At 31.7% G+C, this 72,089-nt stretch overlaps 1 protein-coding gene across 1 annotated transcript; it reads right to left on the bottom strand.

Moving 5' to 3' along the window:
• Nucleotides 1-39,424: 39,424 nt before the first annotated feature.
• LOC124359356 lies at nucleotides 39,425-42,276 on the bottom strand. Its single transcript, XM_046812034.1, has 3 exons — nucleotides 42,143-42,276; nucleotides 40,614-40,775; nucleotides 39,425-39,667 (listed from the first exon to the last, which is right to left on the bottom strand). The coding sequence occupies exons 1-3, from the start codon at nucleotides 42,254-42,256 to the stop codon at nucleotides 39,596-39,598; spliced, it is 348 nt and encodes a 115-aa protein (XP_046667990.1). The 5' UTR covers nucleotides 42,257-42,276; the 3' UTR covers nucleotides 39,425-39,595.
• Between the last annotated feature and the right edge of the window lie 29,813 nt (nucleotides 42,277-72,089).

Here is a 72,089-nt window from a genome sequence, read left to right as displayed (position 1 = left end):
GGGATGGTATATTGATTCAAAAATATTAATTTTTGTCCAAAGTACTTGTAATGATAAAATAAAATAAATTTCGTGAAGATGTATCGTTTAAAACTCCTAAGAAAGAGGCATAAAGCTTCAAACTATAATAGGTCGAAGTGTCTATAATAGGTCTTATTGTGGATTACAAGGAATAATAATAACAGTTTTGTAAACAGCTATATATATATTTTCAACATATTCTTAGACATAATAATAATTCATTAAATTATTTAATTTTGTTATCCAGCGTAGAGGAGACGGAAGATGTTAAGCACAGGGAGCCCCCGTACAGGTAGGCACACCTTGCGGTGAGCACACACAGGACTGACAGTTTCTGTTCCATGTGGATCCTGGGAAGCAGTTCTGGAAATATGCAAACATTTTTTAGTAAAATTATAAATGCAATAAAACATTCGCTAAATCAGAATACCATCGCATGTTGAAAAAGGCTATAAAACTGATTAAAACAATCTTTTTACAAGCGAAGGTGTTTCTCGCAATAATGAAGACTAGAAAGGACAATAGCTTTTTATTGAAACATGAATTTTTGCAGTGGGGAAAAGTTGTTGTTCCAGTGTTCTCGAACCGAACAAATAAAACACATGATGAATAATTCCTGGACAAACATTAATATTAAAGTTTCAATAACGCACATAAGCATATGTGACATATCTTTTCTCAGGATCAGTTTGTAGTAAAAATCTGGGGAAAATATGTTAAATAGTTTGTAATCTATCGTTTTTAAAGGACTAAATTCATATTTAAGATTGTGTCAAGAAAATGCTTAATTGTCATCCCAGCTTTCCTTTAAGCTTTCAAGACACAACATCGTTTTGGGTTTTGCAGGAACCTTTTAGCTTAATTGTTAAATTTTATAATCTTATTTTTAAATGTTCATATTCTTTAATTTTGCAAATATGTGAATTTATTTTCTTCTATTATTCAGTTTAAGTAAGACTGACCGATTCAACCAAATGCATCCCTAGGTATATGTTATGATCCCTATTATTGTGTATTAAATATATCCCCAAAATGAAATGAGAATACATATGCTTAAACTGGTTAGTCCAACTTCAAAATAGGATATACATTCACTTATATGTCAAACTTAAAAATACATGAACATTTCAATATAGTAAAAATAAAAAGGCTATTAAAAACAAACATTTTGTCTATTAATGTAAATAGTGTGAATGTAATTTAGACTTTACAAAATATGAACGGTTCTCGGTATAGGAGTTTTCCACAGTTTTCATTAAGAAGAAGTAGGTATCACAAATATAGTTTTGAAATGGGTTATGTAGAATTTAAACGAGGGCCTTAAATTGAGTGGAGAGCTCCATTGAACTAATATATGTGGCCCCCACCGGTTCCATTTGTCCCATGACTGTCATTTTCATTTGAGTCAATGGTTTGTTTATACAATGAAGATATCCCTGGGCAGCGCGGAGTTCTAATCACAAGAAAATTGGATTTACATTATAATGGGTTCCTTGGTTAGGTATATTATGGCTGTTGCACAAAAGAGGCACTTTTAACTATGAATCTTGGAACAGAAATTTAAATTATTATTCAGAGTTGTGGAAGCATTTTATTTACCAAAGAATGAATAGTTTTTTTTTTAATTCAAAATTATGCTGGTGACGACGACTTAGAGTAAAACGGTGTTCAAAAAATAGGTCTAAAGCATAAAATTGTCTTTTTTGTAAAAAAAACCAAAACATTTTATTTCAACTGTGTAATAAATTAAAGTTAACCACTAAATGTGATGGTAGCACTACATTTGAGATTTACGGTCCAATTTGGCTAATCATCTTTGAAATATATTCTTTGAAGTGAAAGGAAGTTTTATAAAAATAAAAATCAGAACTTTAAACTTGGGAATTTTAGAACTAGGAAGAAATGGTAATATTTAAGTTCCAAATCCAAGTTAAAGGACTCTAAACAGCTTTAGTTCGTGCAAGAGGCTTAAACATACTTAAATTTAAATTTTAGACAGTACTTGATTAGTAGTGTAATATAGACGGCTAACACAAAGTAAATATCTAAGTTTTGCCCTATATTGTGCAGGGACCATTTAAAACAACTCATGTATTGGAAATAGTATTTAAGCACCTTATGGAAAAGAACCGTGAATTTCTTCATATAAGGTACTAGAAACTGGTTGGCTTTTATGACATTGTGATATAGCATTTCTATATCACAGGAATATAGAGAATAAGGAAAATAGAGAAACAAACGCTAAATAACATGTCTCAATGAGCCATACTTTCTCAGACAATCCAATAAAAAACAAGTCTTTTATAACATATTACACCTTATAAACTTAATTTTAAAATTTTTCATGAACTTAATAAGGACTTCCACCTAATAAATTAAAGGAATATGCTTTTTGACAGTAATAGGCTTCTCAGCCCTGAGTATGTAATGCATATTTTATTCATTGAGATCAAGTAACCATTGAAATACTATGTATCTGATGATTGCCCACTTGCATTTGAAAACTTTCATCGAGTTCCACCATATTACATTATAAGTGATTTTACTAAGAAAGCTTTAGATATTATAAGTGATGCGCGAAGGCACGGGGAACGGCTTGTGTTAATATATGTTTTTAACCAATATTATTTATATAATTAGCACATTTAAAATTTGTCAATTTGACTAAAACTTATTTTTATGAATGTTTTACAAGCTCAAATTTATAAAACCAAAATTAAATTTAAACATTTAGCCAACATAGCCTGTTTAATACAAATGCTAATTTGTTTGAGTTAGTTGGTTTTTGTTAAATTCCCCATATTCACTTCCTTGCGCTTAAACCAATTTGAAAGTCTTATCTGACCTTCACCTGTTTTAATTAGATATAAATAGTGGGAAATATCAAATTTATCACACCAATATTAATAAAAGAAAATATATCCAGAGAGCCACCTCAATAGTTTAATAGGTTCATTATATTTTTATGCTCTCATACATCTGATTCAATTATTACCTGGTAGTGCTTTATAATGTATATTATTTATTGAATGGTTTTGTAACTAATATAAGTAGTAACAAAAATAACTTCTGTAAAATCCAATAACCATTAGAATTAGTCAGGAAATACATTGATTGTTTTACTTTAATATAACAATTACAAATAATATTTTATACGCTTGGTTAAAAACTATTTATAAGAAGCTTTTTTAAATTGCACAAGATTAGTTTCGCATGTATACAATTTTAGTAAGGAGTCTTCTAGTATTTAGCAAGGAACCGAGTACCAGGTATTGAAGACAAATAGTATTACAGATATGTCACTAGGACGTCTTCAGACCTTCACGATACCCTTTTCTGTTTATTTCTAACATATTCAGTGGTCTGCAAATCTGATATGAACCTACTGACACACTGATATTAGTGTATTTTCTTATTCTGATTTTTATAACCAGGAATATTATTTTAACAAACTGTTGCGTAAATATTTAACTAATAATTCCTTGTGTAGTGTATTAGAGAATTGGCAGCATTTAACTTTAAGTATTATTAATATGTGTAGCATAAGATGATATTTGTGGAAACAAACCAATGTATTTTTAAATCATTTAATACAAATAAGCTTAAAATATAAAAGGAACAATAATACTTACTTCTCTTTTCTGCCTAATATGGATGCTGATATAAGTACTTGCATGAACCAGTACCTGACAATAGTGTCGTATAAAGGCAAAGGTAGTATTACATTGCAATAGGAAAATATTATATGAAGGAAAACAATTTTGTATGAATGACTTAATTACCATAACTGGCATAATGGGATTTTGATTATATTGACCTTATAAAGTTTATGCTTTAATAAGGTAGATTAGTTAAGGAAGACATGATACTACATGAACTATGGCGTCCTCAAGGAAAAATCTATATTCTAATAATTTAGTATAAATTGAAAGTCCCAAAACATGTAACTGAAGTTTTAATATCAGCGTCCACTCCTATATTATCTTTCACGTATTTCTTTACGACTAATCTCCATTTTGACACTAAATCCATACTTTTCGAGATTAGAATAAAAGTAGTTATCAAATGTGTTAGCTACGTCAACATTTTGTTTTGTCAGTTCGTAGACTTACAAGGTTGGTGTCATAACTACTGCCATGATGATGTTATAAATGTTTTTGCTTCGCTTGGGAGGCCCTCTTCAGTTAACAAGAAGGAGTTGCAGTTTCAGGTATGTTGACTCAAAGATATGGCACAAAACAACAAGGCCAAAATAATAAAAAACATTAAATTAAATTTTTAAAAAGAATTAATGTTTATATCAAAAAGTATAAATTGCGTAACAATAATGAAAAAACATTTGAGTGCGTATAACTAACATTTTTAAATTAAGGCACCACGCCCAAACCTAGTAACAGAATTAAGTGTGAAAGTGTTTAGTTATTCTTATGGGGTAATCTTAAGTAAATTTCATTAAAGCTAATATAATAAGCTACTATTTGTTACTTTTTATGCAGGCATAATCTATTGTCAATGAAAATTAGATTGCTGTGATATGAAGTTTTAAAACTGGTACCAAGAACCAAAACAATTTGTAGAGATAGGAACAGTTTAGCTGAGCATAACTTTTCTACGCGTGTAAAATATATATTATTGTAGACCTAATAAAATAATTGAGAATGTATTGCGAAGTATCCTTCAAATAAATATAAACGATAGTCTAATATTTAGTTGATCTCATTCGAATCTCATTGGTAAATTTAGGATAAAGTCAGGTAAACCTAAAAGGATTTAATATAATTGCGGTAGTAAAAATATTGTAATATGAACAACTCACCCTTTCTTCGCTACTTATTGGTCCAGATTCTGGTGATTCTGGTGATGAATTTATGCCTAAAAGTTAACAAAGAAAATAATGTTTAAAATATGTAAATGTAATGAGTTAGTTTAATGTATATTAATAGCTTTACTAGATGTAATTAATTAAGTTAATGGACGTCGATCGTTGTGTAATATTTTTAAATCACAATAAATGAATTTATATTTTGTTCAAAATTTGTATACATGTGTGGATGGTAATCAATTACGCGTAATTATCAGGGTACATTTTATAAATTATAGAAATAAATATTAAAAAACTTAGGCTATTTAAATATATATGAGGTATAATATGATCAATATTCTTAATGCATATTTTTATATAATTTGTTAACAAAAATAAACATACATTCTGCAGAATGTATTATCTGACAAGGTTTTAATCTGAACAAAAGCTCCTGAGATGTTTAAAATGCTTAAAAACCTTTGTACTTATATACTAAAGCAGTTTACGTAGTGATATACAATTGAGAGTTTCTCATGCTATACATGGTAATGTATTTTTTTGGTTAATAGTGGTAATGTTATAATAAAAAACTGTTATTAAATTTAAATATTTCTTGGAAAAAGGTAGCATACGCACCAGCCATGACGCTGTTGAAGAGGAAGAGGACGCAGAGTGCCAAGATCAGTAAGAGTTTCATGATTTGTTCTTTTACACTCTCTCCAAGATTACTTTTGGCCTGAAAATAATAATGTATATGTTATTGTTTAGTACAAATAACGTAATTACTTTTAATTATATTTTATTCTAGCCCTTTACAAACATTCCTGTAAGAAGGCCCATTAATCTTTTACATCACAAGGTACACCAAGTGTTGTGTACCAAGCTTAACTGAGCACATGCAAAATTGTATGACTATAGCTGCATGTGTTGCTGCTTCACATTAATGAGATTATACTGAGTTTGTATACAAATTTATTTCTGGTGCGTTTTATCGTGGCCATTACAGTTACCCATAACATCAATCTAAATATGTTATTTTACAGTGGGTTACCACTGCAGAGCTAAATCGAAGGAATTTTACATGCACCATGTTGCCCATATACAAATGAAGTGTCATAAAAAATTCAAAATCTACAAACAAAAGAAGAGACAAGCAGACATAAATGAAATATTCTAGCCTGTCCATTGTTAGACTTTGCCAATGCTCACCAAATATTTTACTAAACATATGACTAAAATATGACTAAACATTTCCGTGTGTAATTATATTTTATTTTTTAAAAGTATTTTATGTTAGAACCATTATTCGCCCTTGTAAAATTAAACTAAAATAACAACCAATGAGACATATGCAGTTATGAAAATGTATAAATAGAAATATTAACAAATAAATTATATAGAAAACATAAATTATTTATCCTTTATAATTTTGATTCTTTCAATCTACATTTTTCTAATTATAATAATTAAATTTTATGACGTTATAATATTTTGTCCAAATTAATCTGTTTCATCGAGTAATATAGTTAGATACTCTCACTAAGATTTTTTTATTTAACCAAAAATGTTTGCTTAATTTCAATCTCATAACGTAGCATGGGATATTACTTTTATATTATAGGTGAGATGGATTTTATCACTCAGTGGAAACAATAAAACCATGAAAATGCAGGTGTTTAAGTAAACATAGTCGTCATGCAATTAACATATATAAGATATTTATATAACATTTATAAAAGTTTATCGCCATTTAGTCAATAGTACTATGTAAAAGAAAGTGTCTACTACTTACCTTATGGTCAGTTTTAGAACTGTAACTGAATACTTGAGAATGATTCAGCTAGTTATATTGCATTCATAAAGAGAGAGGGGGTGATTACATCGAATCAGCCGATTGTTTCAGGCAAAACCCATTATACTGTATAATTGATAACCCCCTTTCTCTCCAATAAGGAAAGTATAACGGTTTGGGAAGTGTTACCCTAGTCTTACACTTTGACCACCTATGCCTGCACATATGTTTTTGTATTTTCTATAAAATGAGAATATTTACGTAAACATTGTCTCACCTGCGTACCTTTTTAATCCTTATTGCAAACGAGACTTTGTTTGCATTATAAACTTATATAAAAATATAATTAAAAGTATGAAAACAAATAAGGTTATTTCGCACTTAATTGAATCTAGACATCACATAACCAGACAGTATCACGTTTAATGTCAGTTCTTTAACTAAACTTACCCGATTACGCATTTATTACTTTTCCGTTGTTATTAACTGTTTATTACTAATTTATTGTTTACGATTGAGTGATTTTACCATAGTAAAAAACTAAAACATGTGCCTGGCATTACATAAACTGCAAATTTTGTTAAAGTAAACAAAAAATCCAACCAACAATTTTGCGTATTTAATTTTTACTCTCAATTATCTAATTACTACAGGTACCAATTAATTATCATCCCTTTTTTAGTTATGAATATTTTAAAAATTACTTAGCTTTTTTTATAAGAGTTTTCTAAAGTTTGTTTTGAAATTCCTTTACTTATAAGTTTTTTAATTGCAAATCTAGCTAAAAGTACTAGACTGGATCATACACTTAGATTGAAGGTGCTATGAAAGAAATAAATGTATGTGCTTAAAATTCGTTGCTCTGCAAGCTCGACCAACTACTTAGACTGAACGTACACTAAGTACAGCATAACTAGTGTGTCATTTATATTTAGGTAACCCTGCGGTATCCAGGTGTGGCTAAAGCCCATCACCACATCACTAATCTTAAATTTCGAGATAGTGTGTTAAAAAGATTATTAGATAAGTCTAGTCTGCTGTTGTATGACTAATAAAGTAGATGGACCTCCCTCGGTGTCAATGGTGTTGCTAACTCACTTTCCCCCAACCACTTTGGCTAAATTATGCTGGATTATAAGTAGCCTTCCCTTCTTCCAACGTGACATGAGCTAGGTATAGAGCTCGCTATCGTTCCGCATTGGATGTCTACAGGAGGCGGCCCCGACCGCTATCCTTACCCATCCTGAAAATCTTTGAATGGTAGGAACCTCAAAACGAACTCTTATGTCGTTTGGAAAACACAATATTGTGCATTCTAAATGAAGAGGCATTCTCATCGTCTAATAAGGTGTACATTTGAATGCACTAAATTGTCTCTGAGATGATCTCCAAGCTCTTGAGCAACCGAGCTTTCTACTCAAAAAGTTTTCTGAAAATCCCATCACTCCGGAAGCAAGAGCAAAGATCATTTTAGGACTAAGTGAAATAAAGGGTTTCGTCAGTCTTTTGTCCTAAATAAATACAAAATGGTATATAAATTAAATCAAATTATCTCTCAGAATTGCAAATATAGTTCATCGTGACTAATTTTAATTTGATTTAAAGATGTTTGCATTGAGCAGTATTTTTACTGTATCTAATAAAATGTTTTAATCAATATGAGAAAGTACATCCTAATTTATTCTTGTAATTGAAGAAACTTTTACTCTGAATAGACTCTATATAGTTAGCACTCGTAGGGTAAATAAACTTTAAGTCATAATTAACAAATTTTGCCACGAATAACTAGGTTTAATTTATATAATAGGACAATAGCGGCGATATGGAAAATTCTTAAGAATAAACGTAATATTCCGAGTGTATGATGTAGTTGCCCATTGCATGTAAAGGAATACATTTTAAATGTGTGTTTTAGTAATCTAAAAATATTAATATCGTAGAACCAAAGGAGAGGAGAAAATTATAACTTTAGGATATTTTTTGAATTTGCAGCCCGCTTTTCCTATTATCAGGTCAAGGACGAATTAGTCATTTTATAGTGGTAACAACGTCTTATAACAACTGATAACTCATAACTTTTGACATGAAATAATCTTTCAAATATGACCTGACATTGTTATCAATATTTTATTTGTTTTATTTACTCCTGATTAGCTTTACATTTTTCGCTTTCTTCAAAGTTTGTATCTAAATTTTACTGTCGTATGAACTCTAGTTTGTTCAATCAATTTACGATTGCGGTGATTTATTGTGTCTAGATACATATTACTTCAAGAATTCAATTATCGTTTTATTGCAGGTTTTTACCTCCATGTCTACTTAATTACATTAAATGACTTTAACGAATCAGAATTTAGGTATTCGATATTAATATTTAATTAATTGTATTAATATATTAAAAAAAAATAGCTTATTTTACGCTGGCAATATAATTACAAACCTTGTATCAAAAGAAACGGTCTTACATAATCCCTGTCTCTCTGAACACACATTTCTCGTAATCAAATATGGCATTATCTACTAATATCAAAAAACAATTAATTTAAAAATAAAATTTCAACGGTATTTTTGTCTTACAACCTTAAGCACTAAATATAGTTTTTATAAAACTCACATTCTAAAAGTGGACCTTAAAAATTTATCTTTAATAAATGCACAGTTTGTAAAATGTTTCTAAGTTTTTTAATTTACTTTGAAGAAGTTTTTCCTTTAGTCCCAACCCAGGCGTATAGTAATATTTAAAAAAGTCAGGTATTAAACTTCTTGTGAGAAAAAGCTATTTTTGTACGAGACGCAGCCTGACCTTCAATTCCATATATTAACAGTACTCTACAATCCTTCGGAGAGTGATTCAGGCTGCGAAGACAATGGAGAACGACACAGGTCTCGGATGCGAATCATAAGTACAAGTCCAATAATAAGTCCAATCACAGGTCGTGCGTAGGGCAACAGGAAGATATACACTAATATAAAACTAAAATATTGTGCTTCATACTGAACAAGGCCAAATATCAAAACCAATAGACATCTCTAAAGCGTTCCATATTGTTTTGTAAACGGTTCATGACATCATGTAGATTATATTAAGCTTATGTATATTCGCATCTGAGATATGGCGTGATACATGGGCATATTCGGCTGTCTCGGATAAATATTTTAAAAATAAAAAACGAACACCTATAGTTACTTTTCAGCCAGTCTCTAAACAACCTTGTAGGCCTCATTTTATTCCAAACAGTATCCTTACCCTCTCATCTATCCTTGTCATGCTTTGTTATTACAAGAATAACCCTGATGAAAAAAAATTAAACCAATTCATACTCACAATCAGATGTATTTAACTACAACTTGGTAACATTCTTCTTTATTTCGTACCATAATTTTAGTTTAAACCCGAATACTATTTGTTCATATTTAGATTTGGGGTATTTCAAGAAAATGCTCTTATCATTGCCAAACTGTCTGCGAGTGTATCTAAAATATTGTGATTTCTTCGATAAGTATAATACAGAATTTATTGTTATCCAAATTCATCCAGATGACATATGTGCTACAGGTTTGTGGAGTACAGTAATATTTCCAGTTTACATGATTCGGTTGCAATCGAACATGCCAAGTTCCGTAATGTATAATGAAATTCCCATCAACCTGAGGAAAAGCAAACACAATGATAGGAGTACGTATTATAAAAGATTTATCTGACCTACAGATAATATTTGACCTATTACTAGATACAATGAGAGAAATATGTTGTTGTTCCCCAGTTTTTTGTGATAAGATGGCGCTTGGTTACGACGCCCTTGGTATGTGATTACGTTATACATATTTTACTGGTGTTTATGCAAGGAAAAATGAATATAAAGAATAAATATAGTAGTAATTACTATAAAAATTACTAAAAAATAGAAAAACTATAATTTATTATTATTTGAGAATATTATTCTGCTACTACTTTGTATTCGTCAAATACATTTTGCATTATTTAAATTTATCAAAACTTTTTATTAAAACATTTTATTGATTTTCTAAGAGACTTATTAAATATTTCAAATAAAGTACAATTGCCACAGAACAGAAGCCTTTACATTCATAGTTGGCCATTTTCAGAAAATATGTCAGTGGTGAGTGAGGCGATCAATGTGTGTATACAATCTCGTATTTCAATGCTTAGGCACTGCAGTAAAAAACAGTTTTTTATGAAATGAATGTCCTTCAGAAGCCGAGTATTGGCAATGGGTAAAGTTTTCAGAAGCCAGGAACTTTTTTAATAAGGCCTCGACAGTGGTTCAAGTTATAAAAGTCCGAAGCAACTAGAGGCCAGAATCCAGTATTCAGTATTATTAACAGGCTGTGAATCCTAGTACCAGGACGTTATCAGAGTCCACCTTCTAGAAGGAAGGAATCTCTCAGGTGCTTACATTTCCCAGAGGCCAAGTAACCTTAGAAATTGTAGATGTCGGAGGCCTCCAGATATCCAAAAACTTATAGAGATGGGACATTTTTCGAGATTGGAAAAACCCAGATCATAAAATTTCTCGTCTAGTAGTTTATAATAATTTTAATATCTTACACCTTAAGACGTTCTACTAGTGGGCACCTTCCTAAGTCTGACAGCTTCTAGAAGACGAATTTTTATAAAAGTTGATTGAGACCTAGATCGTGATACCCTGGGACGTTTTCTTATCCGGCCCCTTATTTATACTAGATTCCATCAATGCCCTAGGACTTCATAATTTTTAACATTTTCAAAGGGCTGGATCTTGTAACCACCAAAAATGGTGGTAATAAGTTTTCTCAGTGTCTTATTAATTAGCTAAACGTATATAATTTCCACTTATCATATAAAATACTACTATTCCCTCTTAAGGTAGATTATTCAAATTATTTATATTTTTTTAGGGAATTAATAGTGTAAAAAGATTTCTGTTACGCTAAATAGACATTGAACTAATACAGTAATTCGTAGTCTACATAATTATGTTTACTACTAGAGAATGGTTATTGTCATTAACAAAAAGTAAATACATTATTGTTTGACAATGCATTGTATTATAAAAAAGAGGTATACGTAGCTTATTAAGTATGTACGTACAAGACCTTATTTCACAACAAAATTATGATTAGTATACAAAGTCTGCCAACTAAATATAATACATTGAAGCACCACATAATATAATTTTATCTCTTAATGGAAGATTTCCTAGTTTTGTAACGACACAAAAGGAGTAAAACTAATTTACTCTGCTGACATCAGGGATATATTACTCGTGGTCTGTAATTACTCAAGTCCCACATTCTTGTCTGGTCCCGTCAGTAATGTCTAATTTAACTCCTGCCACAAGCACAGATTGACTAACATTGCATACAGTTCATTACTGTATTATTAACAGTGATATAAACTATTACGGACTAGAAGGATTAGTTTTACAGAAAATTAATTGTTTTCTATTTTTATTTAATAATACACTGTTTCTGCACGCCACACCATGTATCCCGTAACAGGTATCGCTGAAGTTAATTACAAAATTTCAAATCTGTAGCTAGTTTTATTATTGACATATGGAACGACACACAGTTATGAGGAAAGAATTATATCCCTAGGCACAAAACTATAAATAATAAACTATAAATACGTCAGCCTTCACCTACGCTCAGCCAAATCCGATGGTTGGACATGCACCATGATAGAAGTCATTTTTATCAATTAAAAATTGAAGTTTCATCTAAAATTTCAACTCGACACGGTATATTCATATTTTTATTGATCAAATTAGGTTACATACCATGTTAAAAAATAAAAGTCTAACAATTTTTCTTGTCAATAATAAAGAATGAATTTTATAAGTCATATTTATCAAATCAACATAAATGATTTAAGTAAATGTTACTATTCAAAATATGATTGATTAATACAGGGTGCATACACTCGTTTGTTTTAGTAAAAGTATATACGTTTCAAATTTTTGTTCGTTTTAGGATGCATGTCGCATTGTTTAGGCTAGATATATATTTAGTGCAGTAACACAAAAATAACAAATAACCGATAATAATAAATAATAACTTGTCTGTAATGTATCATGCAAATAAATAAAATGCCTTGTGAATCCAGCAATGCCATTTACCAATTGTTGTCTAAAATACTACATTAGTCAGACAATAAATGCATTGAACATAAGAATGGACAAAAACCACAGCGATACAAGCCTTGCAATTAAATATAATCCTGATTCGGCCCATAACAAAACATTTGACGAAAGCTTTTTTTAATATACTAAACACATACAAAATCTACATAAGCTTGAATTTCATAACTTAGAAATAGATCATTAGAAGGTTCTACAAACCAAACACCCCTCAAATTGATGATGATGATTCAAATTTAAGTGATGGATTTTAAAGATGAAATTAACAACTACAATTTTACAGAGTTATAAGATTAACTTAACCATTATTCTGGTAATAATTATTTCTTTCAGAATGCAAAATCAATTACTCTTTGTCATTCAAAATATTATTAAAAAAATATTTTTATTTTGGTAATTATAAGTTTCTCTCTCTTGAAAAAAATATATATATGTGTATACATATATTACTACTATTTTATATGTCGTAGAATTGTATAAACTTACCATTATAACAAGGGTGAATCAACAACTGAAAGCATTATGATTGTCAGCTGTGGGGGTCTCAAAGCTCTTGTTGACGCCCTGATTGTTACCCACTTTGAACTTCAACTACAGCGCTCCCTCTTTTTTATTGTAAATAGATCCACTAATGATGACAGTTACTATCTAAACCTTTCCAACCTCTTGTTGCCATACGATTTCGTATTTCTATTCGCCATAGAAATTATTATTCTCTATTGTCGATAATAATAATGTAATGAAGAGAACAGTGAGCTGTGTAAGGGTGATAATTTGCTTCATATAATATTTTTTTTTCTTTGCTTTACATTTGATTGAGGTTAAGTAGTGTTCACAGAACATTAGAATGCCATATGTGATATATTTCGTACGAGAATGAAAGCCAATTTAAATCACCGTGCCCATTAAAATTTAAAGAGGACTGTGTGGACAACTAGGACATTTTAAATTAGGCCATCTCGATTGATTAAAAAATATAATAATTTCCTGTGTTATTGGAAGAGTGAATTGTAAGAGGAGCTACCCGCTGCCGCGCACAGCTTCTGAATGTGCATCATAAAACAGTTAAAAACGTCACTTTCAGAATATCGGCTGAAAGGATTGTATGTTCTTTATTTGCTACAGCAATACCTCCAATTCCACGACTCAGCCATGACTAATAGAACCATCAAGGATATTTGGCGTCCCCGTGCCATTATAATCATAAAAACTCTACTCAACGTACATTGTTTCATTATTGCCACAGTTAATAAAAGATTTCAGTTTTATTGAAAATCTATTTATCGCCTTTTGAATTTTAAATACTCTGACTTTATTACTAATTTTATTTATAAATTAGTAGAGCACATAACTGGGTTCCCTGTAATAACAGGATTTAAAATACACCAACATTGTTCGTATTTTATAATAGTACGTTTATTAACACTGAATAAGTTTCTTATACTTAAAAGGCCTTCGATGGACATTTCCGCATCAATGAACCTTTTTTAAACTAGAATATGTTTATATCTTTATGTAATGATAAAACCCATATTTTAACGTTTCTTAAGTTTCACATTAGTATCAATTGGGTAGTATAATAATAATTTGTAAACATCTTATTAAAATATGTTCAAGCTCAGAATGCACTTAAAACTAATTAAGCTAGGCTTTTTAGTCCTATTCCTTTTTCTATAGTAGTCCGTAGTGCAATGAGATGTTTAGACCTTCAATTGACATTTCATAGTTAAAGGTTACTTTATTTGTATTTAAGTTGTTTTGGAAATAGTAAAAAAATTTGCTTAATGGTAATAAATAAAATTTAACAGTGGCATATGATTTCTGTTATACTTTCCAGTGGAATATTATCTACTAGTTTTTATATTCAGTTCAGAAGGGACGCCTATAAGATGAGATTCTCACTCTGTATATACACACAATGGTGTCCATATGAATCCTAGTTTCCACATCACAGGACTTATTCACAGGTCCTCATATTAGCCTCCATTTCCAGATCACTGGACTCAATCACTACAGATAACACCAATAGAGAAGCAAATAGGGGGTTTTCAGGAATTCGGCTTTCCAGGTATACGTACAACAATTTTGTCGTTAACTCTGAATTTGGAGAGATCACAACTAGTGTTTGATAATCCGTTACTTTTTCCTGTTTTTATTTAAAATTAAGATTTGTTATTTGTCATTTTTAACCTGAATATGACAGCAGATAACGATAATTGAAACCTTTTTAGTATTATATCACATAACAAAAGATAATGCCCGTAATCTATAGTCCATGTTCCATCGAATCATGCATCGGCAATAATTAACTATATAACAAGAATGCAAAAGACGGTCTCGAGAAAAAAAAGTAGAAGATCATTTTTCTTCTATGTTCGCCCTCAATCCGATTTCGATGAACGGTTATAGATCTCTATTTGGGACACCCGGAAAGAGAAATGCTCATTTTTATGTTGGTGTTAAAATGGTAGCAACTGCCTATTTACAGCAAGATTTCGTCTAAAAAAGAAGATATAAAAACATTTAGAATATTAGATCTTTAGAAACAAAGTGTTTAGAAGGAAATATATATGTTGATCATTAATTAATAAATAAGTAGTTGGGTAGTAAATACGTATGCTAGAACTATACAACTAAGCAAATGTATCTGTAGTTTCTTTGCAATAAGTAAATATATTTTTGTTGAAAATACTCAGTAACCACTGGCCGTTTTTATCAATGATTAAATCTTTCTCGGTTCGCGTCAGTATAATTTATTTTGTGAATGGACCTTCCCAGATTAATAGAAATTTAGGTAAATATTTAATGTATATCAGATAGACTTTTCCAACGAACAGTGGAAATAAATTGCGGCCGTAAGGTTAAAATTTCGAATCCTTCCCATCATTTTATGGCGTATTTTTCTGTATCTCGTCAACAAAACGCCTTCTGGTAAAAGTAAGATACGTGTTTTTTCATGGGCCAGCATTGTTCCGATTATCAAGTCCACGTTGTATTTCAATAATGCTTAAAGTGAGCAAACTTGGATATAGTACAATTAGTAATATAGTAGTAATTAGCATCCAATAATTATATAATTAGAAGCCAAAATATATATAATAGTATTTAAAGTAAACAGTATACCTTATTAAAATGAGAAATTATATAATACATTTATATAATAAAACAGCGCTATTTAGGCCAGTGCACGGAATCACTGCTATTATCTATTCCAAAATCGTAACAAACAAAAATTAAATAAACTAAAAACTTAAGAAACCAATATTCATGAATTTTAACTCCTTTTTATGACAATTTCTGCTCTAATAACAGCCACTATTCTTATCAACATTATATTTACTCGCACAATATGAATACATTTTATAGTAAAGATTAGTCAATAAAAAAATAAATAGGCAAAACTATACTTACTCAAATATTTGTAATAATGTAATTTACAGTAATCTAAATGCCTGGTGGTTCGGGATGCTGTCCCTTAACAGAACAGGCATAATTTGTGGTTACAATTTACAAATAAGTGATTGTATTTCTAAAAACAACTGAATACGCGTGGTTCTATTAGCAATAAATTGGCATAATTATCAATAGATAGATACTAGGAATAATATATTCAGATATTGTATTTATATACGGTATCTAAAGTACACTTTAATGTTTAACGTTAGTTCTACACCAATCTGGCCTGGGTTCAATAATAACCACTGAACTCTCTACTAGGAATCGTGGTAGCATAAAAGACTCATTAAAATACCAACTGGAATAATTTTTCTATAAATCAAAATAACGTAGTACAAAACATCTAACCATTTGTGATACTAGCTGTTTCCCGCGGCTTCGCACGCTTTTCGTAAGTTTTGCCCGCGTATGAGCATTTCTGGTTGAAGTAAATTATATTTCCAACCCCGATGTAGATTTTACCTTGATGTCACGATCAAGAAAATATGTCAAAAATGTATTGTACATGCATAATGTATTTTATTACAAAGTGGTCTACCACTCAACCTTTAAGTTCAACCAAAAATTGAGTTTAGACAATTATACATCATAACTTAGCGCCTTCAAATAGTGTTTCACTGTTTAATATACGTATCTATCTCGTAATTGCAGGTTATAATGTGCAGGCGCTTTGAAAACTTTTCTTCATTTTATTCGTTTATATTCACGACATAAGCGAATAATTCAGATAATAACTATCCTATCTTCTAAGTTAGACTAAATTACGGATACATGTGAAATTTGATTGAAATTGGTTCAGTCGTTTTGGAGTTTATTGGCAACATACATCGTGACTCAAGATTTTTATATATATAAGAAAGATATACATAGATTGCGTTGCAAAACATGGTTTTAAAGCGCCTGCATATTCAAACTACAATTACCTGACAGTTAAATGTTTAAAAATCCAAAAACTATTTGTAGGCGCTAGGTTATAATGTACATTTGTCTTTAAAATAAATTTCTGGTTGAACTTAAAGCTTGAGTGTTGGACCACTATAATAAAGCACTGTACGTGTGCAATATACTATAAAAATACACTTTTGACAGATTTTCTTGATCGTCGCAACGAGGCAAACTCTACATCCGCGTTGAAAGTACAGATCACTTGAACCCGAATTGCTCATGCACGGGCAAAGCTTAAGAAAAGCGTGCGAAACCGCGGGGAACAGCTAGTTCAAAATAAAATTAAAATAAGTGCGACATAACTAGCTTTAATGCAGAAGCGCGACTTTTGTTCCAAGGTAAAAGTTTTGTCCTCGCCAAGCGTGACACTAACAACAGAACCTTTCATAAACATGAGAGGTGACATCCCTCATGTATTTCCTGTACCAATTTTTACTTAATTTTTTTAAATTTTATATTGTAGTTTCTTGATTCAGAAGAACATCTGTATATTTTATAGCATATCTGTTATTTTTATTGGACTATCTTTCACAAACATTTTCTATGACACAATTAATATAACTTATTAACAGCTGCCCCTTTCTTTCATTAAACATTGCTTTTTTGCCCAACTGAGGAGGTTTCGCAGGTCTAACGACCAGCTACCAACCAGACGGCTCGAATTCCCTGCAACTAACTACCACTTGTATTAGCCGTGATCTAAATTAAACCAGGCTTACAATTGAGCCTTGCCTGGCTTACCATGAACTATTAAAACATCCTGAAGTATTACGTAGCCCTTCATGTTACTTTACATTTGCTGAGAAAAAAATAAACTGCTATACAACAGTTCTACATAAACTGTGGTAGTTCTATACAACGACTTCTATTTCGGGGGTTATTTTTGCTTTTACACCTGATATGATATTTAATTATTTTATGGATATAAACTGAAACTAAGTATTGACAAATTTTAACAAATAATATAATTGTATTCATAACGTAATAACATATACATTATTTTATCCTTCATGTGGTACATATTACTTTGATGCATATTATCATTATTGTTTGTAGGTCATGTATGCATCTCGTTGTAATATTAGGTTATAGTCTGATTTCTGATTTTGCTTTTTACAACATCAGAATTCTTCTCAGTCATTTTTTTGGTAGTACTCAATTTTAATTTTGTAAGCTATCCTTTACTTACGGTGATTTCTTAGCAAATAAACGATCCTGAAATCAAATCAGTCTTTATTGCCTTTGAACAACATACAATATCGTATAGCAACAGTCATTAGCCTATCTACTCATTTACACACAATCATACATACATACAAAAAATTCTCCATCCAGACATATATGCAATGCCTATATTAGATTCTGTTAAAACGCGCTTTCGATTTTAATTTTGATTTTAATTTCTAATTTCCCAGGCGGCTTTCCATGAACTCACCCACCGTGTAAAAAGCACCTGACACCAATAGGTAATTAAGACGAGAATTAAATTTTTGGTATCTGCCAATGTTTGAAGATCCTCAGGGAACCTATTGATCAACCTAACACCAGCCTGGGATGGCAAATTATGAGACGCCACCGTTCGATGGGGTTGACTGCGATAGTTGTCCCTGCCTCTTGTCTCATACTGGTTAATGTTCCTTCGCTGAGCCAATGTGTCCTTTGATTTAAAGAACACAGCCATCTCGAAGATGTAGAGGCAGGGCAAAGTCAGTAAACCAAGCTCCCTGAAGGCATCCCTGCACGACTCTCTTCTCTTTAATTTTGAAATGATTCCTACAGCTTTCTTTTGAAGGGGAAACACTCTTTCCAGTTTGTTGTTTGCACAGCTGCCCCAAGAGTCTTACTCCAAATACAAGGTTATTGATGTATCCTCTATAATGCATTGTGATTGGAGGTTTAAAACAATTAATGAAATTATGTAAGAGTCCCTCACCGGTAATGTATATCCATCTCTAGCTTACCGCCAATACTGCCATGACAATCTTTTTTGTATGGGAATGTATCGTATGGTAAGAGTTGTAGTCTTTATTTTTACATGCACCTTAGCGAAGTGTCGTACTCCCCCTTAAAAAGTGTTGTTAAACCCCTTAATTATGAAAAATAAGACTTTCCTAATAATTTATTTCTTGGACGAGGCCTTTCAAATGACTCAATACTAAAAAAATAAAATAACATCGGTAAAGTGTTTTTATTACTAACAGCACTAATTTTGAATTATATCCTATTTGTCCAAGAGCCTTTAGTTTTGTAGCATTCAAAATAGTAACTAAGTCATTTTAAATCCCATAAAAGTTGTGTCCTATCATTTAGATCCTTTAATTGCATTAGCCATTGATGATCTTTTATTATTTGAAGCATACAAACTTAAGAAGCTTGACGTTCGACTCATTCGTAAAAGCTGTAATACAAAGTACAGTATGTGGATCTTCCTCTTAAAAATTAAAAACAGGTACTTGTGTAGGTATAAATAATTAATGCTAAAAACCTTCTCTTTATATAATTAATTTTGTATTTAGTTATTTCCGTACTACTTGTTAGACTACTTCAGAGTAGTTAGTGTGAAATCGATGGAAAAGCCATTGATTCTCGAAAATTTCAACTAGAATTTTTACTAAATTCAAATTTCAATATTTGTATTTTTAGAGTTAGCAATTTGTGATATATGAGATGTATAAAAATTATTACAGTTTTGATTAGTATTTTTGAGAAATATGTGTGGAAAACCATTGTGTAATGCGATTTTTATAGACATACTTTACCGTTAAATAGAGTAAATTTTAGCTAGTTTGTATTTTTAATGATTAAACTGTGTTTTCAATTCCAATAAGGGATTGTAAGTCCATGACATTGGTGAAAATTCTTTTCAACACTCCTGTTATCTATTTTATGATATCCTCAATTAAGTATAAAGTTATTGCAACACCTATATTTTTAAAGAACGCAACATTTATGCTAAGATAAAACTAATAATTTAGTATAGTAAATCTCAAGAATTATATTAACATTCAAAATTGTTCAATTAGATAGTTTTCATAATCTATTGAATGCATTTATAACAGTTACAGGTATAATAAAAACATGCATGTCTAATTTATTTTAAATCATAGTGCAAAAATATGTATACCTATTGTAACTTTTTGATGTAGCTAGAGTATTCATTGACATACTAGTGTTAGAGTAAATTTTAAGTGATTTCATATATTTTTTAAATAAAAAAAAAAAAAATTTGAATCAATAACATATCTGTATGTACTAATAGACCACATGTATACGGCAAATTTGAATTAAATCACCTTTAAGGCTAAATTATATACATACATTCCAATAGATTTTATCATAAGAGAAACTAATTTGTAACGTAAATTGTTCCAAATACTGCTTTTGCATAACAACAAAATTACTTGATCACTTTATTTCTTGCCACCTTAAAATAGTTTTAAATATTTCTTATGCACGTTCGTATGTGTGTATAACAGTATCATATAATGTATTATGGATTAAACTTATAGTTTATAAATTCCCTTTGACCGTTGGAGTCTAAGTTGCAAGTCGATTATTCACTGAACCGGATTTGCTCCTGCATAATATATGTCGATAAAATGACACACAGCACTGCGCTAGTATAATCTAAGCTGTAATATTTAGGGTAATCGTTTGTTTCTTTACCTGTAACAAAGACATACATGTTGAGTAAACACAAGTTCTACTAGTTTATAGTTGATTTAGCTAATTACAGGTTCAAATATGTTTGAAATATTTAAGCTCAACAAGATTTAAATATGTAAAATTGAACATGAGTTTGATCATTGATTTTGAAACAATATAATATACTGAAATAGAATTTATATTATGTGCTTTATCCGAAAATGTAACTCTCTAAAACAGAGACTTGGTTGGCATCCCATAATTTAACGTCATGCCAATACCTACTTAATTGGAGGATCTTATTTCTATGTCATTTCGCTGTTGAATAATTCTTTAGTTAAATTTAAATTAAACTAGTGCCTTGTAGCATCAATAGAAGTTTGTATTGTTATAAAATTAAATTAAATAGAAGCACAATGTTAATTATGTTATATAAACATATTCATATTATATTAAAAATTCAGTAGCACTCGGTAAACAAAGAGACATAAATATTTACACGAAGAACATTGTTTACCATAATGGGCTTCGGTTTTCTATTCGAGTCTTTGTGTCTTGAGGTGTTGCTCTTGCTCTAATAAAATATTCATATGATTTTTCATAACCAAATGCTGGATTATTCAAAAAGACAATAAGTTTTAACATTGAGATTTATTTATTGTCTTTGCAAAGGTAGTAGTAGAAATGTTTTGATGGGAAAAGACATTTATTTGAATTGCTGTAATTAATTTTATTTTTGAAAAAATACGGACTGGCCTCTATTTGTTCACAATAATTATTTCCATGTGTAATGATTTTAAAAAGTTTTAACAATTAGGTTTACTATATATACCAGTACAAAAGACAATTCTTATTTCTGATAACAAGAGTTCTAGTCTTGATATAAATTTTTTGGTGGTATTCTGGATATAGTATGTATTTTTACAACAAAAGGATAATAAAACTTTTTTCCTTCATAACAATAATATGTCCTTCAGGAGATTCTAAGAAAAACATTAATGGTTTCATACGTTTCTTTTCCTTAAGTTTAACATTTTACACTGTAAAATTTCACATAGCTATTATAGGCTGTAGGTGTAGGAATCGACGTTGACCTTGATTATATGTTGGATAGGTATTTTGGATAACCATGATTAAATACAGTCTCATTGGTATACTTTGGAACTTTTTAAATGTACAATTCATAGTGAATTTATGTTTTGATTTCGTAAAGGGTCATGCCTGTGTGTCCATAAAATAATTCGATTAAGTTTAGGAAACTCTTACATACTGGGTATCTCACCTTATAATGACAGGTGTTTGAGAACGGATTTAATTTTGGATTATGCAAAAACAATCTTACCAAAACACACACTCTAATTGTAATTCTAATTATTATTATACGTTATTGCATTTATTTATTTTAGATTATTTCTCCTTTCTATATTATTTTCTGCTTATGACACTATACATATCAAGCTAAAATCAGATCATCCTGTTATACGTTTTTAATTGGGTTTACAAATCCCAGGATAATGTGAGGAAAACGACGGTTTGAGTGTGGTCTGCATTTCTTGGGCAAATTCTGTACGCTCAATATTCGAACATTGTGTTAATCGGTATACTCCCATGTTCTTGATGGCTACTTCAAATATTTTGTGACGCGATTGTCTCTGTCGTTATTAAAAACCCGTTGACTAGTAGTAAAACTCGTTGTGAGCTTCTTAAAAACACCGCAATAACACATCAAAAGAATAATAAAACTTTTTTCATTGTCCTTCAGGAGATTCTAAGAAAAACATTAATGGTTTCATACGTTTCTTTTCCTTAAGTTTAACATTTTACACTATAAAATTTCACATAGCTATTATAGGCTGTAGGTGTAGGAATCGACGTACAGCCTAACTAGGAACAAGTGCCAAAAGACTATATATACATATCTAGTGGCAATTCCTCAGTCTGTTAAGAGATATACGAGCAGCCGTTGGGGTAAATGTATGCATGTATCCCTTTAGGTTTCAGCTCGTCTTATAATTCATCACTTTAACTACAAAATCTCATTACCCTATGTTTATCTTATTCTCTTCCTAGTCTTTGTATTCTATTGCCAAACCACAATAGTCAGCTTGTCAGTCTTGCTTTATATTTAATTGCTCGATTGATTTTATTTCTTAACCTGCAAATAGTACTCGTACATTGTTCTTGCAGCGAATAATTTGCACCGCGCAGAATCCAGACACTGATAACTATAAAAATACTTCTGTTGTATTAGCCTGAAAGCCAATATTATATTATAACATTATATGTTTAAAATTCCCTCCAAGAATGGGATTCTAAGCAGCGATATAAATTATTTACTTCCACCGCATGTCTGACCCCTACATAATACACGTAGATAATACCGCAAACACCAATGCAACAATATTGCCTAAGCTGCAATATTTAGGGCCATCATTTGTGTCTAAGCTGTGCCAGTAACACAATAACTTATATTTGTGAACTATAAAGTTTTAATTCAAATAATCAGTTACCAATTCAAATAGTTTTATAATAAGTTTAAAGAGATGATGTTAATAATAATTTATGTGTCAATTTCATTAGGGGTCTTATGTAATGGCTGGTCAAATGTGACGACGTAAAACTGTTTATGATAGAATAAATAAGGAGAGAAGTATAACTTGCAGAGTATTCACTGGAAGATGTATTTATGAAAGATCTTACGATATTTTAGCATTCATGTGTCTCGTTTCCTTTTCAGTTCCTTATAACCATTCTACCCAGGAACTGTTGTCAATGGACAGTTAATTTTACAGTTATTGGAGGATTGTTCTGTTTATTTTTAATTTCATCGCCACGTTCCAATATAGCAGTAAAATTTTTATGGATAACATTTATAAGGATGGACTAGTAATTAAATTTTGAGTTTATCTATAAGGTGTAAAACTGTTATAGCCTTGTGACTAGAAAAATCCACCCATTAGCAGAAAAAGTTCAATTGTTTCTAAATGAATTAGGAACTTTGAGTATGGTAACTAATTAATTCCACACTTATGTCATATTACCATATTATGAGCTCAAACTGAAATCCTAATTCAGATCCTGACGTGATGACTAGAAACACATATTATTTGGCCTGGTGTGAGAGCGGCATTTTGGATATTCTTTTAAAAACAGTGAACTTTTAGCTATGCAATAATAAGGCTCTGAGTTCAAAGACTAGAGAGAACTAATAAATTATTCTCTCAGTACTCTACTTTAAGTGAGGAACGCTATCCAAGAACTTTGTAATAGCATAGCCTGTGATAAATAACAAACGTTAATGGGATAAAAACTTCTTCATTCATGCATCACCGTCTTGAAATTATAAACATTTAATGATTTATAGTAAGGTATTAATTAATAGGTATTAGTTATCCGTTGCAGTTCACATGATTTATTTTTCAAGAATAGATATGTGCTAGGCATATCCGTTTTAAACGGCGTAATAAACATTACTGGCAACAAGCGGTCACTGGAAGATATTTAAATCTCCTGATCCATTTCAGATTAATTATATTTAAATGTAAAGATTAATGTTGTAAAGCACTCAAGTTGGAGAGTAAAACCGTCTTAGTGAGTAAAATAGACTAAAAAATTAAAAAACTCCTTTATACTTGAATGTCTAACAAGTGCTCCAACACTTGCAGTAACACTTAAACTGAGAGTTATAAATCCGTAGTCATTTTAGTTGATGTACTTATTTTGTAATATGATAGTTTTATAAAAATTTACTTATGGTATAAGGTATATATCATGTTCATGTTCAATGATAATATGTTCAAATGTTAAACATATTCCACACTGTATCCACATCAACTGAAACGCGTGCAGTAGTATTTATGGTTTAAATCAATTATATTTCACACGCAATGATAGAGTTTGCTTATTTGCCACAATCAAAAAATATGTACATACTCAGTCTGAAAAGTTTACTGGAGTAAAAAGCGTTTACTAGCTATTTTAATCAATTTCTAACCTGAGGCATTTCCGGTGTCGTGATTTTGGTCGTTGATATTGAATTACTGCTGTGATTGAATGAATCGGTAAACATAGAAGTTGCTGTTGCTATAAATTATATGGAGCCCTACAATCATTTTTATAATGGATGTAAAATATTCCGGATATGTTTTAGGAGAGATAATATATCTTCTTAGTTAGCCTACTTTAAACTTATGCAATATCCAACTTTCAATAGTAGTACACGACTAGCTAAAGTGCATGATGTTAGCACGCTCAGCCTCGCTTGTATGAATATGGTAATCACAGTTACTGTAGATTAACATAGACGCCTGGGGTTAAAAGTATTGTTCAGCAATACTGGAATAGCAAAATAATATACTGTTAAATACCATTGTTTCCAAACCCTAACAAAATGAAAACAATATTTTAACGACTACTTGTGATATAACACTAATTCCTAAGTATAACTCATTGTAATTTGGTTGAGTAGTTCTTGAGCATTTTTAGTTAGCTGTATTTAATGATGTAATAATATAATACAACTAATAATAACAATACAATCATCTAAGACTAGTGGGGTGAACTCTGAAATAGGAAGATATTATTGCCGTTCCTTGGTATGAGTCTTTGAAGTACTAACAATGTATGTGCATCATTCAATGACAAGTAGTATTGTATAAATCTATATAAACCAACATACTGAATAATTAACTTAACCTTAGTTAGTACCTGAAGATGAAATACCAGATTTCGAAATGTACATTATATGAAAAATAAAAGTTTTTAAAAAAGTGTTAAAAGGTTTATACATGTTGTGTTATAAATACTGAAAGATTAAAAGTGTTTCTTTTGATTGATTACAGCTTTTTATTAAATGAAATATAGGTCTCATCAAAGCCTTCTATAGTGTGTGGTTTTTAAAATATTGTCAATAGCCTGGATTTTAACTTAAAGCATGGAAATATACGGAGATCATTCAGTATAGACAATGGTAAATTAAAGACTGGTCTGGACCTAACCTGATAGAACAATCATAATATATTTAAGTAGACATTCCTGGGATTTAGTCTTGATTAGCTGATAGATTAAAGCCGTTTTGTTCATATCCTCAAAATTAAGTTAAACTATTGTTAGTTCTCTTTAAACTTACAAGTTGGTTGAAAAATATTTGATATCTAAAAATATTAGTTACTTTCCTTGTTGAAACTAAATACTAGATAATATATAGGTACTCTAAAAGGGTTAAATTGTATGGTGATATTTGTACAAATTATGGAAAGTGGTTTATACAGCTAAAAATATGATGGTCGAGACTGAATGGTGATCTTCAGAAATGGTCCTTTAAAAGTTCTTTGGGATTCTGAAGGTGTAGTATTTAGCGATTATCTCGTAGAACAACGTACATTAAACAGCAAATACTACTAAAACAGATACTTTAAACATACATGCTCTAGAACTAGGCAAACGCTGCAAATGAGGGAGGAACGCCGTAGATCTAACAAAGAGACATTATTGTCCAGCAAGTTAGCACATATCCTAACACTGATCAATTGAACCGTGAAACCAAAGACTTATTAGCCTGGGATGTACTACCTAATTATTGTACTAGCATGCGATTTCCATTCCGTTTGGTACACTGAAGGAGGCATTAAGTGAAATGAAGTTCTAGTATATTGATAATGTCAAACAATCTGGGTTAATGTTTTCAAACGCCAAGGCAAGGAGTTTTAGGTATCCGGTATAAATAGTTATTAATCTATTAGGCGTGTTTATATATTTTAATGAAGATGGTGAACATTAAGAAAAAATGCCGCCTTCAGTACATGACACAATAACTCAAAAATACTCACGAAAACTGCACACTTAACAATCGTCTTAAACCAGGCCTTCAGACTCACCAATTTATGTAGCGATCTAAGTGAAATTCCAATAAGAGGTATTACTGAATATATACAATAACAGTAAAATATCAGTGCTTGTTTATTGAAATATACTGTACGCATTGGTTTGAATAATTCTCAAGTAAGCAACCTGTTAGGTCACTTTGATAGTTATCTGGACAAGAAGGTGGTAAAGATTGGTCTTCGATTAAAAATAATTTCTGATGTGAAAACGTTAGACAGAACAGTAGTTTGACAAGTTGTGTTGAAAGTGAAAGAACATCATTAGAATAAAGTAGAAGGAAATAAGCATGTTCATAGCATAGTGACTGAAAAGATAAACATTTATACTTAAAGGCAAGACAATAAAAATATATCAATTGTATTGTTTGAATACATAGCACAATTATAACACATAATGTAAAAGTTTAGGGAATTGATTTGTTCCACCATTTGTTTCGTAATTCGGTTTATGAAACAAATAGCATTGGTTGCGTAAAATAACATTTAATACTAATGAATCAGTTGCATTCCTTTATTTCAGAAATCTCTACAGGAGAATATTGTATATTTAAGAAATAGGTAATCTAAAATGAGCTTTTTATTTTATATAAATATTTTAGATGGCTAAATAATTTTTAATGGTTGTGATATTGCCTATTTTCATAAAGACATAAATAAATATTATATTGTATCATTGCATTATTCCAAAATAAACCGTCAACTTTCAATGAGTTCCGTAAATACAGTACGACCTATTTGAATAAGGGAATATGAAACTGGAATCTGTATACTACCACACTTTTTAAGGAACAAATTTCAAAACCTGTCGTAAGGATCCCTCCTTAAGCCTTTTTTAAACCAGATTCTCTCAGCCTGTGCTATTAAGAATTGTTGTTATTCTTACATAACCCTCCAGGAAATTCAATATGGTCACAGACTTTTTTAATTCTACAAGTTATAATAAGCGGAACTACTACGTATTCTAAGGTTCGGGGCCAGAGTGAAAAGTCCGTTGCCTGAGAGGTTCAATGGAATCAACCCTCGGCTGAGCGCTGAAGCAAGAGTTTGGTTGAAAAAGAGGACGATCGGTGAAGGCTACATAGGTTGATTTTTACAGTTTTCACATTAAAACAGTTTTTAAACAACCCTTCATTTACAAATACTCTGTAAATGCTACATTTATAAATCCCACAAAAGAATGTTTAAAAATAAAATAACCCAACCTCATTTTGACCCTTTTCTGGGAGAGCTATCACCAACACATGCCATAGAGGTGATGTTCTTACATCAATCATACTGCTGAATTCTGACATAAACTGTCTTAATATCTGTTATATAATCAAATAAGGTGTCAAGTAATGTTACTGAGGCTGCATGGAAAATCACAAGTCACTCTCGACTGTTCTGGGGATAGATGTGAAGACAAAGGATTTTTACATTCCCTCGGCAGACTTATTGGTTTTAATGAATTTCACCCAAATCCCAAAAATGGACATGCACCTTATCATTATCGCATTGTATATTTTGAAACTCAGTCCATCTACTGATATGAAGGTTCATGATAATTTGAAAGACTACAAATGTTATCATTCTCAAGATATTTTGAAGATAGTTAGGCTGAATGTATTACTATAAAATATAATATAATGTTATAAGATTGTACTCAGTTTGCTTACTAATGTATTTACTCTCGTGTTTTCTCGTTTGCCAATTCGGTTACTTTGAAGACCAATGTAAAATTCCCTAGTGCTCAGCCAAATTGCATTGAGTGACTCGTACCATCGTTCCCTCGATAGAAATTAAGCTTCATATAAAATTTAAATCTATAGGTTATTTCGTTTTTAAGACATCGTGCGGACAGATATACAACCACAGGAATAAAATAGTTTACAGTTTCTGGAGTGATATACTTCAGTAACATTCAACCAATAATCACTGAATTCACAGGTTGGTGGTATTTTTGTAAACAGTGTTGGTTGTATTTAGAATGGAATGTAAATTATTTAAATTTTATGCGTTTAACATTCATAAATATACTAATCAGATTTCCGTTGGTAAAATTTTGTTTAGTTCAATTCAATGAAACCATTTTGAATGTTGCACTAGAGCTAATAGTTCATCAGTGCACAACAGCATCTGTGTTTCCAGTCAGATCAATATGTCCCCACCAGGATTAGTTCCTTGATGGGCAACGTCTATAAAGTTTCCGAGAACATCTTGGAAAGCATCTTTAAAGCACTATCTGAAAGTTTAATGCGTCCGTGACATCGTATTAAACACTACGTCACACATTAAACTCTTATAGGGAATTCTTAATGATGAGAAGTTTTAGGGGTTCCTCTTTGTTTCATTACATAAACAGATATATTGTAATGGAAGAAATGGATCATACATTTTTCATTTACGAAAATATAAATTGGTATACACATTAAAACAGATAAAATAATTTTTCATGGTATATAAATAATTAAAGACAGTTATTTTGAGAAATAAATGTTTAGTTTAAGTTTGTTTAAAGATCTTTTTAAATTGAAGGAGGATAATATTAAATAGCCACTTTAGTATTTCTTTTTTTATTTAAAAATACATTTTCAAATGAAAGCACTAATGTTATAGATACGAGTCTTACAATTAAAGATGAAAGGAAATGAAATTTGTTATTGAGAAAGATTCTTTTAAGTTAAGATTTATGTTTCATCAAGTCAAGAATACATTATGTTATTTGGATTAACATATAAATGGTAAAGGAAACGTTTATACTAGAAGAATAAATGAAACTTCGTAGAAACTAAGTTGAAACACTAAAATTAAAAATATAACGATTTAAAACTCAAAATTACTATAGGTCTGGATTTTAAATATATAGAATTTAAGTATTCTATTTCTACAGGAAAAACTATACTTTTCTTCGAGGCTGCAGTTCTAGGAAATAAACGAGTGCAGCGTACATTGCAAAGTGCATTCTGAAAAATCCACTTTTTGAGATAGGAAGGAACCATGGAGTGGAATGAGCTTGCTTTGCAGTACTTAGGGCTACTCTAATGGTCAGTCGTAGTTGGTATAATTCTTAGTAAAATTCAATGAAATAGGAGATTGAGGCGGATAGCGATTGGAACCTAAGAAGAATGTAGCAGTTATTGTACCAGGTTTACAAAGTTTATACATTCTTTCATAGAACGACAGTTATTCTATTCCTAAATGTGAAGGACTATATGTTTGTACTTCAATCATGAAAACATTTTGCACAACCTAAGTATCAATACAGATATAGTATTAACGTATTTACCTATCAAATTATTATAGGGGTCCATCACACAACACCATAGGTGTTCATTAGAAAAGGGCCAGTGAGCACTTATGACTGCTTAATCAGCTGATAATGTTCAAAATGTAGCGCAGTATAGCGGGTACAGCGGTTACCGCAAGATACCTGAATTAACCCACATCGAGCATGGCTGCTACTTGGATGGGTGACTACTGAACAACTCTGCCCTTGCTAGCAGTTCGGCTACCCGGTCATTATTGGTGATTCGGATGTCACCTTTAAGCCGTAGGCCTCCAGGTTAAGTGTTACAGAGGACGTCTTAGCCCTAACTTTTCCTGGTAAATAAAACATTTTGTACTTTACTTTTAATTTTAAATTACAGTAAGGCCTCATAGATTTAAAAACATTTTTTGTTGTTTAAGCCTACTGCTAAGTGCGTTTGTATTTGATTGTGATTACTGCAAAAAATCCCTGATTATATATGGCCCAAAATAGGAACAATTGGTGAGTGCTGAACATTGATCGGATGGAAATGAGGTATAAGTATAGACGGATGTGAAAAAAGTATCATACTTCTAGTGAATGCATTGTAACATGCATCTCAAATTAGGAGTAGTTCAGGAAAAATCATACAAATCGACGGTTTTCCAATTCCTTTTTTTTCATTAGCACAGGTAGGTCCATATTCTACGGACCATTATATTCAACAGCACGGGCTCTATTGATAGTTTGTTAGTTCAAGGCGTACTTCAAAGGCTAATAATTAATAAAATACTGTTTGACACCATAAGTAAAATTAAACAAACGCTGTGTTTGACTTGAGACATCGCTTAAAGATGTCAACTTGTTTGTTTAGCTTTAGGGAAAATCCATCTCCGGCTGCATTACGTCTGATGTCATCTTGCTAATTATACACCGAGATTCTACAAGTCACCTTCCACGAGAAGTCTCCAGGCGCTTACGCTTAAGCTTTGAGTGGTGACGCTGGAGAAGGGGTCTGAGAGAGAATCAACTTTCCTCGTAATCGAAAGAAATAGCCAGACATGATGAAAGTGGACATATACAGTGTAAGGAGTATGAATCACTTAAGAACAAACTGCAGTAAATTAAAATAAATGTTCTATTTAGCTTCTATAGTTAGTATACGTAGTAGTATGAAGCTATTGGTTTTACATAACACTAAATAAAGGTAGATTCTAGTCTTTCTATATAAGCTGCATTTGGAAATATATTAAAGCATATATTTCTATATAAGTAGTTTCCGGAATAAGTATAACTATAACAACTTTATCTTATTCTCAATGAAAGGCATGCTAAACTTTGGTTTTATATTTCTTTTAGAAATTTTTAAGTACCAATGATCTTGTCTGAGTACCGTATTATTAATAAATTATCATGGCACTTTACAACAGTGGTCGGTATTTGCAATAAGGAAGCACTTGTCTGCTTGGTTGATGAAATTGAGCATGACTAGAATTGATTTACAAAACGTACAAAGGTTATAATTAATATATACACTATAGCTTTTATTTGTTTTTTTACATCTTAGGTATTATTGTCCTATGACGCATTTCATTGAAAAGGCTGCGCATAATATTTTATACATCACGGGAAATCTTTTTTATATAGTACTTACAGTTAAATTATTTTTTGGAATTGTAAAGCAATCATTGTTATAACCTTAGTCGAGAGTGGTTACTATTACATGAGAAATAAATCCTCTTCCTCAAAATTAAAGTGTCTACTCTACTGTGTTTTAGTACTATCATGTTATATTCTTTGAATGAGAAATACAATTTCAGTTTATTTGGTTCTTTAACTAAATGTAGATATTTTAAAATATATTATGAATGAATAATGATTGTAGGTTTTTAAAATAATTTGTAATTTAATGCACTGATATTTCAGGAAACGCCGAATAACCCTTACTAACTATAATTATATAGCCTTGAAAATATATATATATATTTTTTTTTTGTGGAGTCGCCTTTGGTTTCCAAAGGCCTCGTCGGAAAAATAAATAAATTGGAAATATATTTTATTCTTTACACTTAACAGTAACTTTGTTTTTAATTCTTAAAAATGATTAAAGGAATATAATAATAAGGAGTAGTTATTTATATAATTATATAAATATAAGTCATAATGGAGCTGGCTTACGGCGGTTAATATCTTTTTCAGGATGAAAAATAGTATCCGGACTATGTGTTAACTTTTAGGTCCCACTCCTGTTATAAAAGTAAAAAGTAAAAGTAAAGAATGTCTTATTTTACCAGGCGAAGTTAGGGCTAAGAAGCCCTCTCTAACACAACCTGGGGACCAACGGCTCCAAGGATAGGATCGCTCAACGGTGACCTATCCAGGCAGCGGCCACGCTCGACGTTGCTTGATCTGGTTATCTTGCGATAACCGCCGTACCTGCTACACTGCGCCATTGGCTTTTATACACTCTAAAGTGGTTATATCCTTAATATAATTATTACTTCCGTTTCAAATCAACCTTCTATATGTAAACATCGAATACATCTTCAACATTCTAAATGTAGCAAACACAATACTATAATATTACATACTAATAAATAGCACTCATCTTGTCGACAATAGCTCACCAGGACATAATCTGCGGTTGCGGTTTTGTAATCCACCGCTGAAACTGTCAAAATAATTATAAGAGCCTATTATTTCCCGTCACCTCTGACAGTAGCTGGCCAGCTGACACAACTTATCTGACTGGTTATTTGACTATTAGGATTACATAATTTTACTATAACATTAGGTTTTTAGGTAGATTTAATATTTTGCAATCGTCCTTATGTGTTTTACGTTATAAACGGTATACACTACACTAACACCTGTGAGGATCCATTCACACAGTTTTAGCTCAGTTGCTATTTTCAATTTAGCAAACAAAATTTTGGTCAGATGCAAAAAAATCATTTAGTGATCGAAATAGCAGTACCTATAACGTAATTACAGGGCCTTATGAATTGGTAAACGGTTAACTAAAACAAAAGGTATCGTCTGACAATTTTACATGACCAGTGATTATTTTGTTTATACACTGTAAGTAAGTTAGGTTCAATACTAAAAAACGAAGGTCAGCTCCCTTCGTACATTGGGGTATATTGATACTCCAACTAATTATATACCTTCAAGGCCATCTACAGTAGAAATTTTTACGACTTACACTCGACTTTAACATTCTTATAGCTTGTCCTCGATTTAGGTATCAGCGACATATCTAAGATAGATTAGACTCAAGGACCTGAGTTTTTGATCAGACAGGACTATCTAGTGCTGAAAAAGGTGGGTAACTAAGTGATACAACTACGACTATTCGTAATCCCAGTCATTTATAGGTAAAAAAATAACTTACAACCCGATATAATATGAGGATCCTACCTTATGATTTATCCCATAGGCTTAATGTCTCCGATGTCCAGGAAAGAAAAAATAATTGATTTTACGTTAAAATACAAAACACCGGAAAAAAGATAATATTTATAAGTATTACTTGTATTTAAAGATCTTTGGCATGAGATTTTGTTTATGATCTTTAATTTATAGCAATGTTAGGAGATGGTTGAATATTTTAAACATCAGTAACTGCTGTGGAGGATTTTCATATTTTAAACATAAAGATGTTGAGGATAAATTCAATAGTATTGATAAGCAATGTAAGCAAGCTCAAGAATTTGGTCCTTGGACCACTTCTGAATTAGCAAGTTAGTTCTTTGAATACATTTCACTTCCTATGCTTTAATCTCATTCCTAAAAGACAGGATCTGATCCGATAAATAAGGTCAGGAGAAAATAAAAAGCTAGAAACCTCATCAAAAACACTAATGAACTGGTCAGATCGGTTTTGCAAGTCAATGCTTTTAGTATCAATATGACCTCGCCACTCAACCCAGAACTAAACACTGATAAAAAAGACAACACGTTTGTTACAGACGGCCTCCCATGAAGGTTGGTGTGACAAAAAGTGTTTTGTTCTATTATAAACATTTCTCTCTTGTTTTGGTTTGCAAGGTATATAAAATTTAAATTCATATAAATTTGGATTAGGACCATTCTGGAATCAAGGTGACTGTGTTTCAGCATCACTGATACATTTCTCTGTTGAGTTGTTTGCTGTCGAGGGTAATAGACTTTTGAGGAGTATAATCCAGTTTTTATTTTCCAGGACGTTATTATAATTATTCACTCCCAAATTTATAGTTTAGAAACCATCAAAATACCTATCTTATGACTGAGAGGAGAGTGAAATATTATGTACGATCCTTTTCAATAAACATTTGTCTAAAGGTACAGTAGACATAACTTTGCGATACCGTCATTCCCTAAAGCTAATTCTACCCATGATTTAGTGCTGGACTTTATCTCAACCTTTCATAACAATAACAAAACATTTTTAGAGATTATGAAGTAGGTTTTAGATTACTGGTAATAACCTTTACAGCTTTGATTTAGTTCAGACACTCAGGTTGCTACTGACATTTAAACACAGAAAAATGTTATAAATAAAAAAGATCAATGTTATTACTAACTGCATTATCATCGGTAATAAAAATGATCGGTTTAACTTAAAAGAATTATTGCCGGCTTTTTTAACACTGGAATGACACTGAATTAATGCAGGAGATTTTGGAAACTTTTATAATGACTAGAAACTTTCAAATATAAACTTCTTAACGTATCAGCAGGTAGAAGTAACAGGTTACAAAACTTAATGTGTATTATATAGTAATATATACTACTGGACTGATGTGATAAAATCCTAGGTGTATCCGTATTCACGAATATTTACTAATTGATTTGACAATTTCTGTGAACTATTTTTAATTATTGGAGTAAAATAAAAGTCTATTTTTTATTCTAAATTATAATAGTATTTAATCTTATTATATTTTTAATATGTGATTAACTACATAGAAATTTTTCAATGGAAGGAAGGCTGACAATTATTTTAGCAACGTCAAAAGTCATCAGACTAATAATACTTTTTTTCTAAATCACTCCGTAATATTTTTTAAACACAGCGTTTTCAATAATAGAAACTTATATATTTTAGTTAATATACTGTAAAATACAAATTAAATTAAATATTTTAATTATAAATTCTTGTAACCGGGTAGTGCAAATAATGTAGCAACGGCAATCACCGTGCTTATAACTCGGATGTTATTCAAATATTTATATAAATCCCAACCTAATGAACAATATTGTGTACATATGCAGCCGGTAATTAATTGCTTCTCGCACGGTACATCGTAAATTACAACACACAGTGTTACACTGATGTTACTTTACGGTATGAAATTAATGCCATTTTAACTGTCACAGTCATCTACGGACATGGTGCTTTTAGTGTTAATGGGATAGCAATGTGCGATCATATACTGATCTGATATTACTTGTTAACTGATGACTGGGGTAATAGAAGGAGAATACAGTACACATATATCAAGCGCACACTCCATACTATATATTACTTGGAGTTACCCATGGTTTCTAACGGAATTCCCATCGGCTTTACACGAGTATGAGCATTTCTGGTTAGATTTTTCATATTTCCGAAGCCAATTTTGGATGATATCAAGTTTGCCTTGTTGCCGCAATCAAGAAAATTTGACAAGATATGTATATTTATGGTCATTGTAATTTAATCCGGTTATAGTATGTTTGTTCAATACTTTATTATTCCTTGCTTCTGATCAATAATATATACATACATAAACAAGTCTGAAAAACCTACTTTTGTCAAAAGATAAATAAGAGGAGATTTTTTAACAGTCTTTAAATCTATCATAAAAGTCAAATGGAATCTTTTTATTTTATACCTGCATTACAATACTGACCAAGCACTGCATACTTTATAATTGCTTAATTGTAAATTAAAAGTTTTAATTTTATTATCTGGATGTTGCTTTACTCTGTGCTCAACAGCGATGGCAGAAAAGGATGCAATAAGAAGTTTTGTTACTATCAAGCTCACACTATGACTTCACTCTATAAATGTAAAACAATTTAGAGACCAATGGGGCCCAGGGAATTTTCGAAATGATAATAAACCTGAATGTTAACAAGGAAAACTAAAAATTGTCATGTAAAATTTTTTGAATAGTTTCAGCAGAAGTTAACAAACAAATTCACTTTATTATATTAGTTTATGATACATAAAAGGCAAAAAATTAACAAAGCCAAAGTAGACAAACGAGCTCACAGCCGCGGGGCTCAGCAAAGCAGGTCAGGTGTTCCTTTATGTAATTATTATAATACACCTTAGTATTATTAAGACAAAAGTTTGGAAGTTACAGGTTATATTATGCGGAATCTACTACGAACTATTCTTGTGAAAAATTGTCATGAACGTATTTTAAATACAGAGTTAATTTTATTTAAACATGTCTAATTACGTTAAAAATAGTTAAAGAGGATCCAAGTTCACGACTTTATCCTAATAATATAAATAAATTCAATGGGATTTATTAAAACCTTATGGATATAAAGTTTTAAGCAGGTTTCACAGAGTGTTGATTAGATTTAAGGGTGCCATTGATCATCGTATTAACTATTAAGCCCTATGACTTTAGGGCTGTAATATCAATTCCCTTTAAAATTGACTATCCGTTTTTTAATGGGTTCAAATATGGGAATGTATTAAAATTTACTTATTTCTATAGTTGCTACGTATGTTATTAAACATATGCATATCAACAACAGAGCCCTCCCCTGTTATTTTGCAGAGAGTTTGCATCAGAAATTCTCAACCCTATTCACAGTGCATACTCAGAAGATTGCATGAAACGCTTAAAACCCATAAAACCAATATTTAACTCGCATTTTAATGCTGACTTTTGATGATTAACACACCATACTGAGGTGTGCCATATAGGTACAGGAATGGGCTATTTATAATGCTTTAGTATAAAAGCTTCCTGGGCAATATTATAATATTTTTAAATATTGGATGACCTACTTCGGATGGAAAAACTAATAAAGTTAATAGTTAAAATCGCATTCAAATGATATACGATTTATATATATATACATATATTTCTTCATGAGCTAATTTATCCAGGTTCTCTTAAAAATATTTTAAGTTTTGACATTCAAGGTGAAATTTATTTACATCCCGATCCGTAAGCAATACCAATAAATAAACAGTACTTGTTTAAATTCAATTAAGGAACAACTGAAGTGAGGCTACACATATTCAAAACGATTTCGCTTATTATTAGAGGTACTTAGAGGTTACATACACGTTCAAAATTTATTGAGATAATGTTTTGAAAATAATAATTTTAGCAATGTGTTGTTATTTTTAACCGTAATCATCATGAACCAAGGAATCGTTATTTATATTGGAATAAGCGAAGATAATTTTTATATCAGTTTATTTATTATTTCACTGAGTTTCAGAGTCTTATTTACAGTTTATTTTTTATTTACTACCCTACAATAAATTTGCTACTTTTTTGTGTTATGTTATTGGACCTGTCAGCTAAGAGCACAGTTTTGTTATCAAAATAGAACAAGTCTACCATGTTTTATTTTATATTATCTTCATGTCTTCATATAAGTCTATCTTCTATTTGCTTTATTATAGCATAGGAGTACGCCACACACTATGTAGTCTTTGTTCAAAGTAGCATGTGCATTTCAAATATAAAGCTCATTTTGGTCCACATGTTCTGAAAACAGTTAGACAGACAGACAATCGTACTTAGAAGACATTTGTATACCCCTCCCCCCCAACTGAAAATTAAAAATTGCACCAAACACTGAGTAATAGGCTTAAATGGCGATAAGCTAAATCCCGTGGATGGACCATGTACTATTATAGAACACATTCCTTTCTATGTAGCATGCAAAATTAACGTACACGGATGAAACATTTTTCGAAATATAGTACCACATTACACATTTACAGTTTATTAATAAGTTGGGTTTCATAGTAGTATTTTGATCATTTAAAACCTAATTGCCAAGCTATGATATCTTATGTGTTGGAGAAATAGTCTGCATAAGCTACTGCGTTACTTGCTAAAATCTCACATGGCTGTGCTAAGGTTGCTTACAATGTTTTGGCATATTGATCTTGTATTGAATCGTAATTAGATACAGTTCACATGTCAAAATATTTAGTACGCGAATTAATATAATCAGTTTTAAAACAATTCAAATGTCCCGGAACTATACTTTTGTGTGAAAAAATTGTTTCTCTATCAAATGCAAGATGTCGTTGAGAATCCAATATCGAACAGCTTCGACATTCCATTACAACTCACTTCCAGGTTCTCTTTCAAACTGTAAACACCAGACTCGCTCGCTGGCCTGCTTGTTGGCAGCTCATATAATATTTTTTGCTCAATGTTTATTTCTTGGAGTATTGTAAACAAATAATCCTTCTGTTTTGTATAAATGGACTTGGATGTGTTTATATAGATTATATCCTAATGCATAACATAAATATATCAGATTTCAACAGCTGGTTTGTATCCTAGTTGGTAATTCAAGTTTTTCCATTGATGAACGATAAGTACCTACAATATGGAGTAAATAATAATAATAATGGAGTAAATAATAATAATGGAGTAATAATGAGTTTGAGATAGCGTGCTGAAAGGCAGGATTCATATTTGCTCGTATTTTATTTTGGAACGACCCGTTGATTGTGCAGTTATTCATTTTATAGACACTACAAGTGAATATACATTCTTTGTATAACCTTATTGAGTGATATTTACCACCTTTTTTATTTCACCTTATTGCATAAGTCCTGCAGAAATATACCAATAAAGATATATTGTCGTGAAGGTACACTTTACGCAAGGACTGGTCTTGTTAGCGAATTTCAGCTCTTTGCTTGAATTTGAGACTAAATTTGTTGGTTAGATTAATCTATACGTGAATTTGCTGAAGCAATCATACCAGCCTATATTTAAAAGTCAGGCCAACCATTCTTGTATGGTAATTCTACCATTTGTTTTCTTCATATTTTATTTCCATTATTTAAACGAAATTTATTTAATTTGCAACGTGATTTGACTGAAAAAAATAAATACTTGGTTTAAATTTATAATTACCTCTTAAGGGCTCGTGAACAAGTCATCCACATTTGTTTGATTTACAAAATAAATAGAGCCTTACGTTACATTTCAAAGTTTTATTTGCCAGTTCAGGGACGTCTGATTATTTTTTGTGTTAAAATTATATTATTTTTAAACTAAAATACTTTTTTTAATGTTTAAAGATATAGTTAATTTTTTACATGACCTATACTCAATTTGTTAAGTATAAACCATTACTGGGAATCCCAGCATTTCATTGTAAACTTTAATAATAATATTATGAAAAAAGCTATTATTGTAAATTGTAAAAAAACCATACATGTAACTAGTATTGAGTTCCTATGTTAAATATTGAGTAAATATGTATTTAATATCGTACTCAGAATGTAAAGGCTTCAATGAGTAAGAAACCGACTCGATTAAGTAAACAATATTTAATAACAAATAAGAAAATAAATAGTGAGATCTACATCGCTACATAAATATTTCAGTTGAAGCAGTCATTGTATAAAAAGGAATACAAAACATTTGGCTTTAAACCTACTAACTACGTGAATATATACAATATTATATTTTCTGATGATGTTTAAATATTGATGAAATGCGATGGCAATACTGGGCGGTAACAGGGCGAAGCGTGCACGAGTTTCCATTCAATCTGAAACAAAAAATAAATCCTTTTAGTTACAACAACATCATGCGGAATAAAGTATTAATTTTGTTTTGATTGTTGTAAGATAATTTTAACAGTAAATTAATCTTGTGTTAGTTTTGTGGCAAAACTAAAATAAAAATTTTTATAGTCCTACACTTTCATTTCGTTCAGATTCAATATTGTAAAAGAATAAATTTACAATTGTGGAGGTTAGCACATAAAGATTTACTTAGTGAGAACAATTAAGCGAGAACAACAAACTAATCTAAACCAACTAAGTACTGAATTAACTTGACATCTCAGGCAGATTATGGCTTTAAGTTAATAATTAGCTGATAAGGGAAGAAGGGTTAGAGATAATCTGCTTCTATTTATACAAAAAGAGAAGACCAGGGTTCAAGGTTAACGTCTAGCTAGTTATTTTACAATAGTGACCTTAAGTGATTTTTCACTTAAGTCAATTGTATGCACGGAAGTGGCCAATTGAATAGGTGCTTGCCCCCCTCAAGGCTTCTTGGGAATAATTTAAGTTAATCTAGTAGAGTGAACACCAATTGAAAGTCATTGTGATATTAGTTACAGACTGAATTGTATTTTAAGATAACGAAAATGTTTCAAAAATGTGTCAATGGTTTTACTGCGCTCTACTGACTATTTTTTTAACTGAATTAAAATCCAAATAAGTTAAATGTACACTGATCAAAGTGCACTGCTTTATTTTGAATTATTCTTCAAATACAGTGATTCAACAAACCATATGATAGAAATATCGCAGGGATATGCATCTAAACCTATAGATCAAGTTTTGTAATTAGAAGAAATTACTTCAATAGCATACTCAAGGACAAGGTCACTAATATTAGGACTTCCTTTGAAGTTCAAAATTATAACTGTTAATAAAAAATTGTATTTTAACAACTGTATCTAAACTATAAAGGATTAAACTTACCGACACAAAATGATGTGCCTCCATTCCACCCGGTTTGTTCATGAAGTAGCCTCTTTGAGTTTCTTGTCGCTTTGGCTTTGGCGTCTGGAGTGGGAGGCGAATTGGATTCAATTTGGACCGGGTGCGTCCCTCGGGGATCGAGCCTATTTGCCGATTGGCGCTCTGTAAAACAAATACAACATTGATTCACTTACTTCTGCATCCAATGGAAATTCGAATCTGGTTTAACTATAGCGAAGCTTTTTCTTTGAAATCAATACGAGATAGAATTTTTACTAGTTTAAACACTTACAAAAACCTTATCGTCAGATGAAAATGTACACTAATACTCCCTTATCCCTTGGATTACAAAAAGGTGGTTCGGTCTCCCTTCTAAGTGTTTAGTATCCTAATTATATTGACTTGGATTAATAATATTTCACCTGATATTCCTTTAGGATAGCAAAATGTTTCGCAGAAAGCTACGGCCCCAAAAACATAGGAACCAGTGATTAACCTTGCGGTTAACATAACAAATATAGTGAGAGAAGGTTATTGCACCCGCAAGGCCAACTGGCCCGGTGACTATAGGAGATACCCGTATCCTGCAAGGCACTTCCTTAGCTCCGGAACTGTTTCCTGGGCGTCCTTGCCCGTGCCGGAAGAGTATACTGTACTTTCAGCCCGATACGATAACGCTACCGGAAATTCTGTATAACAAGTCGTAAATATCGACAACCACACCACCACGCACAGTGTTAAAATGTATAGGTAAAGAATCGGAGTGTGAAGGAATACCTAGATTATTTTCTTTAATTTTGGTAATTCTACTGCACATTATTTCCTGCCCTTTTTTTAATAACTTGCAAATCAATTACTTTCATTTCCCAGATAAACAAATTATTATGTTTGCCTGTCAGCAATATTTTTACAGTTTGAACCACTTTTAATCAACCGTGAATGTTTTCAGAGTAAATAAACAAGTTATCATGATACATACCAACGTCCTGGCGATAATAATACCACAGCCCAATGCAGTAATTATTTTTAAACTAACTCCTTGGCATGTTTAAAAATTACCAAATTTTTGAAAAATTGTTTTGTAAAGCTAGGGAAAAAATCATTACATTTAGTGTATAATTATTTAAATATACCTAAAAATACTACATTGAAAACTAATTTCAATAGGGTGCCCTATGTATTACTGTTAAATTTAAATTCCAGATTTAGAACAATATTTAAATACAAAGTTTTATTTTTGTAATTACATTATGTGTAAAAATATCTTGATCTTTATTAAACACATTGATAGTTAAACAGACTCCAGATATGCGAAGGAAAGAATTCATATTGTTATATTTATTTTTACTGTACTTTGTTTGGTTTAACTTTGATTTCAAATTAGCATGTATTAATATGTATTAAGAGGAGTTTGGCAAAATGTTTTACGCTAGTTTACCGACTTAAATTTTTTTAATTGTTCAAAGCCAAATGTATGGAAACTTGAAAAGAGGCTTAATTGATTAAGGCAAAACAGTGTATATTCTTACCATTAAAATGTTGATGCCAGTGGCGAAGACACTACATTCTTGACGTTCATACATTCTGCGCACATTCACCGCACTGCACATAGTCCTCAAATATTGAGCGAAAAACTTTTTCATAGAAAAAATATTTAATAAGAGTGAGTCCAGAAGTTTAGGATGATTACTTGCTGGCAATGGTGGGTGTCTTCTTCCTCCAGGAGAGAGGGGAAGTGTTGAAGATGTTGCTCTTCCTGCTCTTGCGGGTGCTGTCGAGGCGGATGAGTCTGTCGATCACTTGGCGGATGGTGGAGTGTTTGCGGTCGAATGGGTTAGGATACATCTTCACTGGACGAAGCGGTTAGTCTTCAGAGAAATATAATGAAATTCAATCGTATGAAACTCGTAACTTCTTTGGATGCCGTTCAAAATGATAAACACTTGAGACGAACACGTGTGAGTTGTAAGGAACTAGTCGGAGATACGAACTGTTAGCAGCAAACTGCACTACTATTCTGAGGCGCGGACACACGAGTTATCTTATATACTAGCAACAAGAGAGGCGGCCACCGAGCAGGGCGCGCCTGGTGGGGGCTTGACGTACGAGAGCTTGTCAACACTGCCTCTGTTTACAGCAAGCGTCACTGTCAATGGCGCGACGTCAGGCTCGCTGTTATCTGTGGACAGTAGGTTAGCAACTACGATAGTTATTTTTCCGCTGACGTCCCATGGAGTACGAACGGGTTAACGACTTTTCGAATATTTAAAACTTTTATTTTAAGTTAACAAGTAGCCAATACAAGCTCCATCTTCAACAGTTTGCTCTTTATTATAGAAATATAAAGTGCTAAACAAAAATTAATGCTATTTTCCAATTTTTCACATGCACTTTGGAAATATTAAACTTGTTTTAGTTTTAAAGTTTATTATAAAGACAAATACAAACCACTATTTCTCATTTATTGAATGATACAGTTCAATTTTGAGTATTTAAGGAACCAGGGTACAGTTTACAGCAAACTTTACATGAACTTATGTAATTTATCTACACAATTAAATTAATAATATTCCATATTCAATTACTTTTTTGTAACCAATCTCCCTGAGTATGAGAGCATTACTTGTTAAACATTACACAAAAATATTCTTTTTACATACTTGATATTTCCTTATTACTTATTATTGAATTCCTAGTTGAACGTATTAAGCCATAAATACTGCATGGTAGTATTGTATGTTAATTTAATTATAAAACATAATTTACAATAAATACTAACGAAATACCAATTTTAAAGAATACAGAGCACAACACTGTGAAGAGATATGAGATCACTCATATCGGAAAATGCATAAATTATGCACAGATTGCTTAATCTTAGCCATAACTAAATGTACATTGGAAATGTTATTTTTTAGATTTATACATTACTTGTTTACTTTGTAATGTAGTTAAATCAAACCTGACTGATTGATTATTAAAACCATATATATATATATATATATATATATATATATATATATATATATATATATATATATCAATAAACATTATATGTCACCACTTGCTGTTAACAATTTACACAGATGAGAGATGTTTTGCTCATGAATTACTATACGCACCAGTGGACTCAAAGTTAACATAATCAAACCTAAAAATACGTTGTGGTCATAATATTGTAAACAGTTCATTGTCTCTTTTCTCCCTTCTCTCTCATAATATCGCTAGTGAATTATGGATCTATTAGACAATAGAACGTGCTTAAAATGTCAGCATAGAGGCTGGAACGAATTGACGAGTCTGACGCTGCCAGTTAGGCAGACTCACCTAAAGCAGCCTTTATATATGTAGTTTCTTTTATTTTCCATTACATTACAGTATTTCACATTTTCCTTGCGTAATTTCGCCAGTAATATGTTTGTGGGATATAACCAACAGATTAACTCAAACACATGTAACTTTAATAGCGCAAATTATTTGCAATTAAAAGTTACGTGAGTAACAAGCTGTTCAAGTAAATAACAATAGTTTTATAACAAACAATTTGAAAGTTGATTGCATGTAGCGTGTGTATTGATGTTGTACTATTAACGATATATGGATCAATTCGTAACAGTTTGGCCAACCATTAGTAAATTTTACTGTTACTCATTAGTTTCGTGACCTTTTGGGTGCTTAATGAATGAACTGCAGCAATTAATGACGTAAAAACCAATAGAAGGAAAGAAAAGAGATGGCAGGTTGTTTCACACGACCATTGTCCCAATATAGGCCGTAATTAAAATGAATCAGTCCCAATCAAACTGTACTCTGTGATTTGAATTATTCGTACATTCTCTTTGTATTCATGGGGGTTTTCCTATGAAAACATTTACGTATTAGGTTGATAATTAGTTTTTTATAATAACCAATAAATTGTTATACATTTTTTTCTGAATCTTAACATGTATGTAAAATTGTTTATAGCACTTTAAAAATGATATAACGTAGAAATGATTATTATACAGGTTTAAAACACATTTTATTCCAAAGATTACAGTGTGTATTGTAGTGTATTCTATTTATATATATTTAAAACAATTTATACAAATAGTATGCATTTTCATACAATTATACATTAAAGCCGATACATTAAAAACTTGTATGCCAGCAATTTGTTTAGTAATAATTTTTAGTTTACAATGATTATGTTTCTTTTACTATAGACTATATTATTATTAACTGCTTTAATATTTAAATATTATTTTTATTCCTTTTAGGACAGTTTGTATAAATATGTAAATATATTTTATAACTTTCAATATTCAAAATGTACACATCTGTAGTCTTTTAGAATTATAATAAAATAAACATCCATTAATGACTTCTTCATGTTTAAACGCGCATTTATACATACATATTTTGATGTACCAATAGCTAAGCTTTGAAGTTGGCTAAGTTTTTTTCGTTCCCTCAGCTGTCGGTCATAATCAGTTGTCTTGGTTCAAATGTTATATTTTTTTAGTTAGAATTTTTAATTTTTGAAATTATTCACACCTGCAACTGAGGAATTGAGTTATTTACCTATGCTGTATCAACATTACCTACAATATTCCGTATTTAAAACCAAATTAAAATATATAAAAACTTTCACTGAGGGATTTTAAGTTATAAAATGTAATAAACAAATTCGGTATTGTAGTTTCTTATAGTTAATATAATTATATATTACATATATTTTCCTTAAAATATTTTATTGTTCCAATTCCTATTCGAAAAGAAGTAGTTTTCAGTTAAATAAGAGTGGTGAAAACATATGTGAAAGATTGGCGTTTCCAATAAAAATAACAAAAATTGTGCCTGTAAAGTTTAAAATGATAAAGCCTTTTTTTATGATACAGGATGCATCTCATATTTGAACATTGATTCGTCTTAATTAATATAAATCTATCTTTTTAACTTCCAAGAGGATTAAAGATCTCTACGAATAGAACAATCCCATTAATATCATCCATCAGTAGTCAACAGGTAGAAATTTAAGCTAAGCATACACAAAAATAATTTAGTCCAAATGAGGAAGAAGGTATATGTCATCCAATATTGACTTTCTGCTACCTAGGTACTACGGTTACACGGACAAACAAACCCATTCCTGTTTTCTGGTCCTGCAACTATTTGAGTAACAATTCCGGAGTTAGCATATGTCTAGTCAATCAGTCATGAACACGGTCCAATGTAACCCATTTAACCCATCTAATTGGAGGTTGGGTATTGAAGATATTGTAGATCACAAACTGATGCTGAGGATTTTTAAAGTTGGTAACCTTAAGACTGCCAATCACTAATGAGTATATATAAATCAGGCTCTCAAGTGGATAGAGTTTTCGTGCATATGTACTTGCCATACTAATACCGCACTGGCTTTATAGTGCGGACCTCAGTTCAAAAATATATCTCAAGACTCTTGTATCCATTTCACGATAAATTTTGCTTAAAACATCTATTTTTACTAATAAAAAAACATATTTTTAAACTCTCTTGTTGTAAACACTGGTAACGTGACTTAAGTGCCAGCACGAGAGATGTTCATAATGGAATGGTGTTCAAATTAACGAGTCACAGATGTGAAACCCAGTAGAAAGACGAAGGTCAATGGTCCAGGGACGGGGAAACCCAGCTTGAAGCGGCCGCGCCGTGCCGCAGAACGGTGGAGGCGGGCGGTTCACATTGCTAGATGATTGCTGTTTACTGCTAAGTGTGTTGGCAATGACGCAGGTAGCGATGCTGCACCTGGACCTCCTTCTGCAGTTTATGTTCAGACTGGCTTTCTCGCATCGTTCACCCTTGGTCTAATCTTCCATGTAGCTCGATTGTCATTCTATTACAACACACGATCCCTACATAGTATAAATTATTCTTGCCAACACAACTCCACTATATTGTTAATAAATTCCCGGAAACTTTGAACTTTTCAGTTGCACTTAGGTTTAATTTGAAAAACCGACCCAGAATGAAATTAATACATACAATTTTCTTATCAATCATTGTACTCCATACATTAACAACAATTAAAGTAAAGCCTTATGAAATAACTCGGAATTCTCAGCTTAAAACAACACAAAAGTGTCAAAATTTAGAATGAGACATGTATATGTGTGAAATATATTAAATTTATGGGCTGAAGATAAAGAAACATATACGATCAACTCTTACCTCATATATGGTTCTATATAAGTATATACTCTAGGAAATACGGGTTATGTTTGGTAGTGGATTGCATGTACCACGGATTCGGAAGTAGCTCTTATGTAAAAATATGTTATTAAATAGATGTGCCATCAAAGCTTATGTTATGTTCGTTTAAAGTAACGAAATGTTAAGCTAAGTAGCATATATTAGCAAACATTTGCTTTATACTTGGCTTAAAACTCATACTAAAAACCAAATACTCAATTTAAATGTTTCATGAAACCTACGAATGGCAAAAGATTCTAAAATTTAATCAGAGTAGCATGTTTAATACGCATTCCGCATATTTTTGTTTTACATTGTCAATAAAATTTTCTTACATCCATAAAGATACTTGCAAAAGTCTATACGACTATTATGTCAAACAATCTGATTTCAAATTTGTTGCAAAGTAAGAAGTAATAAATTGTAGCTTATTATTTTGTCATACTTGATTTTATTGCTATTAAAATTTACAATTGTAAAATTATTATTAAGATGGGTACACATTTTAAAAGATTCAAATATTGAGATTCCTACTTCAAAAAGATGGGCTGTGTGAAATATTTAAAAAATAATAAGATAGGTTGGATTCTTAAATTATATCTTGATGTTATTTCTTCAGCTCAGTCAATCCATGTGGCCTAAAGATCGTTAAAAGGTACATCATGTACAGTTTTATATACATAATAACAATGCCTTTTATTTTAAATGATTTTGTTTTGAATAATTTGAATCCCAAATTAGAGCTTGGTCTTGGGCGTAAATTTATGATAGATTTATGAATCTATATTCTGATTATTTTTCATCACTTAGCTGCACACCTTTTCTATCCTTTAAACGCAATTTCGATATAAACTTAAGGATAGAATAACTGAACACTGTGAAATCCCAAATGTTAGAAGAATGTACTACGTAGGATTGTGTTTGTAAACTTAGCTCACGAAATTATTACTCATGTATACGTAACAGTTTTATACGTTCTAATGTCCAATAATCGTCGATTCTACTGCGTATGATTGTAAAACCAATCGTCAAATTTAAATGTATTTTCGTAAGAACATTGATTAAAATAAAGCATCTAATTTTCGTGTATTATCTCTGAGCCTGACGTTAAGGGTTACAGGTCGAGGTTATCTTCTCGCCCGATGTAAGTTCAGCCAAAAATAGATATCAATAGATTTCTGTGCGGTCGGATATTTTGTAATAGGTTTCTTTGGAAATACATGTAAACCATTAAGAATACCCATAATTGTTAGATAGTGAAATCTTAACTGCCCATACGCAGTTAAAGGTTAAACTTACCTACTCTGTACTGGTCAATCCAAATACTTAGTCTAAATCAGAAAAATTATGTCTTACTCTTGATAAACAAGCAAAAGCTATGGTTAAAGTAGACTTACACCATAAAGTTATTTCAAATGTTTCGCTGTGAATTGAAGCCACCAACCACCTTCAACTATTTACAACAGAGATTACTGTAAAATAAGGGGAATCTTCACAGAAAACTACTCGTTCGGAAGCAAACCCAACTTATTTCACAGAAATCAAACAACCAATTCAGTGTAGTTGTGTACCCATGAAAAATGCCTAGTCGGAGTACAAATGATACTTAAAGACAGACTAACAGTATAACTAAGTGTGTAAAACTACTTTATGGGGCAAAGATATGAGACATCAAAATGACCGAAATGGATAGAAAGATGAAGACTTAACTTCATTATATTGGATGAATTCACTTTTATCAATTTACTTTTTTTAGTATATCTATTGGTAATATATTTTTTATTATATCTGATAGCAGGAATATTAACCATTAGTTCTAGGCAATTGAAGATTTGAAAATAGTTGTATTTCGAGCTAATTAGTAGGCTAAAGTAGTTTAAAACAGATAGAGAAAGTTATACATGACTATTAACTATACATATATATATTCATAATTACACCAGTCAACATAAATGTCGATGGCAATTTCTACTTCAATAAAAGTTGAAAAATGTGACAGTGATAAGCATGCTATAATCCAATCCAATGAAATTTGTCAATTACTACATCTATAGTCAAGACTAGATGTGAATTATATTCATGTACTTTAAAACATTATTGACACGATCCAACGATGAAATTAAATGTACCATCGTTAGTGCTAGTACTTTAGGATTCCACACCATTCCATTTATTTCTGTCTTAGATGGGACATGTTTACATTTGCTGTATAACAATTGAAGTAATTACAATGAACTATCCTAACACTTTCACCCACTATATTTGAAGCCACTGTTTTTTGTTCCAGTATTGTCTTCAAATATTATAATCTTTCAACTAACCTAAATTTAGTATGTTATTATTACTTTATTAAGTAATACAAAAAGGCTGCAACAAACAGGCTCATGTATTGTTTTATATATCAACAGCAACTAATAAACATGAAGAATATTGGTAGACTTTTATAACTTAAAAATATGTACATTTCACCATAAGACCATCAGCATTCCCCACCTGACTCCGATACAGATGTGGGCGTTGGTTACGTTGCTTTTGCGTCGTAGAAAGCGGTTCAAATCGGTGAAGTTTCATCGGTCCACTAATTTAGCTTGTAACTTAGAAAACGTTGCATTGATAAAAATCTAACTCTTGGCAAAGCTGCATGCAAATTTCAAAAATTATCAGACAATATTTGATTAAAAATATGTGTTTTGTAAGATTTTATTGCAAAAAATAATTTCTTTAATGTACGCGTATTTCAAAGTACAACACGCTCTTAATACAAACACTGTTCTACATTAGTTTCGATGGTACATGTGTTGTTGACCAATGGTGACTTTCCGCAGCAGGCCGAAATAGTTTAAGAATTTAATTTTTTATGCGTTTGTGAACTAAAAAACCTCAATTAGTTCCAAGCGATCAATAATCAATCAATATTACAGCAATTATGAGCACGTCGTAACTTTTCATCAAGAGTTAGGACCTATGTTGAAAATGTTGTTAGGCCCTTAGGTAAATGAAAATCTTTGTTCACTATACGATGTGAAGAAAAAAATTTGGAAAAAATAATGAAAAACGAAAATTAACGATGTTCTTTTGATTATCACATTGGATCAGTGGCGTAGCATAGGGGTGGGGGGGGGAGCGGGAGCGGGCCGCACCGTGTCACCTTTTTTTGGGGTGACACCCACCCGGTCTCTCAACTTTAAGAACAATGTACAAACAAACAAAAAATAAATCGCTAGCACAAAAATCTTTTTTCGGGAATTCTTCCAATAGCTCTATGTATAATTCGGGGATTCCCGCAAAATAGACTGACGCTGTCGTGAGGGATTCCCCTCCCATGTTTCGTGACGTGTGTTGTGTTTGGTTGCGTCAATAATTGTTAAACGTGTATTATTCTATAGTGATAGATAAAAAAGATTATATTCATGACCTTTATTATATAAAATGTATTGCTTTTTGTTTTCGATGGGGTGACTCCACCAATTTCCGCACCGGGTGCCACCCAAGGTAGCTACGCCACTGATTTGGATTAATAACAATAACACAAACAATGGTTAAACATAATATTCGTCAACAGTGAAAAAGTTACATACAAAATTATCTAGTTTTAACTGTTATTTTTAATACAAGAGTTATCAATAAGAACATTATTAATAGCTTTATGGAGAAATTTATTAATTTTATTTTCTCTTAAATGCCATATTTTTATTATCAGGGTTCATTAAATTTTCATATAAACGATCCGACTTATAGATTGAACCTCAATATTATCTTTAGTAAAGAGACCGCTTGTTAATGGTGAGCTTATCAAGGTCAGGGGCCTCAGATAACTGTAATGTGTAGTGTTTCAACTCTTATCTATAATATAACCAAATATTCTTTCGCAATATTCAGTTGAAAGAGCTGAAGAATGATATTGGCTGAAAAGAGTTATAGTTACATTTTTCCTGAGTTCAATTATGTAGCATATTTGAGTAAAAATATAAAGAAAGTTAAGTGACACCACGTGTCGCAAAATAGGCTTCACTCAGGTTCCACGCAACATTTCAAGTCTACAGCTCATTTCGTACTCGAGATGTACTTCAGAATGATACAGAAAATACATGTTCAGATCTCAGACAGACAGACAAAAGAAAAATTGAGTCAGCATAGTGAATGGTTGGCTTCAATAACGCTCAGCCAAGTATCATGGTTGGACATTGAAACTATTCTTGAATCCATAGAAATGACGTTTCATTCACAATTTAAAGTTTAGATGTGAATTCTTTCTCAAGTATGTTGTTACATGATATAGTCACATTTTTTTTATTAAGTTAGGTTTCATATTAGTTTTTAAATAATCAAGGTTTCTGTAAGCTTGAGGGGGGGGCACTGCAACGCTATATTTCACTGAAATCAAATCTTGTCATTAACTTTTATCAATGAATGTCACGTATATTTCTTTACTTTTTGAATAAGGTTAGTTCTTTTTCTAATATCATGCGGGCAAATAAACAGAAATCATTTGTTAAGCACTTAGAGTGATAGGCTTCCCTAACGCTCAGTATCTCATATCCAATTTTTATTCATCAAATAGTTTGATATCTATAGCGTCTCTCAAAAATTGTGTTCTAAACACCTTGAAAATATTCAAAACTTTAAAATACAGTAGTGACAGAATAGGCTGCACAACCACTACATTTATATCATTTTCACGTCTCAGCCAAGCTATGTCTGACTTCAGTCGTCACTGAAAAGTTATTATGGTTTCTTGACTCTGCCTGGCACAATAATTACGTAGTGTAGACCAACGGACATGTAAAAGATCCAATTAGGTGAGTGAAGCATATTCTATGCATACCCAGTTGGTCTTTATAAATATAAAATTCTTATGGTTAAGAACATATGAAAACATATGATTTTAGTTCTTCAATCGCATATTTGTATGTATTATTTACACAAGAATATGCTATTAAATTATTAATCTGTCAGTACGGCAACATGACAGTAATAATCATACCTCTGGGATATTTGAGCCCGTTATGTACACATAAATTAGTGATCAAGCAATTATTAGTGGCTCATACGTCATAGCTTGTCTTGAGAGGCAATACTATACTTATGATCGATTGTCCACTAAGTTGGAGACGAATATAGTGGCTCCACTTAACAAAGTTACTTTACGCAAGGTATGTTGGCAATATTATGTAGTCGTATTGGTAAAAACTATTTAGTAGTTATTGTCTTATACAATGTTTTACAATATTAATTTAATTTGTTAGATACTAAATACTGAGTCATTTTCCATTGTTGTTTGTATTGGTGCAGTGTAAAAGTACGCATTTGCATTGCACTCAGTTTGTTTACGAGTTAATTTGTCCTGCGATTTTCTCGTTACGCTCCTGGTTACACATCAAATGTTCCGCTATTTCATGACGAAAACATATGTTTGTTTTTGTATACGTCCGTATGTATAGAGGATACTTTTCGTATGGAGTTTGATTATTAAAGTTTGGTGTGGAAATACTCATCTGTATTAAAATAGAAAGGTTAATGGTTTATTGGGACTGTTCTCTGCATTAGTGTTGTCCGCTGTGGAGCAACGTGAAGCCCCCATAATGATTCGGAGTCTGGCGTGGTTTAACCTAGTTTAATTATATTGTTATTGGTTAGGTGTTATTCTAGCTTCAATAATAAGATAAACAATTTCTCTTCATTGTTTTTTCCTATTTTGCGTAAACAAAAATAGCTTCCTGGATCAGAATACAACTTCAAATTGTCTGGTTAATATAGATTTAATTCACACTGTATGTATAAAAAAGGAAGATATTGTGTAGGAAACGATAACGGGTTTTTACTCTTAACCAGTATAGCCTTGTTGATCAAGAAGAAGAAGAACATTTCCGAAACAACAACATGTTGACGACCTCTGGTATTGTATTGTATGTCACCCCAGGAAGCGAAATTTGTGGCCCACCACTCTCTCGCATCTCATATCACACGGCGTGTCCTCGGTTTAATTCTTAAATATAACATGTGCTTTGTTAACAGAGTGGTCAACGCATCTATACAGAGATAGAGCACTTTCTATCCATCAATTTCCCGCCGCTGCTGTTACAAATCCAATGGAATATATTTTAGTTGAGTGGCCCGCTGTACAAGTTGTGGAATATGCGTTAAACAACTCGAACTCTTCGTCTCGGTTAAGTAATACATATTTCCGTAATGTGATAAGAAAGTAAAATATAAAAATTAGTGTTTTACGTACCAAGTTTTACATTTTTACATTGGCCTTAACCATGGAGACGACGAGAAAATCGTACAATAAAACATTTTCGGAACAAACTTAGTATAATAACTGGCACTTCGTCGTGTGATATAGTAAAAAATGTTATCGAGTCACGTTAAGGATTAATTAGCAACATTTTCGTCAGGGTTTTGATTACCTAAACATTATTATGTGTTAAATTTTGCTAGCCTGTTAAATTTTATAATTCCAGAATAATGCAAATGAAACAAAGACAGGTGATAGGATGTACTATTTTCTAATAAAAAAATCAGTTTATTTCTATTGTTCTAAACCGAAAAGTATGTCAAAAGTGTGTTAAACTGATGTTTGATGGCTAGAATGAATAGGGTTTGAAACGTTTTTACAGTTGCATTGATCAACCTCGGAGATATAAATTGGAATTTCACAAACTTTGTTCTAGGTATTTTACGCTAGAAATTCATAAATTGTATAATCCTAGAAGACAAGATGTTTTTACGTAGAACGCGTACTGAGAAAGCCCGACCTTCAGAACCGGATCTCAACCTGAACCTGTTTACGATCACACTAGAATGTCACTTGTGGGCGTAAGAATTAAAAAAAACTATTTTTATCAGTAAATATTATGCATTAAATAACATGCATTGCGCAACTTAAACATTTATGTGATGTAATGTTATCAGCTGTCAGAGTAGAAAGGAAGCTATGCTATAAATGTTATATTATTATACTTTGGAATCGAAGAAGAAACAATTTAACCTTTAAGGGACTGGAAGTTAATGATAAAACTGCCGACTACAGACATGTTGTGCAGCAGTTATGTTCCAAATGTTTGGAACCAGCAACAAGTTATGGATCAATACACCCACTTGGCAGAAACCGGGCTAGTATCGTCACTCATACACCGGATGGACCAAGACATTCACTAAATCATGTCCAGTGTGAAGTGTCTGAAAGGTACGCCTTATGTAATACAGAGGGTCAACAAGTACGGGACAAAATATCACTTCTGTTGAAATTAAGACATGAGTTGGAGCGTCAAGGGGAGGTGGAATTTATCTCTATATCACAATCATATCACCATTCACGGCATCAAGTTTTCTTGGACTGATGGGAAGCTGATATTCGGGTACCTAAACGGCGCTAAAACATTAAGTGAGCTGACTGGTTATGACTTCATTGAATTCCTGACTATGCTGGAAGATGAGGATGATGGTGGCCGACCGAGGAGTCAGCGGACACCTTCACTGGGGACTAACATGTCTATTTCAGTACTAATCCAAATATTACAGGAAATACTCTTTTATTAATAAAATCTAATGCTCTAAAGACAGCATGAGAGGTTTTTAGGTTCTGATAGGTCTTTTTTTAGACCTGCAAATCATAAAGTTAAACCATATTTTTCACACTAAAAACAAGGCTTGAGTGAAATGAACAACGTTATTTTACAGTGATTTCAATAGAAAATTGTATGTTTTGGCCAATGGTATTTCCCATTTTCATACATCGTGTTAATATTATACATATATATTATATATATATATATATATATATATATATATATATATACTGGGTGTATATTATGTCTGGAAACACCCAAATATATCCTTTAATAATTTAAATATAAATTTGAAACCTCTTACAATCGTGATAGAGATTGGGCATCTACTTTTTGGAACAATGTTTTGTTATGTCACACCAACGGGGGACGTCCTGCCGAGGGTATCGTGAATATTCTTAATGGAAGCCTATACCTTGTGATACATAATTTTAAAGGTAATAGCTTACTGAATTGAATGCCACAAACCGCATCTCAAAGGAATTATTCTATCAGAAAATAGAGCATTTTTAGTATTGAAAATTTACTGATGTTCAACAATGTACAATTGTAATTTTAACATGGTTCTTGCCACAAAATGTGTTTACACTAATTTTTTAGCATTTTTTAAATGTTCAACTAAAATAAAAATAAACAATTTATTTTTAAGCTGGTTTCATTATTACAAATTTACCAGTTTTTATTACAATGAATAAAACTTATGAGTCACTTTCTCTGATTACTTATGAATCTGTACTTGGTGTTTTCCAGTCAGCAGGAAGGTTTAAAGAGACAAAGGTCACTAGCCTATGAGAAACATTATTGTGTTATTAATCATCTGGTCTATAGGTTTCAGTTTGTTGAGCATGGAGCTTTCACTAGACAGGTCTAAGCTTGGGAATTACAAATGGACAAAGGTCATATCATTCCTGTCGAGTAATCAGTGTCTCTGAAGCATTGCTGTCAACAAGTTTATCTAATTACAGTAGTTCAGTTTTTATTTGGCATTTTAATGGAATTGTCTGAAAGAGAACGAATTACTCTGTTGATGATGCGAGGATATGGCGATCGTCAAAGATCTTATCGGGAAGTTTGTAATTTGTTTAATGACACTTTCCCAGAAAGGAATCCCATAAGTGTTTCAACAATATCAAAAACTATTGAGCGTTTTGAAATGACAGGGAGTGTACGTAATCGGCCAAAGTCGGGTAGGATACAATCTGCAACAGATGAAGAACATGCACTAGATGTTTTGCAAACATTTATTGAAGACCCACATACATCGCTCAGAAAAGCTGCACAGCAACATGATATGCACCCTATGTCTGTGAGTAAGATTTTTGAAAATTAATAAATACAAACCATTTAAAGTTCATTTAGTCCAACAGTTAAGTGAGGATGATTACGACAGAAGAGTTGAGTTTTTGTGAACTTGTGATGCGCAAATGTGATGACAATAGAGATTTTCTGACCAACATACTATTTTCTGATGAGGCAACTTTTTTGCTAAATGGCAATGTTAACAGGCACAATTGCCGTTACTGGGCTAGTGAAAACCCACATTGGATTACTGAGTCCCATTCACAGCAACCACAAAAACTGAACGTATGGTGTGGAATTTTAGGTAACAAAATTGTTGGAGACCCTTTTTCATCAATGGAAATTTAAATGCCGAACTTTACTACAATATGCTCCAAAAAATGAAATAAATCCCAGCTATTCAAATTGCATCAGGAGAATACTTTGATAATGTATGGTTTCAGCAGGATGGTGCTCCACCCCATTATGGGGAGACAGGTAAGAGAGTATTTGGATTTAAGGTTTCCTCATAAATGGATTGGCCGAAGAGGAGAAATCGAATGGCCTCCAAGATCTCCGGATTTGTCACCAATCGATTATTTCCTATGGGGTCATTTAAAAATCCAATGTTTTATAGAAGAAAAGCCTCATAATTTGGAAGACCTAAGAAACAGGATTATAGAGGAGATTGCTTTGATAACTGAAGAAATGTTAGGCAACTCTGTCGAATCATTTTTACACAAGATTGGCTCATTGTCAAACCGTAGAAGGAACACAGTTCGAACAATTGCTTTGACACCAAATGCAGGTAAAACGTTTGTTGTAAGACTTTTCTAACAGCATACATTATTTTTTATTTGTAATAAGAAATCAATAACATAAGTATTTCCATAATTGTACTGTAATAAAAACTGGCAAATTTGTGCTAATAGAACCAGCTTAAAATGAAATTTTTGTTTTATTTAATTGAACATTTAAAAAAATGCTAAAAAAATTAGTGTAACACATTTTTGTGGCACGAACCATGTTAAAATTACATTGTTGAACATCAGTAAATTTTCAATACTAAAAATGCTCTATTTTCTGATAGAATAATTCCCTTGAGATGCGATTTGTGGCATTCAATTCAGTAAGCTATTACCTTTAAAATTATGTATCACAAGGTATAGGCTTCCATTAAGAATATTCACGATACCCTCGCCGGCAGGACGTTCCCCCGTTGGTGTGACATAACAAAACATTGTTCCCAAAAAGTAGATGCCCAATCTCTATCACGATTGTAAGAGGTTTCAAATTTATATTTAAATTATTAAAGGATATATTTGGGTGTTTCCAGACATAATATACACAGTATATATATATATATATATATGTATATATATATATATATATATATATATGGTTTATATATAACATATATGGTTATTATATAATACATATGTAATAAACATATAAATATATGGTTAAAAAAATATATGTATATAATCGTTTTTTATGTTAAAATGTGGTTTGTTAAATATTTAAAATTTGTCTACGTTGAAGCTTTATAAATAATCAAAATTTGTTTAAGCAAATAAATGGTTTAAATAAAGTTCGTACCCTATATGATGTCAAAGTCTACATGAATTTTGAATGATTCCAATAGATATATACCACACGTAACAGCGTGTAATACAATACTCAATAGATATTAATATCCCATGAATACTTATACCCATTGAATAGATGCAAATTTGTTCGTGGCATATAATATAATCGTAACATCTTTTAGAATAAGCTAGAATTTCAAATAAGTTTGTGTTTTCTTTTGCGTTATTGTATATTTTTAAAATGTTTATACAACCCATTTGAATAATAATTTCAATAAAAAGCATAAGCTAATTAAGTTTCTTGGCGTTAAATACTTATTGGGTAATGTCTGGATAATTCTTTACAAGGATAGTAAGGCCATTATATTTTATCTGTTTATCCAGTAAGGTGGATATAGGTAATTATAAGTTCATACTATCTATGGCTTTAATCATTAGTACATTGGAGCAGTTATTATGTTTTATGGGCGAGTACAAACCCATTTGAATTTTTTAAAGATTGGTGGTTTTGGAATGTTTACAGTCATGATCAGCATATATATCCTATCGCATATCCACGTTACCCCAGATTAGTATACATTACAATTAAAACAGAAGTTTTATCTTGTGCGAGCCGCAGTGTACTACGTTGGACCGCAACTAAATTGTGATACATAATGATCTGACCACCTATGTGAATAGGACCAAGGACCTGACACGGGTCCTGCCCATGACCAGCGAAAAATACCGATCCACACGTCATCCTCATCACCATCATCACGACCATCAACCGTACCAAGATGGTTCTAGCCATCGTTTGCAGGTATTCCGGATCCATTATGAGCTTGTTAGTGATGGTGATTTGTTTTACAATCTTGCCTACACCGTTCCATACAATGTTGACTTCTTATTTTCTCAGTAGTTGTTAATTTATGCCTCGGTGGAAACTTCTTTCTCGGAAACCGTAAATAACGTTTAAGAGTACAATAAACTTCTCTTTGAGGCCATCAATTTCGTGACGGAAGTCATGACTTTGATTTTTGTACTCAAATCATGACGACCTTCACTGAAAGACCCATAAAACCTATGTCACGTATTTAGTTTATTTTTTTGTAGTCTGCTATTTAATTTTGGATCTATCGGTACGCATTGCCTGTGTTAATACAATGATTCTGTACATGTATGTAATAAATCTGGATGGTCCCGCAACTGTACAGAATAGGCAATATTCATATTTTAGTCTTAGTTTGAATGAAAAAGTTGTCTCCTCTACTTCATAGGCCTGGTACTTTTACATTATATTAATGGACACCGTAAATATGTTACGGTCTGGAAAAGGAACAACGTATTTTGTGTGATCTAAACTCAGTGACAACTGTAATGTATGTATTATTTAGTGGTTAATGGACTTTGTAATGTGTCGACAGCCGAATATCTAGAAAAAACGCCGTTAGGGTAGCCCTAAAATATTCAATTTTGAGGCTACAATATCGTCTTCATGGAGCGCACAATGACTATTTACGGCATCTCTTAAGTATTTTGGGCCTATCTTCATTTTAGAAAAATCCCCATAAGCGCCCAACGAACCAACGTGTAGAAGTCTGGCAAGTTTAACACAGTCAGTATTGTAGGAACTAGAGCCCACCCCATAGTCCTTTTCTATTTATATTCTGATAATTCATCAGCGAGTTAACGAATATTTACCTTGAAACCATAGGGAAATTAATTACCCTCATATAATTTGTACAATAACTTTTCCGGAATTGTGTTTGACACCTCTTTACACATCTTATCCTCTAAATCCAGTAAGCAGTGCAGTTTTGCACTATTCATGACCCTGAAATGAAACCTTGCAAGATTTTACTATTCAGTAGATAGTGAAGTTTTAAAATTGTCCTTTTGTTGAAGGTCGGTAACATGTAAATTGTTCAAAGAAGGAATTTACTAATATTTTTCAATTGTTATATTATGATCCACAGGATAGGATTTTATAAATGGATGCACAGTTAACTATGGATATTATTTTAGTAGCTATTTGTTATACCTAGTATCATAAAGTTAAATTGTTCGACTTGAACAGAAGAGCCACACAAAATTTGATCACGTGCCGAAAAACTTTAATCTGGATATTTCCAAATGCAGTAGCACCCACTTCCTCGAAACTCCATTTAATGTATTATTCCATTGAAAATAAACGCACCTTTCCACATTAAGACTTTTATACAATTTGACGTGTGATTTTAGCATTTAGGAATAATTCCAAACTGTACTATGATAAATTTCATATAATATTTACATTTGCTTAGACATAATTTGATTAAATAGTAGGTTTGTTTAGAAACTTTAAAAAACTAAAATAAAAGACATTCAAAGACTGCATGTTGAGGCTGGAGTTCATTTACTTGCTATGAATATAAAACACCTAACACAAGCCATTATGATTAAAAATAGCACCCCATTAACTGAGCGTTAGCGAAGAGGTATAATTTCTGTTCTGTCCGTCCACACGATACCTCGAAAATTAACTGGTATATGCACTAAAGGTTTGCATGAAGCTTCATTTCTATATAGGCAACAACGAGTTTGATCATCCATTTACTTCCATGGGATACCTATGTTTCTTCATAATAAGTCGTGAACAGATTAATATAAAGACTTGAAAATTTGCCTATTTTGCTACCACTCAAAGTGCTGAGAAAATTCTTATTCTTTTCTTCCTCAATATGTTTGTCTATCATCCTCTGGATATTTCTAGAGCGAAATGAGTTATAGAAACTTCATTTTTACAGAGGCAACATCGTGTTTGATAGTGATGAATTTCCCACCATAGGACTTGGCTGAGTCAGTGAAGTGTACCTTTTCGCAGGATATGTCACAAATGGCAAAACAGTTCAAAATTTGAACCTTTGTTGACATTCAGGGGGCTTGCATTAGAGCATACAGAACACAATTGTGTTAATCACAGCTCAACATAATCTAATATCATATGTGCAATGTAACTTTATACATTAATACATTTATATGTTTAGTTCTTTTAAAATTAATTCATACTGGTAAGAACACAGCTAGTGCAATCCTAACGTTAAATAGGTTAGACACGTGGACTAATGCAGCCACATAATGAGTATTGTTAATGAATGAATGGGCCGCCATCCTGAATGTTATTGATAGACTGATAAAGTTCCCAGGCTCAAGGACTTACTTTGATGAGTGTCTGTAGTTTTCCATCATTGTGAGAACTAAAAAAATAAGGCCAGTAAGGTAATCCTCGTTCTCGGTATGATTCCACTTCAAAGCCCATGCGAGTCCTGCATCAAGGTCGACCACATGTATCACGGGTCCTGCAGTCTCGTCATTGACGTCCGCTGACGTCCCGAGTCTCAGAAATAATCTCCTGTGATAGATATTATCACTTCAGAACGTCTTTACACTGTAAGAATATATTTTCAGCTGAATCAATGAATATTCATTTTAGTATATACGCATGACTCCCACCGATGGCAATATTTGAATTTTGACCTTAAGGGACCAACCAATGTGTATTTGAAATAACAACGTACTTTAAAGTTATGAAAGACAATAGCAATCGTATATTGAATATAATATGACCCAAAGGCACCTGCACCAATAAACGAGTGAGATATTCTAATAACTTTATTTATTGGATTATTAGTACTTTCACTTTGAAAAAAATGTATACAAATATATTTTATCTATCAACCTTAATTTCGGTTGTTTTAGATTAAGTATAACACGTGAACAATAGTTTTGTAAGATTTAAAGTAGTTAGTTTAAAAGTAATTTATAATTACCTATGTTTTAGTACACTGAAAACTTAGTTGGGATGAAAAAGAACGTATACGTAAAATAGTTGTCTGAAATTATTACGGTTTGTAGAACGTATTCAGTGAAGAAAATAAAATTTATAACTAGTTTTGATGTGTATTGAACGTAATATTGACAATTTATCTACTTGTAGCTTCTTCGGAGTTGGGTAAATAAAACTTAAAATTAGAGTGAATTTTTAATGCTTTTAAGTTGGACCAAGACCTAGTTCTTAGTTCTTCGGTCTACTTTTATTTTACAATTAATACAAATTTGGTTGGGCGCACTTAATTTTTCTTGCACTTAATCTGGTTGTCTGTTTATTCATGTTTATACGTATGAACATTTGTATTACACCTAAAAGAGTTTAAATAACAGACTCGTCGTAGTTTCGAATCTTATTTTGCCACACAATGCTTTATACATATTTAATCATTCAATTATTTTTGTTTACTAACAGTTAAAATGACCTGGAAAGGGTACTAAAATGTGGGAGTAATCTTGTCACCTACTTCTAAAATTTAATTTCTGATCTATTATTTAATTTTTACAAGAGTAATACTTTTACATGTTAATATCTTACAGGATTGTGCTCAGTTTGTTTAAAATTTATTTATCCTGCAATTTCTCTTGGACATTATATTTACTCATTAGAACTATGCAAAATATTCGCTAACGTTTAGGCAAAGCGCATGGAGTTATATATACTATAATGAAATTCAGTGACGCCTATATAACTAAAATATATATAATAATATAAATAATATAATATAGAATATAAATAATATATATATATATATATATAACTAAAACTACACGTAATATTCAAATCTCTAGACCATATCGTGTGTAAAGACAGTCAGAAATGATTTTCCTATCCTCTTTAGTTTTATGCGTTAGCTCACCCGAACCTTTATGTTCAGTATGTTTTGTGTGATCGCTAGGTCTATTCATGTGATAAAAGAAGAATCGTTTTGCATCTTGTAGTTTATAGAGGTAACGTCTACTCAAGTACGTATAAAATACTAAGTATAATCTAAATTTGTTCCGTACAGGGTAAGTTGTGTATTTACCAAAATAGTTACTACTAAATCTCAACAATTAATTGTACGGAGTAGATTCTAATGTAATTCACGTCGCCCAATTTTCTCTTATTAATGTTTCGCGGTTATGTTATAAACTTTTCTTCTGTTATAAAAAAGTAACTTATTATGTAATAATCAAACAGGGTTTACGAAGTCATCCGAGGTAGGTATTAAAAATACAACGACATGAAATGTATCAATCAAAAAAAGTGAGTGACAGCCATTCAACAATAGTTTAGTTTAATTCCAATACGGATGAATAAATAAAAAAAAACTTTTACCACTGAGACGAAAAGTTTGGATCCCTTCAAGATCCATTAACATTCTAGGCGGCAATTTAGAGATATAAGTTCGATTCTCAGCGATAGATAAATTAGGCTCACGCTGTATATAAATAATGGATATTACAAATTATACAATTTAAAATACTCAACAATTACAGGGCTTACGTAATGGCTCGTAGTGTAATTGTTATCATGGTTTTCCATGAAGTAAATGATCTGGTTCTGATCGGCTTGATGGAATTTAAAACAGGTTATTCGGGTATTTTATTCAAATTTAATGATGCCTAAATGGTCAATGGAGTCGTGGAAGTTTAGTTGCTACCCCCACACCAAATTAGGGTAATTAAAATCCAAATAATGTTTTTTCAAATGTACATACAAATCTACTTATCTTCCATTAGTAAAAATGCTATTTTTGAGTTAGCGGCTTATCCAATTGATATTACCAAATGTGTGCTGAATTTCTGGGAAGGAACTCATTTGAATTTCGAGCTCAACGATTCAAAAGTTATGACGTGTTTGTTGAGACTATATTCAAACAAGAGTTACGCAAACTTCATTTGTATATATTAACAACTTTGTGCTAAAGTATTAGTTTGTCTTACAGAAACGAGACCGGTTTCAGTCACAGTTTAATACAAATAGTGGATTTTAGTACTTTCTATGATCAAGCAATCCTCCCAAATTTTAAGTCAATAAAATATTCAATTTGTTTAGATCGCAACTACTCATCATTTGAAAATATAAAGCAGGAGTAGGTCATCTCACAATCTATAGTTATGCGTCTTATTCTGTCACATGTTACAATTTATTCTTGTACTCACTGTGCTTAAAATCTTATTTATACTATTGCTTTTTCCGTTGCCACCATGGCTACACTTAAGAAAAATTTAAAAATCTTCTGTAACTCTCAGCAAAATCCAAAGGAATTACATGTACTATCAGTGGACTCAGTACCTTACAAAGTTTCAAATCTGTATATAAACTCATTCATTCTCATGATATGGTGTGAAAACGCAGACACACAAATAGTTAAAATAAAATCGTCCAGCCCCGCAAGTAATAGGCTTCGCTAACGCACATCCAATAATTGTATTAATCCCGTATCCAATAATAGTTATTGAATAAATACTTTTTCGGAGCTTGATACGAAACAATTGTACCAATCCATTTAGTTAACATGTGATAATACTTCTGTTAATTTTAAGAACCCCTATAATCATACATGTATACCTTCACATTGTTGAATCTGACAGCTATAAATTTTAAAACAATATATTTTACATTTTTCTTGGCAATATAAACTTGAATTGTTTTTTCATCACAACATTTAACTCCAAGAAACATGCATGCTTCTTGCCACTAAACCCTTCTGGCGTACGAACTACTGTAGCTTAAAGAAGATTTCATACTTTGGAAATCCTTGCTCGAAGTCACTGGGAGGTTACACCATTTGAGCTTCGAGTCGTAATAGAATATTTTGGTACATGGGTACATCTCTCCTCTGATAACATAGCTGTGATTGACCACTTGACCGTTTAAAGCTATCCATTAAAATATGTTTAAGCATATGTATGTTCTACTCAATGCATCTTTGCAATATACAGGGAAACTATAGACGTTTCTGTCAGAAAGCACGGCTGGTTTAGACCAAAGGACATCGATCAGCTATCAATGGGTATTATTTATTGTATAGAATGCCCATGACTCTTGAGGCTCCGTCTTGGCTTATCGGACGAAAATTAAGTTTATTCATATATACATACAGACACATGCGTACGGGTGTGTGTGTGTGTGTGTGTGTGTGTGTGTGTGTGTGTGTGTGTGTGTGTGTGTGTGTGTGTGTGTGTGTGTTATGTACTTTACATATTTATAAGATGTTCGATCGATATATAACATAATACTATCGATGGATTAAAAATGTATCTTAGGAGTACACTAAAGTGTTGCATTAAGTCTGTTTCCTAAGTTTCGTTCACCTTATTAGCGCGACCCAAATTAATATTGCAGTGACCCGATATTATCAAACCAATTAACTGATAAGAGGGAGTAATACAGCGTTTGTCACGTTAAAAAACAAACACAATGGCCAAAGGTCGTAAACTTTGAACTTTTATAACAAAACTAATTATGATGATACTAGAGGTTACACGTTCGATGTGACACTTTACATAATTTCTCTATTACATCTCTGATAACATAGCAATATTACGATATGCATCTCTTAATGGGCTATGCTGTATAAAATAGTTAGTTTAATTTTACTGGAAATTAGCAAATGTGCGCAACACTTTTAATGTCCAACTGAGATCAGATAGTAAAAAATGTACGAAGAATGTATATGTTGGCTGTAAGATATTTCAATTTGAAACGTAAATAATAGAAGCCACAGGGAGGCAGAAGTGCAAACGATTGTTTATTTAAGACTACGTACTAGACTAATTCCCCGAGGCTGAAATGTGAAGTTCCTTTGGTCAACTCTTTACAGACACAATAGTAAAAATATGAACGACCAAGGGATTTTGATGATACATTCTTTCCGGTCTAGTTTAATATAAAAAATAATTATCTTAATTCATATACAATTTAGTTACTTATGCCTTATGAGTCTTTATATACGTTAAGTTGAATGGAGATGAATTCCAAGGAATTATAGAGTATTTCTTGTGAAGTATTTAAAGGAAAAGTTACAATTACATATGTTACATGATAAGTATTGATTACTTCACAGTCCTATCCACTTTTTATATCAAACACCATTTTATATCCATAAAAGGTACAGTTTTCATAAGGTTGGATATTCTCTGTATCATATATTGTGTACAACACTATTAAAAACCTGAAATGAGTCTTATTATATTTTCGAAAAACTTGTAAAATCGGATTGCTTTACTTCAACGCTTCCAAAGCAGGGATTACGAAAGCTAAAATACTTTCTTAGTCTAGAAACCCATTTAATTTATTTAACTCATTCGGATTCATTGATTTCAGTTAAAAATGCACCTAATAATAAAGTTTACGCATTATTATTACATTATTATACATTCATAATCCTGTTACAAAATATATTTTAATGAACTGGACTATCGATAATACTTTAGTTTGGAAAACTCCACACGAACAATGCTCGGGCCAACTAAGCACCTCTTGGAATCCTTAAAACATTTCCTAAACATTCTGTAATTAATAATTTTTGTATATTAAAATTTTTTCGACATATTAATTATGAGCGAATACTGCAGGAAAAGAATTACTAATATTTATTTTAATTAATTACGTATTAATTAATTAATTACGTATGTTCTATCGTGGAAATTATTTACTTATACTGTTGGAACCGGAGAGACTATTTACCATTGCGATGGCATGTTGTGAGATACAATTAAGCACATGAAAAGTTTTTTCTGTTTGTAACCAAAACATTACTTCACTACTATGTTTAGAAGGTTCGATAAATACGCTAATAGAAGCAAAACAAAAGTGAGATACTCTGGCACAATTAGTTCTGAATGTAGGTACTTCCGATTATGGAAAGTGAGAAAATACAAAATATTTTACATGTTATACCAATTAACTCAGACTTTTTACTAACATAACCACTGTTATGTTCTATATTACTGTACTAACTCTAAAGCTTACATAGCGCTACAACAGTGAAAGAGCAGAACAGTAACTGAGATAATTACAAGTCCAAACAGTTCTTTGAAACCACTCGTTTAATAGGTCATTGCCATATATAGTGGCTACTTTTAGATGCATTTTTTGTTAATAATTCTAACGCTTTTAAAGCCAAGACAGAATTCAGGGCAAAATAAATTACGTATATATAAAATAACAAACTTTTAAACACGTTAGCTTGCATTATTTATTAACTTAAAATAAATTCTGTGTGGTAATAGAGCGTTCACATATACAGGAACATTTCAGTAGTCTGTCTCATTTAATAGGTAATTTCAAATTGGCGCTCATTGGACTTTGTTAACCAATTTTCTCTATGATAGTCAGCTATAAGTAACAAAGTAAATATTCAACTTCAAGTATTATAGAGGTTATAAATCTTTTATTTCTTTATAGCTGCAAAGGCTATAACTAGACTTTAATAGCAACAAATACAGAACAAAACTTTAAATATTATTTACATTTTTGTGGTATTATAAAACCCTTTTTATAAGTTTTTTTTATATTTTCTATTTACAAAAGAGAACAGGACATAATTTTGAAACATGTGCAGTAACAGCAACAATACGGATGAGTATGATAACTTCCGACATTTTTAATCAACTCCAACCAAATCTAATATCATAATAGTATTTTTATGTATGTAAATATTAGATCACAATAAAAATTATATGTATAATATTTAGGTATTATAAAATAATATTTTTAGTAGTACACCAACTTTAAGCCCATAATTTAAACTCTCAATGGGATTTTCAGGCATTTTCAGAACATTGTAAAGCAAAATCGAAAAGGAGTTTTGGATTTATAGATTTTTTATGCATATTCGTTGTTGTGTATTTAAACATCATGTAATTCTTTCAAATAATGGCCATTTAATTTTTTTTATATATCGTGTATATATCATCAATATCGTGTGTTATATTTCGTATAAGGTACTATTTTAACTTTAGTAGCCTACATCCATTTTCATGAACAGTAAATATATTTAAATTTTCAAAGCTCCTTATTAACAGAAGTATATGTAATACTGTAAAATAGAAAACAATACTACAAAACCAATAAAAAATATGTTCTTTGAGGAGAAAACACCGGTTATCATTCCCCAATTTTGTCTTATCCAATTGATGCATGTGGAAACAAAAGACTTATTCAAAACAGTTTATTTTGTAATTTCTTACCATCTAACACGATCTCTCAAAAATGTTTCAAAAAATTTACTTAATTCTATACTCTCAAGATAATTATGAATGTCAGAGGATAAGTTCCAAGGCTCTTGGAGAGAGAGGGAGAGAGTAGCGAAAGATAGTTCTGAAACGTTCCAGAATGGTCCTCGGTTAACTTCTGGATTGTAAACATAAACAAACCGCTTTCCTGCAGGTCTCGATCAAGGTCACGACAACGGATGCGAGAGTGGCGGACGTCATCACAGCCGCTAATAACAGGCGATGGCCTAGCGCTGAGCAAGACCCAGTGCCGTAGCTAGTGATTTGCCAGGGGGTGCCTAGTACCAATACCTAACCATAGGCATATCTATAAAAAATCTTGTTGGGTGAAAATTAGCTCAGCATTTCGCTCTGTCTGTTGGTCTATTTGTCCGAATAATACGTATTGATATATATTGATAACTAACTGACGTGTAGACTTGAAATGTTGGATGCAGCTACATTTATATATACGCAACACTGTGTTTGATGATTGTGTATGTACAATGAACGTCACTCAGTAAGCTGACACATTCTCTTTTGTCTGCCGGAGGATGTAAAGACTATTTTTGTATTATGTCTGTCTCCCAATCAATCCGCAGGAGACCTTGAGGACGGAATTAGCTATAGACTTGTAATTCTGCTCGTAATATGAGTGAAGCCTATTACGAAATACGTAGAATGGCGTGTTCGTGCTCAGTAAACAATAATTTTCCACGTTTACAACCATATGTCCTTCATATCATGATCTTCATTATAGAATATTATTTGAATTGTTATAGTAATAGAAACAGAATATTATTAGGACTGCGTTAGATGCTAAACCAACAAAGATGGTTTATAACACATACAAAATTATGGATATTAGAATAATATAAAAGATTCTTATATATTAATAAATGTAAATAATACATATCATTTCCAATTTATTTATTTTTCATGCGAGGCCTTTCAAAACCGAAGGTTTCCTCATCAGGCGACTGGTATTAAAATACAAATACCATATAGTTCTTATATGTAATCATGTAAAGTAAGCAAGTAACTTCATAAACAGCTTTATATTATTTTTGTCTTACTCTATTTAAGGTTATTAAAGAAATTGATGCACATCTCAGAATGTGAAATGCTCCTCTATAGAAATTTCAGGATTTCTTCTAAAACCAACACATCTAGAGTATCATACATGGCAAATCTCACTCAATTCTATAATTTATTTTATATGATATATTAATATGTATACTTTTGAATACAGTTCAGGAAACTCCTTTGAATAAAGTTTTTTTTTTTTTTTAAAGAGGACAATCCACTTTCTATTCTTACTCTGCCCTGCCCTTATGAGCCACATGCCTGTGTGACAAATGTGATCAAGCATAATGAAAAGAGCCATTATAGTACAAAGTCAAAGATATTTATAAAAAGTGCAATGGTCACAAACAGTAGCATTTGAATCTGCGTTATCTCTAAAGCCCGCGATACCACCTCGGTTCCACGATTCATATAACTTAGTCAGATGGCAGAAAGGGTGTATGGTAACCCTGATTTGGCCGAATGTGTAGTTTACCATATCGGCCGTAAACACGCTCAAACCTCGTACGTACGTGGTATGGCCTTGTACGTCACCCTTAAGCAAACCTGACTTTGGAAATTGGGAATTGGGTGAGCGTTAACATTAGTGGTGTGAATAGTAAATAGAGACAGAGTGAATTTTAATTGATGTCCACCTAACAGTTGTTTATTATTAAATAACTTCGGAAAAAATACTCACTGCCAAAGTTCTGAAATTTTAAGCATTAGTGGATAGAGAGTCATAGTGATTGAGAGCGTTGAAAAAACACTTCCAAGAAACATGCCACTCTGAAATACTTATTCTTCTGAAAAACACAGTTCCCATCAGGAAAGAAACCTCTGTTATTTCAAACCCCGGTAATTTTCCCCCTACTCCATAAACTTCTTTCTCTGGTCTTAAATTAAACTGTCTGATCAATTTATTCTTCTAATAAAGATTGCTGTATATTTATTCTCGTAGCATAAACAAATGTCTCCAAAAATGGGTGTGTTATTCTTAACCACAATAACAATAAACCCCCTCCCCGAGAACTTCCTGACATGGCCAGATAACCTTGAGCGTAATTAAAACCCCTGATCAATTACTCTACTGATAAATATTACTGTAGTGAATGTAGTACTTTAAAGGTAATAAAACTGCTCGTCATAACCCTCTGTGGCACTCAGTACACAGAGTCTAATACATTTCCTAGTATGCTAGAAACTTGAAATTTGGCATAATTCTAGCTAGTCATGTAACCCCTAGAAAACACCTGATAGTTGCAAATTCTGCATTGCAAATTACTACAAAAATTCTGAAAAGCTTACCACTGCAATCTTTTCTCCCAATCTCTGTACAAGGTAAACCAGAGGTTGTGGTTCAAATCTGAGTCAGAATTGAATTTTCTACAAAAAACGTCTAGTCACTTATTGTTGTATCTCTAACGGTTCAGCCAAAAAACTGGATAAAAAATTTGGGCAAATCCGGAAAAAAATTCAAAGAAATACGGTTTAATTTTAAAACCCTGGCTAACTTAATATCCGGACTCACCGAATTCTGATTTTCCTCGAATTTGGCCAAAACCCCACGTAAGGGCCTGGGGGCGAGCCAAAGCCGAGTATTGAAGTATACAACTGAACCGTTATAAGTGAATGTGTTTGCAAACATAATCACAATAATATTATAAATGTCCCTTTTTTTTCTTTTTTTTTCTTTTTTTTACACGCGTACACTACTCAACCGATTGTACTGAAGTATTTACATGGACATTCTTGCGGTTCTTGGGATGAATATACGGGGCCTGATCTTATTTCAAAAATACCTCCGACCCTCCTCTAGTGGTCTTTAAAGTAACTAGAACTCCTGTCTTGCTCTCTAAGGTTGTGTAATATTAATTGAATGAACATGTCAAATGTAATCAACTGTCTTATGTAGACATTGTTTATTATTTTTAATTTGTTTACATTTATAGTGAGTAAATTTCCTAATAATGAGTAACCATAACGCCGATTTATTTTTTAGCGATTATCTTTGTTCTAATCTACCTTATAAATTTTCTAAAACATAATAAAGTCAGAATTTGACTTCGAGGACTCCTTTTGAAGCAGTAGACAAGAGCTATGCTAGATGAAATTTCGCTGGACTATTCTTTTGAACTAATGTACCGATTTCAGCTTTAGGCCTAACATATTTAAAACTTTTACTATGAATTTAAGGATTGTAATGAGACCTATCTAAGTTGTCTTTTGACAAGAGTAGGCTTCTCAGAACTGTGTAAGTGTATATATTTTCTTGATCGGGAATGAGGCAAAATGGAACAAAAAAACTTAGTCGAGAGTAAATTAAAATGACCTTAAATATACACTTTTTAACACATTTTCTTGGTCGTGGGATGAAACCAAACTCAACATTGGCGTCAGAAATAAAATTTACTCCAACCAGAAATGCTCATACATGTGCAACACCTGCGGAATTGTGTGTGAAACCATCTATAACTGGTACTTTTAATATAATCCCTAACAGGATTAATGTAACTGAATTACGATCAATTTGATTTGAAATTAAACTGTTCCTATTCATGTTACGAACTAGTTTATATACAATGTAAATTAGGTTGTACTCCTCTACTGTGATGTAATAAGAAATTTCTCACTCTAATCTAAAATCGGGAGTGACTCCATCTTAATTTACATGTGAAATGTAATATCATAAAATATGAATAACAATAATAATACTACTAATATTATAAAACTATCTATTTAGGTTACCATCTGTCAATACTCTTCGTTGAGATAAGAACATTTTTATTTTTATTCCAGAGTTTAAGACTCTATGATGAAATGTAGCATATACGATTAAAATTTTTGAAATTACAAGATTCCTACTGAGTGGAAGAATTAGTCCCTATTGGTGGATGGTGTACAGGCAAACATTGTTTAGTAACATACACTCTATTTATTCCATAATTATTGGTACCTCAAGTATTTCAGGACCGATATCTTCTGTCAAATTTAGCAGATTTGTTTGGGAAATAGATCGGTAAATAATCATACGAAAACCAAGTTTAGACATAAAAAATACACCTTTCTCTCTCTCTCTCTCTCTCTCTCTCTCTCTCTCTCTCTCTCTCTCTCCTCTCTCTCTCTCTCTCTCTCTCTCTCTCTCTCTCTCTCTCTCTCTCTCTCTCTCTCTCTCTCTCTCTCTCTCTCTCTCTCTCTCTCTCTCTCTCTCTCTCCTCTCTCTCTCTCTCTCTCTCTCTCTCTCTCTCTCTCTCTCTCTCTCTCTCTCTCTCTCTCTCTCTCTCTCTCTCTCTCTCTCTCTCTCAATAACATATTTCTTTAGATATCTTTCGCATGTTACGTTTACTTCTTCCTTCGTTCAATTTTGTTAGTATAATAAGTCCACAGACAGACCAAGCCATGAGGACTTATGAGTTTGGATAGGTAGGCTTGTTTTAATACGTCCCATGTTAAAATATCTTACAAGTCTACTGAGCTTTTTTACTAATGTATTTATTCTGCTATTTTCTCAATATAATGATGGTTACGTAAGACCAATGTAAACATATTTACTAACATAGTCGTATTCTATTGAGATGATAACACCATCATCGATTTCGGAGTCTCTCACATAGCAATAAAGCATAGAATCACAAAAATATGGGGGACAAACAAACAGGTAGACAGGCAGATAGAAACTTTCTCCAGCTCTCTAGTGATAACTT

The sequence above is a fragment of the Homalodisca vitripennis genome, chromosome 4, assembly GCF_021130785.1.
Source record: "Homalodisca vitripennis isolate AUS2020 chromosome 4, UT_GWSS_2.1, whole genome shotgun sequence".
Classification (NCBI taxonomy): domain Eukaryota; kingdom Metazoa; phylum Arthropoda; class Insecta; order Hemiptera; family Cicadellidae; genus Homalodisca; species Homalodisca vitripennis.
This window is presented reverse-complemented; position numbering and strand designations above follow the sequence as displayed.

Bases quoted from the DNA above. Each gene is read 5' to 3' on its own strand.
- LOC124359356 (XM_046812034.1), bottom strand. From the start codon at position 42,256: ATGAAAAAGTTTTTCGCTCAATATTTGAGGACTATGTGCAGTGCGGTG. The intron at 40,776-42,142 runs GTAAGAATATAC...TTTGTTTTACAG, and splicing joins CTGGCATCAACATTTTAATG to AGCGCCAATCGGCAAATAGG. The intron at 39,668-40,613 runs GTAAGTTTAATC...TTTTTGTTTCAG, and splicing joins AGGCACATCATTTTGTGTCG to ATTGAATGGAAACTCGTGCA.